At 46.3% G+C, this 53223-nt stretch overlaps 1 long non-coding RNA gene across 1 annotated transcript; it reads right to left on the reverse strand.

Annotated features, from left to right (window-relative positions):
* Nucleotides 1-27596: 27596 nt before the first annotated feature.
* Nucleotides 27597-29443, reverse strand: LOC114678138 (uncharacterized). The gene is made up of 3 exons (XR_003729407.2): nt 29387-29443; nt 28427-28479; nt 27597-27638 (listed from the first exon to the last, which is right to left on the reverse strand). It is a non-coding gene; the product is annotated as an uncharacterized LOC114678138 (long non-coding RNA).
* Nucleotides 29444-53223: the final 23780 nt, after the last annotated feature.

A 53223-nucleotide genomic window follows, 5' to 3' on the forward strand; every position in this document is an offset into this window, starting at 1 on the left:
GTTACTGCTTGGGAGCAAATAGAATCTTTCACTGAAATATAACTGCGCTGACTAACACTCACCAAGAATAAACTGGGAAGAGCATTAGATGCAGAAATAGAACAAGTAATTGCCCTGAGTTAAAAAAAATAAAATAAAAAGTGACGTGCTTTGTAGATGAGTCAAATTCCACATCATTTGCAATGTAAGGGTGAAGCAAAGGTCTACGTAGAATGTTTGCAGATTCTTTAGAAAATGGAGGAGTGAACGAAATTGAGCTTTAAGAGCGCACCCTTGTGACGGGTTAGATGGTGCCTCCCTCCCTGGCTGTGCTGGTGGCTCACAGATATGAGCAAGAGGTTTCAGACAGAATTAATTAAAATGTAAAGAAGACAGAGCCCTCAAAATCTTCTCTCTCATTTCTTCTCTAAAATTGAGTAGCCAAATATATGACTGACCATGCAAGTATATGGATTATTCCAGCAAAACACTAATCTGACACATATTTTATGAAACGCATAATAGACTTTCTATCGATGAATTAAAGCTACAAGTCACTGTACTAAGGCCATTACATACGTCTCCAATATTTACAACAACCCTGCTCTTTTATAGATAAGGGAATTAGGACTTAGAAAGGCGAAGCATTTACCCGGGGCCACAAATAGTTTCCTTGATTCCCAAATGCCATTGATTGTGGTACTCACCATTGATTTCATAACCGCTTCACAGGGACCAACAAAAAATGCACTTCATTAAGTGTACGGCTCTGTTATAAGATGAATTTTGCTTTCAAATACATTAAAATTTGAAGGAGACAAAAGAGCATCTGAAATTCATAGAAATATGACAGACATCAGCCCTGAGAATGGACTGCGCATGTCAAGGTCTTCTGATGCCAGGATCTAGACTCTGTGTTCTGCAGAGCCTGCCTGTTCTCTGCTGCATGCATCAGGTGCCAACGATGGCAGGTCACGCTGAGAATGACAACCAGAACTCTGTGCAACAAAACCACAGTTTTAGTTCTGTTCTCCCCTTGTTAGCTTTTCTGTAACTGCATCAGTAAGGACTGTTTTGAAAATCAAAGTATCGATTCATCAACATCCCCTTCATCCATTTCCTTATTCTGCAAATATTGTGAGTCAGAGCCTATGTCAGGTCCTGGAGGGACAGCAGAGGGCAAAACACAGCGTCCTCATGGAGTTTACACTTGAGTTGGAGGAAGTAGACAGAGGGGAGGCAGGGACATTATCAAATCATCATCCAAACCAATGGGAGGTAGAGCTGAGGCCTGTGTTGCACAGAAGTTCTTAGTGCTCTGAAAGCCTCTCTCAGGGCTTTGACTTACTTGAGGAGCTCATGGACGGCATCCCTGAACCAGTGTCTGAAAGTGAGAAGTTACTGTTGCTTAGAAAGGAAGGAAGAGCATGCTCAGTAGAGGACAGTGTGTGTGCAAAGGCCCTGTGGTGGGTAGGAGCAAGAAGGGTACAAGCAAGTACAAGCAGGCAAGGTCCTCAGTGCAGAAGTAAGGAAGCTGGCAAGGTGGTGGGGGAGCATGGCAGGTTTCAGAGGCCACTGGCCAATTACAGAATGTCAGGTAAGAATGCAGACACTGAAGCCTCTCTCTCTGGGTTCAAGTCCCAGCTCCATCACTTAATAGCTAGGTTACTTAATTTTGCTTATATGAAATATTAGGATATTCATGGGAGGATTACATTAATTAATACTGATGTGTGTAAAATTTTTCTAACGGTGTTTGGCACACAGTGCCATATATAGTTGCTATGATTTTAAGATCAATAGGGAGACAGTGCAGCTTAGTAGCAAGAAGGCCACATCATCAAGCTTGAATTTCGAAAAGATCACTCTAAGCTCTGTGTAGAAAATGGATGGTAGGGAGGCAAGAAGCTGTAGGTTGGCCAGTTAGAACTGCTGCAATAGTGCAAGTGAGATAGGAACAAGGATGGCAGAGTGGAGGTAGACAGAGCTGGACAAAATGAAGAGACAGAAGACAGAATCAACAGGACTTGAAGATGGAGAAGGTCAACTTTGCCAGTCTTACCCCTTGACAGCTAAAGAAACTGTGAAAAGAGTCAAGGCAAAAGCAAGAAGTTCATTGGCAAATAATTGGAAGGAAGCCAGAAAGTAAAAAACATGACAGGTATTTAAAAGGAAAAAAAACAATTCGACAAACCCTGGGTTTGCCAACTTTACCAAAATTTTGGTTTGCCAAAATTACCAGGGTTGCCAACTTTCCCTTAGTCTGTTCATTGGTGAATGACGGCCATTTTCAGACAAGATTATCCTCTCAGCATCTTCAGAAACCAACCTTGCAGGAGTCGAGGATAAAGGTGTTTTGCTAGGTAATCAGCAACTGTCAGGAAATGCTCAAGGATTCATTTATTTGGGGTACTAGAAACAGAGTGATCCCATTTTTTTTATTTTGTTGTTGTGTTATCTCAGGATGCAAAGTGCTTCATATGGGTTCCAACTTTGGGGCATGCTGGGTACACATGGATTCATAGTGGAAGTGTGCAAAGCTTGCTTCCACACTCCCTCTGCCCACCAGCCCCATCTTCCTCCTCCAGTGCTCACGGGCCCTCTACTGTGGTATCCTTCTTCAACCTTTTCTGGGTCTTCCAACCACTGGGGAGGTCCTTGGGGAGCTCCCTGAACTCTTTCCTGGCTCTCGGTATCCTAAATGTAAGGCATTTTATGCAGCAGAAATTCAGGGCTGTGGTAGGAGGGCAGTTGAAAAACGGCTGGCTGTGGTTCAAAGTCTTGAAAAGATAGTGCAGTGGGTTCAGTAGTGCACAAATTCATGCCCCCCTCAACATGACCTTGTTTAGAAATAGGGTATTTGCAGGTGTAATTACTTAAGAATCTTGAGCTGAAATTATTCTGGATTTAAGATGGGTCCTAAAGCCAATGACAGCATCCTTAAAAGAAGAGAAGAGTACACAGAGAGACACAGAGGAGAAGATGATGTGAAGACAGATGCAGAGATTGGAGTAATGGGTCTATAAGCCAGCAAACACCATGAGTCACTACAAGCCAGAAGTGTCAAGGAAGCAATTTCCCCGAGATCTTTGGAGGAAGTGTGGCATTGTTGGCACTTTGATTTTGGACTTCTGGCCTCCAGAACTGTGAGAGAATAAATTTCTGTTGCTTTAAGTCACCATGTTTGAGGTAATGTCACGGCAGCCCTGGTAACTAACACAGATGCAGGGAATGGTGCAGAAGAATGGTAGAGGGATGGGAGATGTCAAGAAAGACAGACAGGAACCTCTCATGCCTTCCATTCCAACAGACTGACTTTCAGGACCAGCCTCAGGCCAGAGTGTGACTTTAGAATCAGAGATAAGACTCTGTGGAAAATTAATACAATTTAGATGGTATGGCAAAACTTTCTGTCTACCAACACCTTTCCTCCCCTGATTCCTTAGTGACAGAACTGCGCCCACCAAATTTTAGCAAAGCACAGGGCTACCCAGCCAGAGAATACATTTCCCAATGTCCTTTACAGAAGGTTGTGCCTATATGACTGGATTCTCACCAGTATTAAGTCAGGAAAAGTGATGTACATTAATTTGGAGTCTTGACTTTAATGAGCCAGTTTTAACCATGCAAAAGAAGAGCAACCCTCTAGGACTGTGCTGCCTAATATGGTCACCACTGGCCACAATTGGAACATGTGGCTCCCAAGCACTTAAAATGTGGTCCGCCCAAATTGAGGTGTGCTGTAAGTGTATAATACACAATGGATTTCAGAAACTCAGTACCAAAAAAAAAAAAAAAAAGTAAAACATTTTTATATTGATTATGTGTCAAAATGATAAAAATGTCATATTAAAGTTAATCTCACATGCTTCATTAGACTTTTTTAATGTGGCTAGTAGAAAATTTTAAATTATATGTGTGGTTTGCATTTTATGTCCATTGAAGAGTGTGACTCTAGAGCAGGGCTCAGCAAACTACAGCTCGCAGATCAGATCCTGTCCACTATCTGCTACTTTTTGATTTTTTTTTTAGGACCCCATGATGCAAAGCATTTTGTTTGTTTGAGGCAAGGTCTTACTCTGTCGCCCAGGCTAGAGTGCAATGGTGCAATCACAGCTCACTGTAGCCTCTACCTCCCGGGCTCAAGCCATCCTCCCACCTCAGCCTCCCAAGTAGCTGGAACTACAGGTGTGCACCACCACACTAGGCTAATTTTCATATATTTTGTAGAGACAGGGTTTCACCACATTGCCCAGGCTGGTCTCGAACTCCTGGGCTCAAGTGGTACACCCACCTTAGCCTCCCGAAGTGCTGGGGTTATAGAAACGAACCACTGCACCCCACTGACCACCACCAACTGCTTTTGTAAATAAAGTTTTATTGGCACGTAGCTGTGTCTATTGGCTTCTGTATAGTCCCTGGCTGCTTTAGGCTACAAAGGTAGAGCTGAATAATCACAATAGAATCCAAGGGGCCCACAGAGCTGAAAATATTTGCTCTCTGGCCCTTTACAGAACATGTTTGCTAGAAGAGGGTCGACATCGGGGTAGAAGTGATCCAGTCCCCAGGTCTCAATAGACCAGACCACCCAACCTGGAGCATCCACCTACATCTGAAGTGTTCCGTGAGAGAGAAATAAATTTAAATCTTGTTTGAGGCTCTGCATTTTCTTGTATCATTACAATCATTTGGTATTTACTCTAAAAAATTACGGGGAGCCCACAGGAGGAAGCTGTAGTGAGTGGACCCAAAGATCGAGTATTTAAGGTGAGACAGTGGAGTACAGTGGGGGAAAGACGTTTCCCAAGCATTGCCTGGAATGTGAATTGTCACCACAGACCACGAGTCTATAATGTAGGGTCAAAACTTCATCTGGGGTTGGCACCTAATTTTGAAAAACACCAAGTGATAATAGGGGGCATGAAGGTTAATTGCCAGCTTTTGCTAAATGGTCACATGCTTGGCATTTTAAACCCCATTGTCACCAGGCTATCATTCATTTAAAGCCTTCAGTAATAATGACAGTGCTGTTTGGAAACAGGCTCCAAAATGTGCAACCAGCTCTCTTTCCCAGGCTTAACAGAGACTGAATAACTGGACTCCCCAGGCGACCGGGACAGTGTCCCCAAATGGAAATGTCCAAACACATAAGCTGGGTGGTCTTTCCCTTCCCTGTCTCCTAGGCCTTGAGCTCCCCTCCACACCCTGCTGCTGCCTGCCAACTTCAGAAGTGTCCCCTTCACACCACATTTGCAATGCAGTTATTTACCTGCATTCCCAATGACAGCAGTGCCATGGGTAATAAATTCTCCTCTCCGACATGCTTGAGAAGGCAGCCTCTTCAGCCGATGGGAGAATTAACCTATAAACCGAGGGCCTTATTACTGGACACAGCTTGCAGCCCTACGAGCCAACCCCCAACCCTCTCCTTTTTACTTGTTATTTAAATAACAATGTCACAGTAAAATATGGAATCTCCATGGGCATTCACATCAGTTTTGGCAAATGGTCACCCATTAAAGAAAGGCAAAAATGTATGCAGGGTGGGTAGGATAGAGTGCCATGTGTGTGCCTGCACAGCCAATTGTTAGTGTCTGCAATTGTCCATCAATTTAGGGGAGGGGCTATTGTAGGTACTCGCAGAAAACCCATACTTTGAGTTTGGCCACTATATTAGCCCATTTTCATGCTGCTGATAAAGATATACCCGAGACTGGGTAATTTATAAAGCAAAAGAGGTTTTTTATAGAGCAAGGCCGGGCGCGGTGGCTCAAGCCTGTAATCCCAGCACTTTGGGAGGCCGAGGCAGGTGGATCACGAGGTCAGGAGATCGAGACCATTCTGGCTAACACGGTGAAACCCTGTCTGTACTAAAAAATATAAAAAACTAGCCGGGCGAGGTGGCGGGTGCCTGTAGTCCCAGCTACTCGGGAGGCTGAGGCAGGAGAATGGCGTGAACCCGGGAGGAGGAGCTTGCAGTGAGCTGAGATCTGGCCACTGCACTCCAGCCTGGGCGGTAGAGGGATACTCTGTCTCAAAAAAAAAAAAAAAAGAGGTTTAATGGACTCACAGTTCCACGTAGCTGGGGAGGACTCACAATCATGATGGAAGGCGAAAGGCATGTCTTGCATGGCAGCAGGCAAAGAGAATGAGAGCTAAGCGAAAGGAGAAACCACTTACAAAATCATCAGATCTCATGAGACTTACTCACTACTTGAGAACAGTATGGGAGAACCACCCCCATGATTCAGTTATCTCCCACTGGGTCCCTCCTACAATATGTAGGAATTATGGGAGCTGTAATTCAAGATGAGATTTAGGTGGAGACACAGCCAAACCATACCCGCCACCAGCTGGCCTCTATCATCTGTAGCAAATTCAATAGCAGCATTTCATGAACTTTCATTTCCCCCACTTCCACTATGGGGTGGGTTGGGGGAGGAAACTGACTGAGAAAAAGTTGGAACCAGGAGATGCTAGAAACCGATGTGAACTATGTGCTAACCTACCTCCAGGTCCTCAGGAGTAGACTGTACTTCCCAGATACCTCCCAGGGAAAATGAGTTTTGTTTTCACTGGATAAGGCTGACGGGAGATGTGAAGGTATTCTTCTGGATTCCTACTGTTTGAGGTAATAACTTCCCTAATCCTATATTTACCACTTTTCTCCTTGGTACCGCTTGCATTCTTGATTGCATGTGGCAACTCTATTGTAATTATTTGTTCCCATTTGTCTCAAAAACTTGCAAATCCAGGAATTATGTCTTTATTCTCATTGTGGCAGTCCTGCCAGTCATACCTCTGTAATTCCTCCCCAACCTGTGCCTTGGGCCAAATCTCAGCAAGTCTTGGCTGGTCTCTCACCAGACCCTCTTACGTGTCCCCCTGCCTCCAGGATGCCTCACGTACCTCCCAAAGCAAAATGAACCTTCCCACAATTCTGCTTGCAAGCTCAAGTTGACTGCCTGATATGGTTTGGCTGTGTCCCCACCCGTAGCTCCCATATGTTGTGTGAGGGACCCAGTGGCAGATAATTTAATGATGGGGGTGGTTTCCCCCATACTGTTCTCATGGCAGTGAATAAGTCTCACGAGATCTGATAGGAAACCTCTTACAAAACCCCTTTCACTTGGTTCTCATTCTGTTTTGTCTGTCACCGTGTAAGACGTGCCTTCTGCCTTCCACCATGATTGTGAGGACTCCCCAGCCACATGGAACTGTGACTCCATTAGACCTCTTTTTCCTTATAAACCACCCAGTTTCAGGTATGTCTTTATCAGCAGCATGAAAATGGACTAATACACTAGCTCTTGTCTAATTCTCAGGATGGCATCAAAATCCTTCTGAAACCCATTGACTTTCCTCTTTTACCTTCCCTCTCTCTCCCAACAGTATGATCTAAGTCAGCTCATGCCACACTAAACTTCTTATTGCTCCTTAAATCTACCTTTCAGCCCTGTTCATATGAACATATGTTCTTCTTTCTGCCTGCCCCTTTGTTTACCCTGCCTGGTAAACTCCTATTCATCTTTCAGGACCCAATTTAAATGTCACCCTCTCTGCTAGGACTTCCCTGCTACCTCCAGGCAGAATGATTCCTTTCTCATCTGGTTGTTCACATTCCTTTGCATTTGTTGCATTATAATTATCACATTATAATATTCTATGACACGAGATATTGAGATTGTCTGTTACACAACAGAGCTGCCTAAGAAGATTGTGTTCAGTCTTCCATTATGAGGAATACTGAGATGGTTGCATCTCTGCTTATTTACTTTGGATAGATCCTTAAAAGTGATATTATAGAGCTGATAAAAGTCATAAACATTTTTAAGGTTATTGATACACATCACAAAATTGTTTTCCAGAAATGTAATAATTGATACTCCCACCAGCAATGATAAGGGCTCTCTTCTCACACCACGCTCCCCAGTGTGGAGTATTATTTAGAAAACAAAATACACTTTGCCAATTTGATTGGCAAAAAGTTTTACTTTTAAAAATTTGCATATCTCTAATTACTAGTTGGTTAAAATTTTTATGTATATATTTTATATGAATTGCATATTGTCATTAGCTTATATTTTCCATTAGACTTATATTTGTTTATAAAAATTCTTTCTATATTAAGTATATAAATCCTTTGTCATATTTTTTGCAAACTTTTAATCCTAGTTTGTTTCCATTCTATTTTAATGTTGCTTATGGAGTTTAATATATAAAACTCTATTTTTTCTCTTTATAATATATTCCATGCTTTAGCATGTCCTTCTCCATCCCCAAATCCAATAAACTTTAATCTACAGTGTTTTCTAGAGTTTATAATTTATTGGGGGAGAGGAATGAACTCTTCAATCAATAATTTTGGCAAAATCTATATTTTCCCCAATAATTCAATAGTTGTCATAATACCATTTATTTGTAATATTTTCTTTACCTTTTATTATTTTTATTAAATAAAAATCTTATCCTAAGCGAATTCTAATTCCTAGGCTAATTCTTCTGCTCCATCTATCCATCTGCTTGGATGGATTTTAGAGACTGGGGTGTAAGTGTTATACTTTCTGGAATTAGGTTTCTCAAGCCTCGTAATTATCCATCCACTCCCTGCGTGATGGGGTTGTTCTCCTTAGCTGGCAATCTTTACTCCACACCTTCCCATTGAGAGTTGCCTCCTTAGAAGCTCCTTAACCTCCAGTCTAATGAGGGTCCCACACCAGAGATTGTCTAACAATGCCCTTTATTACGATCCACTGTGCAGAATACCTTCACTCTTCATTCTCTTGACTATGCCACTAGACGCCTAGTCAACTCCTTGAGGGGATTTCTTTTACTTCTTTATTTTGTATCCCTGTTATCTAGTAGAGTGCGTTTCTCAAAGTAGGTGCTCCGTGAGCATCTATTAATTTGAATTGAGTTAAACTGAGTTGTTGAGTTGAATTAAGCCAAATCATACTGGATAGGATTGCTGATAGTTTTATAGACTGGGCTGCATCCCACATGTCTTTGCTTACCCTTAGCAAATTAGCTTCCCTTTCTGTATCGGTTAAACTCCAACCAGGTAAACAGAAACCACTCTAAGTATTTAAAACAGAAGGAATGTAACAAAGGGCCTTGTTTGCCCAGTTGATGAAAGAGCTAAGAAGCCAAATGGGAGACGGTGAGTCAGCTCTTAGGCTGGAGGGACAGAGGAGGAGGTGGTGTTACCAAGGCCCAGGGCCAGGGTCTCCCCAACAGGGCCAAGGTAGACCCTTAGAAGAAGATGCCACAGAGAACATGCAGCCACTGCTGGGCACGCTGGGGCCTGAAAGGGGTCAGACATATCCTGGCTTCTGCCTTCTTTCTACCCTTCTGGCTCCCACCTTGGCCTCCCACTGGCCAAACCCAGCCGGGTCAACCACACTGGAGCCTGGTAAATACAGCCCACAGGGTCAGCTACCTCCAATCTGGCACACAGCTAGACAGGAAATGAATTCAAGAGCCATAGGATCCTTTTCTTTTTTAACTTGACTATATTATTTATTTCTAAATGGAGGAACTAGGGAAATTAGATGAGGAAATTCAACAAATGAAAAATCAACCCACAATGGAAGGTGGATTAACAGGACTTCAGCAACTCCTCGCAACGGGCTCCCATCTGCAGCGGCCCAGGAATCAATAGGGACACTAAGGGCTTCGGGAGCCAGGCTGGGAAGCAGGGAGGCCACGACAAGTCAAGCATCACTGCAATTTCATTAAAGACCTGGGGGTGACATCCAGCCATCGATTTTGTTTTTCACATTACTTTTCTCTGATTCGGTGCTTTGTGAAGATAGATGGCTGGAATACTGGGCAGAGAGAGGGCAGAAAGGAAGCCCAGGGACTCTGATGCACACACAGGCTAAGTGGTTTTTATCAGGATCCTCAGACGGAGCCCAATTTTCTCATTAAAGAGAAAATAGCAAATACGTAGAAAGATGACCAAGGAATGCTGAGCTCTCACTTCACGGCTCCAAATAACAATGCAGAGGACTTAGGGAAGAGGCTTTGGGAGTTTAGCTTCGGGAATTGGAAAGGCCAAGTACAATGCTGAGCTGTTGCTAACTGGCTGTATGAATTTGGGCGAATTACCCAACCCATTACTCAGTTTCCTCACTGGGAGAACAGGAAAATTACCACCTATTGTGAGGGTTAAATGACCTAATACCATGCCTTACCTTACAGTAAGCACTCAGGAAACACTGGCTACTGGTATTTTTGGTGGTTTTGTTTGTTTGTTTGTTTGTTTTTTGAGACAGAATCTTGCTCTGTCACTCAGGCTGGTGTGCAGTGGTGCGATCTCAGCTCACTGCAACCTCTGCCTCCCGGGTTCCAGCAATCCTCCTGCCTCAGCCTCCTGAGTAGCTGGGACTACAGGCGTGTGCCACCATGGCCAGCTAATTTTTTGTATTTTTAGTAGAGACGGGGTTTCACCGTGTTAGCCAGGATGGTCTCGATCTCGTGATCTGCCCGCCTCGGCCTCCTAAACTGCTGGGATTACAGGGGTGAGCCACTGCATCCGGCAGGTGGTATTTTATTATTAGGTGGGTCTTATATAGGTGATGCATGGCTTTGCAGGTACTGTATTTTCTGCCTGAAATACTTCTCTCCTTTGTTTCTTCCCCTTCTTTAACACCCACTCCTCCTTCAAGACTGGAGTCAAATATCACCTCCTCCAGGAAGCCTTCCCTGCCCCCACAGGTCCTGGTTGGCCATCCCTACTCTGTGTCCCCATGGTGCCCTGTTCTGATACTCATCATAGCACCTGCCACATTGTACTTAACACATTTCTCAGTGGACCAGAGCAACTGCAAGGCTGGAACTGGATCTCACTCATCTACCTATCCAGTCTCCAGTACAGTGACAGGCATGTAATAGGTGCTCAAAACTTGTCTGCTGCATAGAAGAATTAAGATAGTATAATTTCAGGAGTCCTTGGAAATCTCTTGCTTTCAGAAATGCCTCTCCAAGTTCCTAAAATTCTATCATGAAAGCCTTTCCCTCTAGCCTAAGACTCTGATGCTGTTTAAATTTTAGATATGTCTCTCCCACCACCTGCTGTCCCATCGTATGTGGTACGTGCTCAACAAATATTTAAAGGATCAAATCGGGTTAGAAGCAGGGTCTTATAGAAAAGGAATTTCAGACACAGCAAATCCCCTGGGAGCAGTGGCTCACACCTGAAATGCCAGGACTTGGAGACGCTGAGGTGGGAGGATCACCTGAGGTCAGGAGTTCGAGACCAGCCTCGGCAACATGGTGAACCCGTCTCTACTAAAAATACAAAAATTAGCCTGGTGTGGTGGTGGGTGCCTGTAATCCCAGCTACTTGGGAGGCTGAGGCAGGAGAATCGCTTGAACCCAGGCAGCCGAGGTTGCAGTGAGCCGAGATCGCATCACTGCACTTTGACCTGGGCGACAGAGCCAGACTCCGTCTCAAAAAAACAAACAAACAAAAAATGACACTGGCAAATCAGAAGGGAGGAGGTGTGGCGAGAACATAGAAGGGAGCTTCTCAGCGGGGACCTCTCACTAAAACAGAAATTCAGCTCCTCCCACACAGGTGAAGTGCAAGGAAAAGAGAAGGTTTCTTCTGTTTCCCTTGCTTTTCTTTAGGGTGCCATGCTCTCCTCTGGCTCTTCCAGGCCTTCCTTCTACTCCCTCTCCTCAGTGAGGCTCCAGGCACCTTGGGTTGCTTTAGGGCTCCAGAAGGACAGACTGCAGAGCGGCAATGCATAACCCACAGGAACGGTGATTTGAATTAAGTCATCCTATTGCGTGCATTCACTAATGCTTTCAGAAATTCCAAGAGTAGATGGTATCAGCTCCTTTTTTACACATAAGGAGAGTAAAGCTCAGAGAGATTAACACCTTGCCCAGAGTCACAGAGGGACTCAGGTACGAAACAGACACAACATGGCACCAAACATGGAAGAGGCCCTAGGCGAATGCTGACAGGCTTGGTTCCCTTTGGCCGTCCACCAGCTCTTGTATGTTTATCGAACACTATGTACCAGGTACAGTGCACGGTCTTTACTTGCATCTCCCAGATGAGTCTCCCAATAGCTCTTTCACTATCCCCATTGTGGAGATGAGGAAACTGAGGCACAGAGAGGTTAAGTATTCTATCCAAGGTGGCCCAGCTGATAAGGGACAGAATCAGAGTTTGAGCCTGAGCCTGTGCCCTCTCTTAGCACTGCCAGCCAAAATTCATGGTGCCCAGTTACATGTACATTTCAGATAAATAACAAATACCTTTTTTGTACAAACATACCCCAATATTGCATGAGACATACAAAAAAACAATTCACTGCTGATCTGAAATTCAAATGTAACTAGGCATCTGGTATTTTAGTTGCTAAATCTGTCCACCCTACTCTATTTCAATGCTTGAGTAAAAAATATTTACCTCTCTGTTCTGTGAGGTTCATAATGTAGAAAGTTTTCTGACATTTTCTTTTCACTATCATTGCTACTCTACATCCAACTTTACTTTTCTAAGTTCCCGGATGTATGTTCTATCTCTGGGTCATTTTTCTACACTTTCCTCTTCAAAATTTTAAAAAGGTTATCAAGCTCTTGGCTTGTTGTGATGAAATGGATATTGATATAGAATAGAGAAGAAACTTCTGTTGAAACCCTTTTTTAAAAACAGGAGATAGTAGTGGGTGATGTGCTAAGAAGAAATGACATTATGTTTAGACCAAAGACTGGGAGAAGCAGCCTTGCTGGGTGACAGCCAGTCGAGACAGCCTTTCCTAATGGATAGTGCAAGCATTGTTTGGGGACATTTACTGCAGAATACGATGGGGTAAAGGCACCAAAGGTGAACAAAATATCATCCTTCATAGGCAGAAAACACAGGCTGTGACAGGAAATAAAATGCTGGTGAAGCATCTCTTGAAGAAGAATAGGTTTAAACGTCTGCCTGACTTGAGGACTAGAGGCTCCTGGGATTTTTATCAACTGGAGGAATGGAGCTCAGCAAAAGAAGCTTGTTTTATTTTTCTTTTGGGGATAGCAAGGTGTACAGAGGATAGTTTGGTGTGGAGAGAGGGACATATTAAAATGCTTAGCTTTTTGTACAGAAATAAGCAGTTTTTTAAGGCCATATATTTAACCTCAAATAGATAGTTTGAGAGCAATGTGGACAACACAATAGTAGCAGAGTGTAATGCCAAGGCTACCAAATTGGGTATCAGAGAGAACTGGGGTTGAATACTGACTCCAGTGGCTATTAGCTATAACAAGTGATATGGTTTGGCTGTGTCCCCACCCAAATCTCATCTTGAATTGTAACTCCCACAATTCCCATATATGTGGGAAGGACCCAGTGGGAGGTAATTGAATCATGGGGGTGGGTCTTTCCCATGCTATTCTCATGATAGTGAATAAGTCTCAAAACAGCTGATGGTTTTAGAAAGCAGTTTCCCTGAACAAGTTCTCTTCTCTTGTTTGTTACCATGTGAGACGTGCCTTTCACCTTCTGCCATGATTGAGTCTTCCCCAGCCACGTGGAACTGTGAGTCCATTAAACCTGTTTTTCTTTATAAATTACCCAGTCTCAGGTATGTCTTTATCAGCAGTGTGAAAATGAACTAATACAGTAAGTCACTGGGTCTCTCTATATTAGGGTAGGATAGGCTTTGCTGCAGTAATACATATGCACAATATCTCAATTTGATTTCTTGTTCATACCCAAGTTTAATGCAGGTTGGACACCAATTCTTGAGGGCTCTGTCCAAGCAGGGACTCAAGATTCAGACTCTTCTCATCTTTTAACACTGCCACCTTAAATATGTAGTTTCCTGTGGAAGGGTGAAAGAGTGTGGGAGATAGCAGAGGGGGTTATGGCGAGGCCTGGAAATGATATTCATCACTTCTGCCTATTTTCTATTGGCTGGAACCTAGTAGTGTGGCCCCTCCTACCCTGCATAGAGGCTAGAAAAGGTGATCTTCCAGAGTGAGCACATAGAATTGTCTCTGCCACACTGCGTGGTCATCTGTTCAATGCAGGTTGCAATAGCACATACTGAGATAGTTGCTCTGTAATGAACTGCTTAATCAAGGGTAGTTTAGTTATTTGATTTTATTTGAGCTGTTATAGGAATAAACAATCTGTCATAAAATTAGGTCTGGGTTGCAGTCAGATTCAGAGACAGAAAGTAGAATGCTGATTGCCAGGGGCTAGAGGAGGGAGGAATGGGGAGTTATTGTTGAATGGGCACAGAGTCTCAGTTTTGCAAGATGAAAAGGTTCACAAAATGAATAGTGAGTGTGTTAGTTCATTTTCACCCTGCTATAAAGAAATACCCAAGACCAGGTAATTTATAAAGGAAAGAGGTTTAATTGACTCACAGTTCCGCATGGCTGTGGAGGCCTCAGGAAACTTACAATCATGGCGGAAGGCGAACGGCATGCAAGCTTGGGCCTTCTCACATGGTGGCAGGAGACAGAAGAGTGAGCAAGAGCAGGAAAATCTGCCTTAGAAAACCATCAGATCTCGCGAGAACTCACTGTCACGAGAACAGCATGGGGGAAACCGCCTCATGATCCAATCACCACCCACCAGGTCCCTCCCTCGAGGGACCATTTTCTTATCTATGTGGGGATTATGTGGATTACAATTTAAGAAGCGATTTAGGTGGGGACACAGAGTCAAACCGTATCAATTGGGATGGCTGCACAACAATGCGAATAGAGTTAATGCCACCAAGCTGTATAGGTAAAACGATTAAAGTGGTAAATTTTATGTTATGTACATTTTACCAGGATTTTAAAAATTAAAAAATATATATATATGTTAAATCAGTTCTGGATTAACTCCAGGTCGGGGTTAACCTGGCCCAGGGACAGGATGACGGCTTTCTAGTGGTGTTTGTGTCAGACGGCAGTCTGGCTGGTTCTGGGCCTGAGCTACTGATGAAATTAAAGAAGTTTCAGATGGTTTGCTCTCTGTGCTTTATCTAGGGAAACGTGGTATTTAAAGTTCTTCAATTTTATCTTGAATGCAGAGTCACTTATCACTTAAAAGAAGGACGAAGAGAGAAATTATGATTCTTGTCTTCCTTCTCCCAGGCTCCCTAGTGTCGGAGTCTTACTTCTGCCCAGGTCACCTCAGGACTTACTTTCAGCTCCGACCTATCCAGCCGTGGTTCACAGCCCTGACTGCACATCAGATTCACCTGGGGAGCTTTAGAAGCAAACTGATGCCCAGGCCGCAGCCCAGTTCAATTCAGTCAGGCTCTCCGGGAGGCGCCTGGGCCCAGTGCTTGTTTTAAAGGCTCCCCAGCTGATGTGAATGCGCATCCAGGGCTGAGAAGCGCTGACTGCAGTCTGTTCGGGCTTCTTCCCGGCTGCATCTCTGCAGAGCTAGCTGCTAAGAGTCGGGAGCTTCAGACAGATGCAGACTGAAGACCCACCCGAGCCGCCCCGTCACTGAGTGGTCTTGTGCACACTGCAGAACCTCTCTGTCTTCTCATCTGTACGATGAGGGCCATGAGAGCGGATAATTCGTGGGAAATGGTGCAGTTCCTGGCATGCAGATTAAGTACTTAGTACTCAATACTTGTTATTGTGAAGTTTTCTTGTTACTCTGACTTCCTAATGTGAGGACCAATTTGCCATTTTCCCACAGGAATGGTATGATTTGTATTTTGTAGCCTGCTCCACTGAGATCCCTAACTCTGTCCAAAGTAAGGAAGGGGCTACCTCTTTCCCCTCTGTTGAAGTGTTCCCTTACCCCGCATCTGCCCGTCACCTCTCTTCTCTTGACACACTCCTTTCCTTCCCTCAGATCATTCTAAATCCTATCAAGCAAAACCAAAACTGAATATAAATAATCAAATACAGATCTCTGCCTAGCATGCACCTGCCATGAAGTGTGACAGGGTTGTTTTTACAGGAGGAAGTGGCTCTCTCCCCACGGCGGATTGTAGGAATTTGTTCAGGCTGGCTTGAAGCTTAAGACTGTGGGGTAATAACGAGTTGGAGCCAGTCTGAGTTAAGCCAAGTCTGGTTCTTAATCTCCTTAAACAAACCCAATTCAGACAGGCTGAGGCAAGAGGCCACTTGAACTGTTGGGGGCATCAAGGCTGCTGGAGCAGCAGCTGGTGGAGGCTGGGATGGAGCTCCAAGGGCCCGCCCAGGGATGGCATGACCTAGAACTTGGTCAGAGTTGGAGGAAAGGCCCAGAAGCAAAATTGCCAGTATCCTGTGGCCCCAGACATTGTGTGAGTTTTATTCCGGCACAACATTTTGCTTTATTTATTATATGTAAAATTAAATGCGGGTCAAGTCACCACCCACCAGAGTCCTTTGCTTGGGAATAATCTTTTTCAGGGTTGAGTGGAGGGAGGCAGGAGTTTATAGGTAACACAGAGCATGTCCAAAGGGTCCTTTGGTGCCTGGCTCTCACTAGACAGGGCCGATGAGCTCACTGTCCGAGCCTTCTGCCAGGAGGAGCCTGGGGACCTCCTGCACCGCGCCGCATGTGGGAGGCTCCCAGAGTCCATGCTCGGTGCATCCCCTCCTGGGAGCTCCCAGGCCAAAGGAGCCTTAGAACTGAGGTGCAGGCCGTGCCACCTCCTGCCACTCTCCCAAACCCGTAGACTTCCAGCCTTTGGAAACCTCCCTTGCAGTTCTTGAAAATTTGAGGTCACCCACTTAACCACTCAGTGCTTCCATTTTCTTATCTATAAAATGAAAACAATTGTGTCCTCCTTATAGGGTCATGAAAAACAAATGAGTTCATATCAAATCCTTGGCACAAGGCTCAGCACAAAGGAAGTGCTGAGTAAGTGTGATACTCTGTGGATATTGTGAACCCTCAGAGTGTCCCCAACCACTTCCCAGCCTCTCCCAACCCCTCCCAGTCTCCCCCAACCTTCCAGCCCCTCCCAACCCCTCTCAGTGTCCCCCAACCTCCTTCCAGCCCCTCCCAATCCCTCCCAGTCTCCCCCAGCCTCTTTCCAGCCCTTAGGCTCCTAAGTAAGCTTTCAGGAACAGGGACCTCTTCCTTCTGCCCCAAAGGTAACAAAATACATATTCTGAAGACTCCAAGTTTCCAAGTTCTGCTAGCCTCTTGAGGAGGAAAAGACAAAAAAACGCCTTCTGGCAGCTGCAAGGACAAACACAAACTATGGCTCAATACCTTTTCCAGCAGCTGGGAGCATAAGGTTCAGTTCCCTAAGAAGGAAAGCAGAGCCATTCATCATTCATTCACTTGTTCATCTTTTATTAAGCACCAACTGTGTACCAGTAAGGCAGCCCCCTGCCCTCAAGTACACCACAGCCTAGGATGGGGTTCTCAAGCCTGGCTGCCTATTAGGATTACCTGGAAGCTCTAAAAACCATCTGTGCATCCAGGCACATTAAATCAGAATCTCTAAGGGTGGAAGCCAGGTAGCAATTTTGTTTGTTTGTTTGTTTGTTTGTTTTGTTGAGATGGAGCCTCGCTCTGTTGCCTGGGCTGGAGTGCAGTGGTCGGTTGCAGCTCAATGCAACCTCCGCCTCCCGGGTTCAAGTGATTCTCCTGCCTCAGCCTCCCAAAGTGCTAGGATTACAGGCGTGAGCCACCATGCCCAGCCCAGGTGACAATTTTTTTAAAGTTCCCCAGATGAATCCAAAGTGTGGCATGGTGAGAAGCAGTAGGAATGGCATATATAAGATTATTCCAAGCCAGTGCTGCTAGAAATGACAGGTGATGTATGGTATGTATATATCGCAATAAAGCTGAAGAAAAAGAGAGAGAGAAGGAAGGAAGGAAGGAAGGAAGGAAGGAAGGAAGGAAGGAAGGAAGGAAGGAAGGAAGGAAGGAAGGGAGGCAGGAAGGGAGGGAGGGAGGGAGGGAGGAAGGAAGGAAGGAAGGAAGGAAGGAAAACAAGAAAAGAAAAGGAAAGAAATTAGAAAAAAAAGGAAAAAAATGAAGGTGTTGAAAATGCACGGACAAGGGTAGGGGTTACAGAAACCCAGGGAGGGGAACCTGATTCAGGCTGCAGCTGGGGTTGCACTCAGCCAAGGCTCCCCAAAAGGAGGAGAGTATTCTCTCTGCTTAGATATCAACAGTAGTCAGACATGCTGAGATAATGAAAGGGAAAGTGTGCATTTAATTCTCATTGCTAAAGCAACAGCCACCTATGGTATTGACAGTATAGGACACACTGCATAATTAAGTCTGTTAATGAGTATTAATAAAATTGGCACTTTTTTTTCATTGAGATGAACACTTCGCAAGCCTCAGGAATAGTTTTTGATGGTTCTGTGAGAACCGATTAGGAACTCTGGGAGAGGAAGTCTGATGTGTAGCAAAAACAGCAAGTCCCGAAGCAGAACATCTCAGTGGCAGCTTTGACTCACCCCCATGTCTGAGCAGTCTGCAATCCTGATAGGTCCCTACGGTGGAAAGAATCCAGAGATAGCTTCCAATAATTTCTCCCCTCCCTGGGCTTTTGTGCCCTTCCTCAGTTCAAGAAATGGAGTCTGTGTGCCTTCCCCTGGGATCTGACCAGCCTATGGCTTGTTTTTCACCAGTAGAAGGTTGTGGAGGCTACTCTGTAGGACTTCCAAGCCTGGGCCTGAAGAGGACGGGCAGATGCTACTATCTCTCTGGAGCACAGGTGCCGCGCTTTAAGGAAGTCCAGGCTAGATGACTCCGAGGTCAGAGGTTATGTGAAGAGAGGCCTTGGAGGAAGAGCAGTTTCAGATCTAGCCAAGCTCCTACGTGAATTCAGACACATGAGAAACCCAAGGAAGATCAACAGAAAATCACCCTGCTGAGTCCTGTGTATTAGCCCGTTTTCATGCTGCTTATAAAGACATACCCTAGGCTAGGCAATTTAGAAAAGAAAGAGGATTAATTGGACTTACAATTCCACATGACTGGGGAAGCTTCACAATCATGGCGGAAGGCAAGGAGGAGCAAGTCACATCTTATTTGAATGGCAGCAGGCAAAGAGAGAATGAGCACTAAAGAGAAGCGATTCCCCTTATCAAACCATCAGATCTTGTGAGACGTACTACCACGAGAAAGTCATGGGAGAAACCTCCCCCATGATTCAGTGATTTTCCACCTGGTCCCTCCCAAGACATGTGGGAATTCAAGATGAGATTTGGGTGGGGACACAGCCAAATTATATCACCTGGCCAGAGTCCTGACCTACAGAATCACGAGGAAATGTAAACCATTATTCTAAGCCACTAGGTTTTGGAGTTTTATTACAGCAATAATAATTGAAAAGTTTCCTGTTATGGTTCTGTAATTGGACTGTAAGTTCAATTGGTCCAATTATGGCATTGCATTATATTTTCATTGTATTTCCATTGTATTGCAGTGTGGCCTAAACCCATTTGGTCACATCCAATAATTAGCTGGACAGCTATTGGTAGCCTCCAATCAAAGGTTTTTATTCCAAGAATCATGAAATTCAAGAGAGTTGTGAACACAGATGGGGAAAAAGATAACATCTTTATTTTCATTAATGTTTAACTGAAATTTAGCATTGTCTTTCATTACAAATGAGACAAGAAACCACAGCAGTATAAAAATACTTGTGGCTTTGTCACAAGTGATTTCTATTGTCACTAATAGAAATCATAGATTTTTTTCATATCACATTACAATTGACTTCGTTGTTTAAGATACTAACAAGGAAGTACATACATAATTATATAATAAATTTGTTTTTAATAATTTGATAACTATAATAAAATTGGTTTCCTCTGTAGTAATAAGTATTTTATTTTATGCATTTGGAACCATTATTTTGCAAAGGGATCCAGAGGCATTACCAGACTCTTAAAGGGTCAAAGGCCCTAAAAAGGAATAAGAACATCTGAACCAGAGGCAGAGACGGGTCAAAGGTCACTACTCCACAAACCTCTCACTCCATTTTATTGAAAGCAAGTTTTATAGAGACTCCTGCCACCCACACAGACATTTATTAGCAAACTGACACTAAAACAGTTCCAGCCTACAACTTGTTCTGGAAGCAAAATCAAGTTCTGGCACCCTCTCTCTTTTTAGGAGTTCCAACAGCATCTCATATGAAAGGTTCATTCAGGGCAAATATTCCAGTGGCAGGTTTCAGCCAATTAGTTACAGCGGACTAGGAACATGAATTCTCCAAGATAGCAGCTAGACACCATAATCATGCCTTGGGAAATGTTCCAAAGATCAAAGTGAAAGTAGTTTGAATAAGAATAATATAATAATGGCTAACACTTAATTGAGAACTTCCTGCTTGCCAGACACTATTCTAAGCACTCATCATGGAATAATTCATGAAATCCTCATGATCAGCAGATGGGGTTGGCATATTATCATACCCATCTTACAGATGAGGAGACAGGCCCAGAGAGGTTAAAGAACTTACTCAAGGTCACATAGCTCCTCAGAGACAGACTTAAGTGTGAGCTGTTGCAATGCTTCTCAAACTTTGCCATGCATTAGAATGACTGTGAAGCTTTAAAAATCCCAATTCCCGGCCGGGCACGGTGCTCATGCCTGTAATCCTAGCACTTTGGGAGGCTGAGGCAGGTGGATCACGAGGTCAGTAGATCGAGACCATCCTGGCTAACACGGTGAAACCCTGTCTCTACTAAAAATAAAAAATAAAAAAAATTAGCTGGGCATGGTGGCAGGTGCCTGTAGTCCCAGCTACTTGGGAGGCTGAGGCAGGAGAATAGCGTTAACCTGGGAGGCGGAGCTTGCAGTGAGCCGAGATCACACCACTGCACTCCAGCCTGGGCAATACAGCGAGACCTTGTCTCAAAAAAAAAAAAAAAAAAAAAAATCCCAATTCCCAGGGTGCACACCAGCAATACACCATTACATTGGCCCTTGCCAAGTCTGCCAATTAAGTCAGTCTCTAGAAGCAGAGTCCAGACACTATATTGATATTTTTTAAAACTTCCCACCAGGTGATTACAATATGCAGCCAAGATTGGGCTCCTTGGATTCTTAAATTCAGTTCATCAAGAGCAGGGGTCCTGCTACAATATGTTAAGCCAATCTTGAATGCTTCTTATTTCACCAATAACAAAAATAACTTCTAGCACCTATTATGTAAGCTAACAAAGCCTCTGATATTGATCTGAAATTTAAAAATAGTAACTGCAATCTTGTGGTAGCCACCTCAGGTTAGACGTCTGGCTTGAAGTTATTAAATGCTAACCAACCACCCTTGCAGTGTTCTGATTAGAACACTTAAAATGTTAACTGTCTCTAGAGAATAGATTAAAGCAAACCCACACACACTAGATATTACACTATTTCTGTTAAAACATTTTAAGTGAAATTACAGACAGCATAACACATTGCCATCACATTAACTTTCTTCTTATGTTGAAAAGCCTAACAATGCTCCCACCTGCCCTGCAGTCACCAGATGAAGTTGCCTAAATCACCTAATTAGTAATTGATATGGTTTGGATATTTGTCTCCTCCAAGTTGCATGTTAAAATGTGATTCCTAATATTGGAGGTGGAGCCTGGTGGGAGGTGTATGGGCCATGGAGGTGGGCCCCTCATGAATAGATTGGTGCCCTCCTCTTGGTAATGAGTGAATTCTCGCTCAGTTAGTTCACTTGAGATCTGGTTAAGAGTGTGGCACCTCCTCCCTCTCTCTCTTGCTCCCACCACAACTATGTGATGTGCCTGCTCCCCCTTCACCTTCTGCCATGACTGTAAGCTCCCTGAGGCCTCACCAGGAACAGATGCCAGCACCATGCTTCCTGTACAGCTTGCAGAACCTGAGCCAATTAAGCCTCTTTTATTTACAAATTTCTCAGTCCTGGATATTCCTTTATAGTGACACAAAAACAAACTAACATGATAATGTTACAGTTCTTTTTTACCTCCTAGATCTTCGACATGTGACTTTGAGGTCAGGTGGTGTTTCCTTCCCCCTTGAGATCAAAGTTAGATCACCTTAAGACACCTGTTCCCTGTCCATACTCTACCACCATCATTCTGTCAGGGTCTGGGAAGAGTCGGAAACATTCCCTAGTTGCAAGGTAGTAAGTTTGCCTGGCCAAGTCCAGTGACTCACACCTATAATCCCAGCACTTTGGGAGGCTGAGGCAAGTGGATCACTTGAGGTCAGGAGTTTGGGACCAGCCTGGCCAACATGGTGAAACCCTGTTTCTACCAAAAAATACAAAAATTAGCTGGGTGTGGTGGCACACGCCTGTAGTCCCAGCTACTCAGGAGGCTGAGGCAGAAGAATCACTTGAACCTGGGAGGCAGAGATTGCAATGAGCCAAGATCACGCCACTGCACTGCAGCCTGGGTTATAGAGTAAGACTCCATCTAAAAAAAAAAAGAAAAAGTTAGCCTGCTACAGTTTCTTGGATGCTGGCAGAAGATATGAGACTCTTGGGTCAGAGACAAAGGAATTTTTATTAGTCACAGCAGAGCAAGTAGAGAGCATGATGTTAGCTTGGGTCTCCATGTCTCCCTAGTCCTATGGGGGTGAGAGAGGCAGGCCCAGGTAGATGCCACACAATACAGATGATTTCAGTCACACCCAAAGAACATTGATCCTGGGAAAGTGAGCAGTAAACAAACCTGCTCTTTGTCTGGTGGAAAACAAGATTGTCTGTTGCAAACACAACCCTGAGAAACAGCCCAGGTAAAAGCAGGATGGTTTGGCATTCCTGGCATACCCAGCAATCAAGAGCAGTAAGGCTCAGAACTCACAGTGGATTGCTTCTTTCAACACCCGTTGACTTTGTTTTACATTCTTCTCAGCACTTAACTTCCTGATATTTTCTCATTAGTATGTCCTTATCTGTCTCTTTCAATGCAGTGGAAGTTCCAGGAGCTTGGGGTCATCTGTCCTTTCATTGTTATTTCCCCAGCACCAAGGAGAACAACAGGCCTGCAGAAGGCATTCAGTAAATGTTTGTTGAATGAATGAGTGGGACTAACCTCAATTTCCAACATAGGCCACAAACTCTCCACTCCAATCAAACAGGATTCTTAACTGCCCCCAAACCTGCCTAACTTCACGGCTTTGGCCTGCAGAAACCTTGACCATAAGTGGCCTACCTCTACTGCACCACACAGTTCACCCCCTGCAAAGTCCACTGTGGTATCTTCTCTCAGTTTCCTTCTACCCATGAATCTCTGAACTTTTATAGCTGTACTCTTTGGCCTCATGCATTATTAATATTTCCATCATTATATTCTTTTTTTCATAATTATTATGTAGTTGTTAAGGCCTATGAGTCTTGTTAAAATGTAAATGTCCCTGAGGTGGGAAAAGAAAGAAAGATGAGACCACAGCGGTGGTAAAGGGCAATGGTGACAGCCTCTAGACACCTATATTGCTACTTATTAGCTGTGTAACCTTAGGCAAGCAGTTAAACCTCTCTGAGCCTTAGTTTTCTCATCTGCACAATGGGGAAAATGACCATACCTACCTCCTAGGGTTATTCTGAGGATTCAGTGAGATATTTTGTGGAAAGGACTGAGAAAACTGCTTTTGGTTATTTGTGGTGCATCATGCCATGCCATGCTGGATGCATTCCCTGGAGACCCCTCCAGAATGCCTCACCCTGTTGGAGTGCCAGCCCCTTGAAAGACAAGATGCATGGACTTCATTCTGCATCCACTGCAGTTCCTCACTCTGCCCCAGAACACAGGACTAGGAGGAGGGGAAGGGTATGAGGAGCACGTTGAACAGATGTTCCCAGATGAAGTTAAATCTTTCACAGAAGTGGGAGTGTAGCAGAACGAGGAGCAGACAAAACCCCTCAGACACCGAGTTAAAGAAGGAAGGGCTTTATTCAGCCGGGAGCATCGGCAAGACTCACGTCTCAAAAACCGAGCTCCCCGAGTGAGCAATTCCTGTCCCTTTTAAAGGCTTACAACTCTAAGGGGGTCCACATGAGAGGGTCATGATCGATTGAGCAAGAAGAGGGTACGTGACTGGGGGCTGCATGCAGCAGTAATCAGAACAGAACAGAACAAAACAGGGATTTTCACGATGCTTTTCCATACAATGTCTGAAATCTATACATAACACAAGCAGTTAGATCGGGGTTGATTTTTAACTACCAGGCCTAGGGCACGGTGCTGGGCGATCTGCCTGTGCATTCCATTTCTGCCTTTTACTTTTTACTTCTTCTTTCTTTGGAGGCAGAAACTGGGCATAAGACAATATGAGGGGTGGTCTCCTCCCTTAGGAGCAGTGTTCAGTTGATGCAGTCCTACATGAGAAAGGACTTTTCCATGACTTTGACTTTGATTCTGGTCAAAAAGAAGAGACTCGCTGAGTGAAATGGCTGGAGAGCAGTTACTTCACATTTCAGGTCTGGCAATGGAAACAAGAGTTATAGTGGGTAACCTTGGAGCTGAGTTTTCTGGGCTGCAGAAGTCAAGTATTTCTAACTGGTCCTGGGCTGGCCTGAAGCAGTCTTTCTCTTTGAGTACTATTTTATTCAACAATAAGAAGTTATACATTCATAGAACTTTGCAAAGCACTTGAACATGTATCATCCCCTTTGGCCTTCACAATCTTCAGAGGGAGGTAGGTATAGCAGCTTCATCATCCCCCATTTTACAGAGGAGGAAACTGAGGCACAGAGGCTACACATGATAGAGCTGGGATTCAAACTCTGCCTCAACCTTATAGTAAGTAGAGTAAGGCATTCCCAAAGATACCCATGTCCTAATCCCCAAAACTTATGAATATGTTACCTTACATGACAAAAGGAACTCTGCAGATGTGATGAAGTCAAGCATCTTTTTTTTTTTTTTTTTTCAGATGGAGTCTCACTCTGTTGCCCAGGCTGGAGTACAACAGCTCGATCTCAGCTCACTGCAACCTCCACCTCCTGGGTTCAAGCGATTCTCCTGCCTCAGCCTCCCAAGTAGCTGGGATTACAGGCACATGGCACCATGCCTGGCTAATTTTTGTATTTTTCAGTAGAGATGGGGTGTCACCATGTTGGCCAGACGGGTCTCGAACTCCTGACCTTGTGATCTGCCTGCCTCAGCCTCCCAAAGTGCTGGGATTACAGGCACGAGCCATCGCGACCAACCCAAGTCAAGCATCTTGAGAGGGGAAGATGATCCTGAATTATCCACGTGAGCCTAATCACAAGGATCCTTACCAAGAAGAGGTCAGAGTCATAGACTAGAAGATGCTGCCAGCTTTGACAATGAAGAGGCTACAGCCAAGGAAAGCAGTCAGCCACTGGAAGCTGGAAAGGCAAAGGATGCGTCTCCTCTAGTGCCTCCAGAAGGAATACAGCCCCGCCAATACCTTGATGTTAGCCTAATTAGACCCAGTTAGGACTTCTGACCTCCTGTACTGGAAGCTAAATCTGTTTTAAGCTACCAAGTTTGTGGCAATTTGTTACAGCAGCATCAGGAAATTAACACACCCCCCAAAACCTGCCAGGGCATCATGGTCATTTCAGGAAGCATGGTATTTTAAAATAAATTCATACTCGATGAGAACAGCACAGAAGGCATGCAGGATCCATAAAGGCCCTCCAGCTACCCTGTGCTGCCAGCTCCTGGAATTCTTCAGCAGGACGTCCACGGAGGCAGGACAGTGCATGGCTGGAAACACAGCTTCTGGAGCTGGCAGCCTGGGTTTATCACCCCAGCCCGCTAGCTGAGACTATGAACAAGTTATTTAACCTCCCTGTGCCTTGGTTTCCTCATCTATGGAAGGAAGTGAAAATAGCACAGACTTCAAGGACCAGAAGAATTAATAAATGCTTAGGATAGTGCTGGGCACACGGCTGTTAGTTATTATTATTACTAAAGGGCTTAAAGGCCTTTTAGTGTTTTGTTTGTTTGTTTGTTTTTGATACAGGGTCTTGCTCTGTCGCCCAGGCTGGAGGGCAGTGGTGCGATCTGGGCTCACTGCAGCCTCCGCCTCCTGAGCTCAAGCAATCCTCCCACCTCAACCCCCTGAGCAGCAGGGACTACAGGCACGTGCCACCTTGCCTGGCTAGTTTTGGTACTCTTTTATAGAGATGGGGTTTCACTATGTTGCCCCGGCTGGTCTCAAACTCCTGGGCTCAAGTGATCCACCCACCTCAGCCCCACAAAGTGCTGGGATTACAGGCGTGAGCCACTGCACCCAACCTGAACTTTTAGTCTTTTAGAAGCTTGTTAACACTGAAGCACAGTGGAAGGGGTGGCACCTGGGAAAAGGAGAAAGGGACAAGGGAGTAATCACTTACTGAACCTCTATGGGTATCAGGCACCTTCTTGGGAACTGCAGAGGCACTATCTGATCTACTCCTCCCAGTAATCAAGAGGTGAAGCTCAGGAGGCTTAAATGCTCAGCGTTACACTGTTGGGGAGGAGAAGAGACAGAATTCAACCCAAATCTGTCAGATTCCAAAGCCCTGTCCAGAGCCACACCTCAGCAATGGCAGACAGAAATTAAAGGGACTCCGTGGAGTTAATTTTCTGAGCCTGTTTTCCCATCTAGAAAGTGGGGATAAGGTGACTAATAAGCACTTCTCAGGACTACTGGAAGAACTGAAAGAGATAACAGGCATGAGATTTTTTGCAAATGGAAACATGCCATTCAGATGAAAGGGGTGAGCAAAATTACTGGCAAAGAGTCATTCCGGCTGGAATGAAATTGAGGAGAGGCAGGGGTGGGGGGGTGACCCAGATGCAGATGCAGCACCTTGGAGATGGGGAACAGGACCGGAGCCAAAGACCAGCCTGGTGCATCTCCACCAAGCAGTGTGTGTTTTGGAGGCTGGCTCTGGTCAGGGCACTGCGCAAGGCAGTTGAACACTTAGCCCACGGGCCAGCCCTGCTCCCCAGGAGTGGCAGATTCCCACACACTTCCTCCTTCTTAGAGAAAAAAAGAAATGGAGGCCATGAAGGAAGTATGTGAAAATTTCAAAGAGCCACTAATTCATTACCAGCAACCACAGCTGAAATGCTGAGTAGAGTAAGTTCTGGCTCGCAGTGCATCAGCTGATAGATTTCCCAGTAAGAAGTGGCCAGGCACTTGGGGGTGAGTTAGCAACCTGCTCCAAAAGCAGATGTTTTGCAGTGACTGGTAGGTCTCTGTGCTGCATGCTCCAGACAGGGTGGCCAACTATCCCGGTTTTCTGAGGATGCAGGGGTTTCCTGGGACACAGAACTTTCAGTGCTAAAACTGGGAATGTCTTGGCCAAACTAGGACAAGTTGGTCACCTTATTCCCAGGACTCTGTGCCTCCCTTCACCAAAATCCTCCTGGAAATGCTCCCCAGCTCACCCTGAAATAGCATGGCTTTCGTGCCCTTTCTTTTAGATTCCTTATGTAAAGCAGAGATTGGCAATATTTCCAAACCAATTCCAAACACTGTCCATTCACTGAGTGCTTTACAGTTTGCAAAGTGGTTTCCCATACATTAACATGTTTGGTCTTCAGAACAATCTCAAGGCCAAGGATAATACAGATGGCTGTACTAGAAATGCTTCAGAATGTAACAGACAGAAAATATAACTAGAATGACTTAAACAAATAGGTTGTTATTGTTTTCCAAAACAAAAAGTCTAGAAGTAGGCAGTTGCTGGGTTTGTGTCCTTAGCACAATATCAAGGCAAGTTGACTCCAACTCTTCCAGTCTTCCCTCATGGCTGCCACAGCACTAGATACCTGGTTTCATCCTAGGGAGGAAGAAGGCAGCTGGTGGAACACAGCCAGCAGAATTCTGCTTAGGTTTCTTTGGCCAGAGCAGTGTTACAGGGGCATTTCCAGCTGCATGGCCATTAGAGAAATGAAGTGTTTAGCTTTCTAGCTTCTGTAGTAGAGGAAGGTGAGGGATAAAAGGAATAGGAACAGTGTTGAATGAGTCACTTACAGGATGAACAGACGGCTGCTTACTACAGGGCAGACAAGGCTAGCAGGACTTGGGATCTCATGGAGCCCCGTGATTCTCAACACTTCATTGTACATTGTATCAACCGGAGCCCTTTGAAAATAATGATGCCCTGGTCTACCCCAGACAAATGAAATCAGAATCTCTGAGAATAGGTCCTAGCATAATTATCTTTCAAATCTCCCTCGTTGCCTAAAGTGTGCAGGTGGCCTTCTAAAGCTGCACTGTTCAAGTGCTAGCCCTTAGCCACATGTGGTTATTGACACTGAAATTAAGTTAAATAGTTTCTCTGTCATAGTGGCCACATTTCAAACAGTCAGTAGCTGCATGTGTCTAGTGGCTACCCTTTGTACAGAGCAGATGCAAAACATTTCCACCATCATAGAGAGTGCTGTGACTGGACAGTGCTGTTCTAGGGGAACGTGAGAGTGACAGAGCCTGTTTGGAAGTTCAAGCGGGGCTGGGCTGAGTGAGGCAAGTCAGATAGCTCTGACCCGAATGTAGTACAGAAGAATGGTTAAGGGCGTGAACAGGGAGCCAGGTGGCCCCAGTTTCAATTGCAGACCCTCCACTTACCAGCTGGGCAACTTCAAACAAGTCGCTATCTTCTCTGGCCTCTCTTTCTCCACCTGCAGAATGTGGGTGATAACAGCATACCAGCTTTAGGGGTTGCAATGAGGACTCTAAGCTGATCCTTGTAACATGCTCAGGACAGTGCCCTGGCACATGCTACCTGCTGCCTATGTCAGCTGTTGATGTTATCCAGGAGGCCTGATAGAGGGCCTCTTCCTGGGCACATCTGTGGTATTAACTCTCAACCCAAGACTTTCTCCCAGGCTTCCCAACTGGGACCCTGACACCGGCTTTTCCATGTCACCCCTTGCTCTGGGTCTGATTTCCTGGTACTCAGCCAGTCAGCCCACCCCAGGTCCAAGTATGTAGAAGGGAAAGAACGAATGAGTGCACAAACACCGAACACAGCCCTGGAGTCATTCACTGAGTAGAACCAGCCGCTCGACTTGTAACTTGGCCCTGGTTCAGCAGGTGCAGAGGGCATGGAGCAGGGAGTCAGTCTGTGTGGGCCTGGACAAGTCGCTGGGCCTCTCTGAGAATCCCTGATCTATAAACTCAGGGGTTCAGTCCAACACAGAGTACAGCCTCTCTGACAGGCATTAAATCACTGAAACACAGAATTTTCCTTCCTTGGGGAAAAATTACAGCTTCTTAACTAGGGTGCCTGTGCCCTGATCTTCCCAGGTTTCCGATCTCCCCAGGGTGCAATAGGAGTCCTCTGTCATCGCTCAGAGCTGCCACTCAGCCCTCCCTGTCCTGTCCATCTCTCCAGGCTGCGCTGTCTAGAAACGGGGGCCAGGGCGTGCATCAGGAAGAAGACATTCGCTGCAGCAGAAATGAATAAGATGCCCCCTCCTTGCTCTATGAGGATTGTCAGAAAGTGGGGGGCGACGCCCCCTGATACAGGCCTTCTCAAACAGCCCCACCTCCCAGGGAAGGAAGGGCACTTTCAGAAGCAACAACCTTGAGCCTCAGCACATCTGCTCCTGGCGTGCGAATGCCACAGCGCGGCAGACACGCCGCGATGGGTCCCAGTCATTAACTGGCTGTCAGGTTCCTCAGATGATGGAGCTAAAAATAGCGCGCTATAGATAGAAGCTTCTCCCACGCAAGCAGGCGCCGGCTGCAAATGGAAGTGGGGAGCAGGGGTTGTGCGCGGCTCTCTCCCCTAAAGCGAGGTTCGTGCTCATCTCCAGCCCCCCGCCGCTCCCGTGGGCCACGTCCTGCTTCGCTCCGCAGCATCCCCGCTCAGGAACTGCAGATGCGCCCAAATGTTCCAAACCCGCGCGGGGCGGAGGCTCATTTGTATGCCGCACCCTGGATACAAGCGATAAGGCCCCAAACACTCCAAGGAGACCGCGCAGATGAAGCCCGGCGCTGCTCGCTCGGGAGGCGAGATATTTATAGAATCCAAATATCAGCATTTTCTACCCATTTACACAAAGCAATTTCAGCCTTTTCAGATGAGAAAAGAGCAGCCCCGGCCGTCATTCATTCGGGTGCCGGAATCACATTTGGGACCAGGAAGCCCTGATTTTATAGGAAACCTCGAGGCAGGCTCGGATTAAAGATCAATGGCGACATAAAATGTGGGCTGTCATATTTTCGCTCTGAACATGTCCTGGTAATAAAAAATGTTGTTTTAGTAAATAAACTCGGGGAGATGCATTGCCCGCTGTTTATTCTCTTCAGCTTTGGTGCTTGGAGCAAAGGATGACGAGAGAGAGACAGAGACAGAGAGAGAGAGAGAGAATGAGAATGAATATCATCTTCGGAGTCCACAGCTGAGCCTACCAGCTGCAGGGGAAGCCTCTGACCCCCTCCACCTCGTGAGCCAGCGCAGCACACTGTGTATTTCTCTGCCGAGATGCTCATTTTGCTACTTCTTTAAGAAAAGTGTGAAATGTGTTTCCAAAAAAATGATGAGGCTGGCAGCCGAACAGGCTGGCTGTCAGCGCAGACCCTGGAGAGAGATAGGCATGGGGTCAAGTCCTGGCCCTGCCGCATCCTGGCTGAATGGGTCTGGGGAAGTTACCTAATGCCGCTAAAGATCAGTTTTCTCGTCTGTTAAATGGGGATATGGTAGTTCCTCTCTCATTGGGACACAGTGAGGACTAAATGATAAAATGCGGGAAAAGTCCCTGGCAGGCCAGTCAATAGTAGATTTTATTATTGTGCCCAGGAATTGGAAGATGAATTCAGGGTATCAGTGGCTATCTCCCTAGACCATAGGTCTTCAAGATTTGCTGAGCAGCTCCCAATTCGCCTGAAGTTTGACCAGGAAAAACATCACTGGGGTTCCCCCATAATCCAGTTGTGTTAAATATAACAGGCAGCCAGGCGCTGGGGCTCACACCTGTAATCCCAGCACTTTGGGAGACTGAGGTGGGAGGATCACTTGAGCCCAAGAGTTAGAGACCAGACTGGACTGCATAGTGAGACCTCATTTCTACAAAAACTTAAAAAAATTAGCCGGGTGTGGCAGCTTGTGCCTGTAGTCCCAACTATTTGGGAGGCTAAGGCTGGAGGATCGCTTGAGCCCTGGAGTTAGAGGCTGTAGTGAGCTATGATTGCACCATTGCACTCCAGCCTGGATGACAGAGTGAGGACTTGTCTCAAATAATAATAATAATAATAATAACAGGCAAAATATGAGGGCAGAGATCTGGGCCTTTCTGGCTTTGCAGTCTGAGTGATCCTCAGGAGGAACTTAAGAGGTCTTCCCAACATGTCCCAAAGCCCTGTTGACAGTGGGCCAGTGGGTGGCTTTCTGGGTCCAGCATGCAGTCATGCCTCATCTGAGATCTCTTTGGGAAACTGGGCATAGATCCTTGTGTATTCCGACCAATCCCCTCCAAACCTCCTGCGCATTTCTGACACCACCCTCCTCCTTTGGGCACACTAGGCAGGGAGGGACCTGGCATAGGGCTATCTTGTCTCAGGATCTCATCTCATTCCTTGCTTCTCCCCAACTCACCTTTCTCCCTGATGTCTAGCTTAGTCGTTCTCAAATTTTAGTACCATCAATATCACCAGGATGGATCCCAGACTGCTTGAGCTCCACCCGCGGAGTTTAATTCAGTATCACTGGGATTAGGGCCCAGGAATTTACATTCCTAACAAGTTCCCAGATGATGCCAAGTGATGTTGATTTCCAGACCACATCTGGAGAACCGCTGGTCTAAAGAAATTCATACATAGGATGAGGGACTGGGAAGTTCTGCAATTACTCATCATGTCTCATAGGGTCTTGATGCATCAGTTCTTTTGGTTTTGTGGGCCTGGATCCTCTGAAATACAACAATAAATAATTATAAATGTAGATGAGTGTTCTGTAGGGAAACTCAGTGTGCCTTCAGAGAGCATACAGCGGGTCCTGATTGAGGGTCAGGAAGGACTGCTTTAAAGACACGACAATAGAAGCTGAGGATTAGGGTGCATAACATTAGTTAGATGAGGAGCCAGGGAACAGCATTCCAGGGAGCAGGACTGGACTATGTTTGGAGCCACATTGTCATGGGTTTGTTGCTCAAAGAAACAAACTAACAGCTGTGGTTTCATTGAGCCTCAATAATAAGAGGTCAGGGCCAGGTGCCATGGGTGATGCCTATAATCTCAGCATTTTGAGAGGCTGAGGTGGGAGGATCACTTGAGTCCAGGAGTTTGAGGCCAGGCTGGGCAACATACTGAGATCTCATTTCTACAAAAAAAAATTTAAAAATAAGCCAGGTGTGATGGTGCATACCTATGGTCCCAGCTATCAGGAGGCTGAGGTGCGAGGATCACTTGAGCCTGGGAGTTTGAGGCTGCAGTGAGCTGTGATCGAAGCACTGCACTCCAGCCTGGGCAACAGAGAAGACCTGTCTCAAAAGTAATAGTCATAATTATAAAAGGTCAGAAGAGAGACCCAGGCCCTTCCTTCTCACCTATCCCTGCCCCTTCCTCCTCCCCTGTCTCTCCTCCTATCTGCCCTAGCACCATCAAGTCCTGTTGCTGGGTGCCCTGCTTTAGTTGACTCTTGTCTTCATTGTACATTGTTTCAGTTATCTATTATCACTGCATAACAAACTCTAACATTTAGTTCTCCCAGTTCGTGGGGTTGGCTGGGTGGTTTGGCTGCTGGACTCACCTGGGCTCACTCATGCAGCTGCAGTCAGCTAGCAGCTGGTGAGGCAGCTGGGCTCTGGCTGTCTGGGCTGAGCATCTCTCTCCATATGGTCTTTCACTGCTCATTCTTCATGGCATGGCCATGTCAGGGCAATATTCCAAGATGGGCAGGACGGAAGCACAAGGCCTTCCAAGGTCCAGGCTCCGGAACCTACCTACTTGTCACTTCTGCCACATTCTATTGGTTGACAGTGTTGGCCTTAAAGGAAGAGGTTGAAGCATGAAATATAATTTTAAAAGTTTGCTTAAGCCAAAGTGAGGACAGCTGCCCAGAAGACTCAGACCCAAGTAACCTAGGCTATGCGCTTCATTCTGCCTTTCTTTTTTTTTTTTTTTTTTTTTTTTTTTTTTTTTTTTTGAGACGGAGTCTCGCTCTGTCGCCAGGGCTGGAGCGCAGTGGCCGGATCTCAGCTCACTGCAAGCTCCGCCTCCCGGGTTCCCGCCATTCTCCTGCCTCAGCCTCCTGTGTAGCTGGGACTACAGGCGCCCGCCACCTCGCCCGGCTAGTTTTTTGTATTTTTTTAGTAGAGACGGGGTTTCACCGTGTTCGCCAGGATGGTCTCGATCTCCTGACCTCGTGATCCGCCCGTCTCGGCCTCCCAAAGTGCTGGGATTACAGGCTTGAGCCACCGCGCCCGGCCAATTCTGCCTTTCTTAAAAGCAGGTTTTGAAAGGCAAAGAAGGGGGACAGGGAGGGAGAGGGCTGCTACAACACTGTCAGGAATCCTCACTGGTTTACAGAAATAACATTGATTAGGGATTGGCTATACATTGTGAAGCTATAGGGTATGGGTTATAGTGTCTGGTGTGGCATTACTAGGTTAATTTACAGTTCCTTGTGGTAATAGCAAGCAGTTTCAAGAGATGAATGCATAGCTCAAAGTGAAGTGTAAGATGTGAGTGCTGTCTCATTGTCTTGTCTCTCTGGGCTTGATCATTTAAAAGGACTTGCATTCCTCAGATAGAAGTTCTTTTCTTTTTCTCAGGGGAAACCACAAGGCAGAGGAGCAGAGAAAAGGAGCTTGTTTCCTCCTGTTTTCTTCCTGTTTCCATCTGCACAGCCTCAGCCGCAGTCTTCAGCCTTGCAGCAGTGGTTGGTTCCAGCTTTCTCCTACCCTTCCAGAGCCAGCCTGGATACCAGCTTTACAGGGCACCTCCTCCATGCCTCTAAGTCCTCATAACCCCGACCTCTTCTGATTCTCCAGTCTTAAGGATGGAAGCTGCTTCCTTTAGTTACTACCCCTTTGAGATCTCAGTGGTCCCACTTTGCCTTTTCAATACTCGGTTCAACTACTTCCTTGTATTAAACTATCTCTGTTAAAATAATAGATGTGGCCAGGCACAGTAGCTCATGCACGTAATCCCAGCACTTTGGGAGGCTGAGGTGCGTGGATCATTTGAGGTCAGGAGTTGGAGACCAGCCTGGCCAATATGGAGAAACCCCATCACTACTAAAAATACAAAATTTAGCCAGGCATGGTGGCATAAGTCTCTAATCCCAGCTACTCAGGAGGCTGAGGCAGAAGAATCACTTGAACCTTGGAGGTGCAGGCTGCAGTGAGCCAAGATCACACTACAGCATTCCAGCCTGGGCAACAGAGCAAAACTCTGTCTCAAAAAAAGAAAAAATATATGTAGTTTCTGTTTTCCTGACTGAACCCTAATATTTAGTATATCAACAAAAATACACTCTGCTGCAAGTATCAGATACCCAACTATTGGTGAATTAAACCGTAAGGTAATTTACAATTTACTCAAGAAAAGGCCTGGAGGTTAACAGTCTGAAGTTCGGTTTAGTTTCTCAACAAAAGATCCAAGTTCTATCTTCCTACTCTGCCATCTATGGGTGGTTGTCTTTTCATCCTCATGCTTGTTACCTCATGGTAGCAAGATGACTACTATTGTTCCAGATATCATGACTACATTCAAAAGCAGAAAGCCAGAATCTCTTCTTCCTTGGCTCTCAGAACTTCTTCCTTGGCTTGCTCTTCCTCTCTTTCTCAAAATTTCCCCAACAGACTTTCCTTTACATCTCATTGGCCCAGCTAAAACAATGGTCACACCTAGCTGCAAGAGAGGCTGGTAAATTTAATACTTAGCAAAGGAGGATGGGATTACCATGATGGGCTGAGGTCAATCATCGTTCTACCCCTGGGGCTCTACCTACTACTACCTGAAAGAAAAATCAGGGCTCTCTCCTCAGTGGAGAGTGGGAAAGGGGTATCAGGAGTGGGATTGCAGCTGAGAAAACATTTCTGCATCCACCTGCTGGCCTTGACTGCCTTCCTTGACCCTGGAAGATAGATGCACTGGCACTTAGCTTGCTTCCAAGTTTCCTTATCCATGGTTTGCTGGAACCTCTGGGTCCAACCCACACAGCTCAGGAAAGCAGACTGAGAAACAAACCCTGACACTCCTGTACTTCCACATGCAGGCCACTGGACAGGCCTAAGCTCCAGAGCTTCTGGGCCTCTGCAGCTGGGCTTGGCTTCCACACTGCTGGTTGAAGGCTCACTTTCTCTTCCTCCAAGCTTTGTCTCTCCAAATGTACCCTGGGTTGTGAGGCAGAAGAAAAACATAGGTCTTTAGAAAATTCACAGTCTAACCAGCAGCCTGTGTCCCTTTCTTCCTGTGACTGCCCATTTTCCGGCCTATGTTAAATAGTGAAATGAAGGAATTTAGAAAAAAGAGCAATTTCTCTCCCTTCAGGGCTTGGTTTTTTCAAAACAAAAGAGGGCAAGAAGCTGGAAAGCACCACCTCAGGCTTGTGTGGTGGCCGGCTCCCCCTCCCTCCTCTGCTTCATCATCGCTCCAGAGCCGAGTTGTGAACAGGCTGTGGGTTGGGTTCCCTTGGGGGCCTGTAGCCTCTCCTGAGCCCTGACTACCCAGTGGAAAAGGTGCAAGCTCTGCGTGCTCTATCACACTCATGCCTGTCTGGATATTCCTAGAGCTACCCACTCCAGCCATGGCTTCTGGGAATGGAAAAACAAAGACCCCAGTACATGACCTTTTCAATCTCTCTCTATTGCCATTTCTCTCCCACAACCACTGTCTCCCACCCCCCAGGGACAGACGGAAGGTGATACAGTGTTGACGTGTGTCCCTGCCCAAATCTCATGCTGAAATGGAATCCCCATTGTTGAAGGTGGGGCCTGGTGGGAGGTGATTGGATAACAGAGGTGGATTTCTTATGAATGGTTTAGCACCATTTTCTTGATGCTGTCCTCATGATCGTGAGCTCTCTCGAGATCTGGTCATTTAAAAGTGTGTGGCACCTCCACCTGCTTACTCTTGCTTTCACCATGTGAGATGCCCACTCCGTCTTCTCCTTCCACCATGATTTTAAGTTTCCTGAGGCCTCCCAGAAGCCAAGCAGATGCTAGCATCATGCTTCCTGTACAGCCTGCAGAACTGTGACCCAATTAAATCCCTTTCTTTAGAAATTTCTTTAGAAAGTACCCAGTCTCAGGTATTTCTTTATAAAAATGTGAAAATGACCCAATACAGACAAGGGATTCCCATCCCCTTTATGTTATATTTTCTTTTTCTTAACCCTAGCTAAGCCACGGTGGTTTGTATTGGTCACTGCTCCATTCCCAGGGCCTGGCAGGGTCCTGGGCAAACAGTGGGCACTCACCAGCTGCTCTCTAGATAAGCGAAGGCCTCTGCCCCCTCCTCTCGCTCTGCCCCCATACCCTAGGATGCTCATTCTTCTTGGCAAACCTTACTTGTCCTTCTGGGTCCAGCACACACTCCTGTTTTCCAGTAAGCCCTCTCTTCCTTTCTGGCAGTCAGGACTTGGGGAGCTCCTTCTTTCTTTGTGGGCCTCTCCCTGAGCCTCATCCCCTGACGGCTCTGCTTAGAAAGTATTTTATTTGACTTTATGTTAGAGCAAGTTGCACACATGGCCCACTCCCTTTCTGGGTGTTTGTCACACATTGACAGGAATGGGAGAACCATGCTTGGCACATAGTAGGTGGTTAGTATTTGTTAATCTAATCATAATTATTAATATTATGTATTATAAATTGTATATGTAGTATACCTGTATATAATACCTATTATATATTGCAAACATACAGATATACTAAATACATATACACAGATATACTATATATACCATGTACATATTTTATGTATATGTATATTTTAATGTGTATATGTAACGTGTATATAACATATGGATTATATATTACAATATATAATTGCACACATGCAAATATACTAAATTGCATATATATAGATAAATTATATATACAATGTACATATTTTATGTATATGTATATTATATATTATAATATGTGTATATGTAATATGTGTAATAACATATGGATTATATATTATGTATAATAATTCTGATAATGAGCCTTCCTTTGTTCCAGGCACAGGTCTACATTCCTTTTTCTTTTTTTTGAGACAGAGTCTCGCTGCGTCACCCAAGCTGGAGTGCAATGGCGCGATCTCGGTTCACCGCAACCTCTGCCTCCCGGGTTCAAGCAATTCTCCTGCCTCAGCCTCCTGAGTAGCTGGGATTACAGGCCTGCGCCATCATGCCTGGCTAATTTTTGTATTTTTAGTAGAGAGGGGGTTTCACCATGTTGGCCAGACTGGTCTGGAACTCCTGACATCTTGATCCGCCCGCCTCGGCCTCCCAAAGTGCTAGGATTACAGGCGTGAGCCACAGTGCCCAGCCAGGTCTACATTCTTTGCATATTACCTGGCTTCATCTCCCCAGCAGCCCGGAGAGTTGCCTAAGGCCACGCAGTCAGTGGGTGAAACAACAGAGATTCTGGTATTGGAAGCTTCCTGGTTTGAAAAGTGCATCCTAAGGAAAGGGCGGGTGGCCTTTTGCCCTTGGTAAATCCGGGAAGGCTTCTTAAAGGTGGGGGTGGGTTCGCTGGTTAAGGGAGAGGAAGAGTGTTTTCTTGGTGGGAGGTGGCAGAGAATAACCCGGAGGAGTGAGTGGTCCTGGGCACAGCCGCTTGCTCTTCGCCTGTCCTCCACTCATCTGGCCTTAAGTCAGCAACATCAAGAGCAACTGCTTTATCTGGTTCCAGGGAATGATGGTTCCGACGCACATTACACCCATACGCTGACTGCACCAGCCCTGAGCCGCTGGAAATGCGCCGGTCTCAGCCTATCAGAGCTCTAGTGAGCGGTTCCGGCGGGTTATCAGGACGCATTACTTCCCGCCTAAGCATTCAGTGAATGGCATAAATGCCATCCACTGTGGCTAAAGGGCTCCTGCTCCATCTGCATCATTTCCGAGGCTGTCAGTCGGCGTGACATGTGTGCGCCGGGCCTCTCGCCACCATCTGGCAGCCTCTTGGAAATCACAGCTCCCTCTGCACCCCCCCACCCCGTGCTCCATCAGGAGCGGGGGCCTGAGCCAAGACCGTGGGTAAAGCAAGATCGGGACTTAGGCGCGCCTGTATGGTGATAGCCAGGATTTAGCCGCCTCGATTGCTTTCTGACATGTCCATAGCTCTTCCGGGCTTTAACTCTGCAGCCGTTGAAGCCGCAGGAGGCAAGAAGCAGAAACTGCATTTTCCACAGTGCACGTTTTGGGGAGGCCCATTCTTCAGGTCTAGAGGCAACGACCTGGGAAGGTTCCAACAGCTGCCACTGCTTCCAGTGCCCTGCCCTGGCGAACTCCCCCGGGCAGGGGGGGAGTTGCCCGACCCAGGCAAGGGGACGGTCACTCGGATAGAGAGCAGCAAGAGCGTGCTCTCCTCTGCGGCCACCGAGTAGGCAAATGGAAGTCCTCCCCTGAGAATACTGAAAAATCCCAAGAGAATTTCGCATTTCATGGACAACTTAGCCACAAAGATTCCCATGGCGGCTGGCGGACGGACACGTCAGCTGCCACGCTTAGCCAGTTCTCTAAATCCCGCAGACCAAAGAATGTTCTCCCACAGCGAGGTCACACAAGAACCAGGGAGAGTGATTTCGCCTCCTGACACCAGAACAAAGGGGCTGATGTGAGGGTGTAAAGGGCAGGGAGGGTGCTAGATGAACGGGTTATTTGTTTTGAGGCAAACCCTAAATCCCCCTTCTCTATTTCACTCCAACATCTACTAGGTGGGTGTTGTCCCGAGCCATGGCTCCCAAGTTTCGCCACGTCAAGGAATTTCCTGTTGGAGGTGTCAGGACCTGCCCAATCTCAGGAGCTCCGATATTGCTTTGTGGTGAAGACAGGAAAATGCACTTTTAATAAATATTCGTTCAGGGTTCTCTTGCAGGTAGTTCTCAGCTGTAGGTTAAGAAACCGCAGCCACTGCCCAGAGTCCCTTCCTCCTTCATGGACTCTCTCCCTGAGGGGTGAGGCTAGGATGCCAACCGCCAATGCAGTGAGTGAGTGCCTGCCTCGTTGAGGGAGGTCTCACTGCCCTGCGCTTCCTACTTTCCACCTTAGACATTGTGTCGGCTCCCAGGACACGCCCTCTGTAACCTATCCCGTGGGGGACCTTCATTTTCCTGTGTTCTCCCTCCCACAGCATTGCTTGTTTCTTTCCAAAGGTGGATGCCAACCATGTAAGATAACACATCAGGTCTCCATGTGGCCAGCAGCAGAATCAATGACATGTTTCTCTGCATGTTCTTGGGTGTCTAGGACGGTGACGAGTTTTACAGTCATTCTGAAGCAACTGCATTACATATTTATTAAGTACCGCCCTTGCTTCAGGCTCTGTGCTAGCTGCTGGTAAAGAAAAGAAAGAAGGGAGACGAATAATTTTAACTCAGATTGATAAATGGAGCTTTAAGTATAAAGCATCAAACCTATTTGATTGGCAAAGATTGAAAAAAAGAAGACCCAGGCGCGGTGCAGCAAGGAGGAAACTCCCACAACGTATGGAGGACCATAAGTGGGCAGGACTGTTCTGGAAGGCAAGTGGGCAATGTGTGACCAAAATTAAAATGTCTGCTCCCTTTGTTTCCACAATTCTAATTCTAGATGCTTTTCCTAAGGAGATAACAGAACAAGGACATGAAGCTGTTTGCTCGAGTTATTCCTCAAACATCTACGGAGAACCTACCAGACACAAGGCAGGTGCTAGGTACTAGGCACAGAGTAGAAATGAAACAAGCAAGAGGATGTCCGAGAGTGGATGGGTGCAGAGAGGATCACTTTGGTGGGGTCTCTGAGAGCAAAAAAGTGGCAACAACCTAAGAGTCCATGCATGGGTGTCTGAGTCCATTCATTTTGATACAGCCATGTAACAGAATATTAAGCCATCATTTAAAATGTTGATGTGAGCCAGGCTTGGAAGTTCACGCCTATAATCCCAACACTTTGGGAGGCTGAGGTGAGAGGATCTCTTGAGGCCAGGAGTTCAAGACCAGCCTGGGCAACATAGTAAGACCCTGTCTCTATAAAAGTAATAAATAGGCCAGGCGTGGTGGCTCACGCCTGTAATCCCAGCACTTTGGGAGGCCGAGGTGGGTGGAGCACGAGGTCAGGAGCTCGAGACCAGCCTGGCCAAGATGGTGAAACCCTGTCTCTACTAAAAATACAAAAATTAGCTGGGCACGGTGGCAGGCTCCTGTAATCCCAGCTACTCGGGAGGCTGAGGCAGGAGAATCACTTGAACCCGAGATCGTGCCACTGCACTCTAGCCTGGGCAACAGAGTAAGACTCCATCTCAAAAAATATATAATAATAATAATAATAATAATTTTTTCCATCTTGAGGTGGGCCGGGCATGGTGGCTCATGCCTGTAATCCTAGCACTTTGGGAGGCTGAGGCAGGTGGATCACTTGAGGTCAGGAGTTCAAGACCAACCTGGCCAACATGGTGAAACCCCATCTCTACTAAAAATACAAAATTTAGCTGAGTGTGTTGGCACATGCCTGTAATCCCAGCTAGTCGGGAGGCTGAGGCAAGAGAATTGCTTGATCCCGAGAGGCAGAGGCTGCAGTGAGCCAAGATCATACCACTGCACTCCAGCCTGGGAGACAGAGCAAGATGCTGTCTCAAAATAATAATAAATAATAATAATAATAATAAAATGTTGATGTGTATATCTACAGTTATTGTTGGAGGAGGCTCTCTATGACATCGTTGAGTAAAAAAAGCAAATTAGGAAACCAAAAATTCTCGTTATGTAAAATTACATATAAATGTCTACATGAGTATATACATAGGAGAAAGGTGTGGAAGATATCATCTGTCAGATGTCAGATGTTCAAATAATTTGTTTCCAGCACATTCCTCTTTCTACCTTTCTGTTTTTGAATTTTCTACAACAGAATGGAGCCAGAATGCAAATATTATCTTTGCAAGCGGAATGAATTAATGAACAAAAGAAAGAAAAAGAAAAAGAAAGAAAGAAAGAAAGAAAGAAAGAAAGAAAGAAAGAAAGAAAGAAAGAAAGAAAAAGAAAGAAAGAAAAAGAAAGAAAGAAAGAAGAGAAAGTGAGAGGAAAGAAGGAAGGAAGGAGGGAGGGAGGGAGGGAGGGAAGGAAGGAAGGAAGGAAGGAAGGAAGGAAGGAAGGAAGGAAGGGAGGGAGGGAGGGAGGGAAGGAAAACAGCACCAAAACCCAACCAAGGTGCTAACAGCCTCAGAGGGTGAAGCAGCCTCTTGGTAAGCCTGGTACTCCTCACACTGCCTCGCGTGCTATTTGCCCTGCAGGATTTCAGTTCATGGAGGGTAGGAGTGGGGCTGGCACATGGTGGGGATCTGATAACCGTTTGTCCCTTTGTTGTGGCTGCTGTCCTCCTGCTGTGTTCTGAGATGAAACACTTGTACCCCAGAAAGACTCATGGGTCTCCTATAACCTGACAAGTGCTCCATGACCTTCCTGGGCTTCTGTCTTCCAACTTGAGAATCTCAGAGGCCAGGACTGCCATCTGACAACATGTACAATCAACCCGGGCCCAACGCCAGGCTGGGATTTGGCCGGCTGGCCCCGGGCCTGGGTTGTTCTTTCTTATCTACTGAGGCTTCGTTGAACTGGCCAACTGACGAGGCACAGCTGAGGCAGTGAAATCTTCCTGAGCGATACATGTGGCTGTCAGGATTATTCACAGCAGTTTGGGTCCCCTGTCCAAGATCCTTCTCCCCACAGACACCCTTCCAAACCCAGTTCATGACTAATAAACCCATACCCAAATTGATCTCACAGCTGTTCTTCAAACGTGGTGCCAGCCAACTCCTCGGAGCCAAGCTGTTTGGACTTGCAGTAAATTGGGGCAATTTCTCATCTGGGGCTTGTCACTGGTTTCAGAAACTGTTCTCATTCAGCACAGGCTTTTCAGTGGCAACAGTAACATGTCTTGGCAAAAACACTGAGTTTGAAGAACTGGTTTCCTCCTACCACCAGACGCACTAGCAAAAAGCCCCCCTCTAGCTGCCAATTCATTCAGTTCTTCAATGGATGCATGATTTGCCCATGAAAAAGAAAACAGTGAAGGCCCCTTCCTCATGGCTTTCTTCCAACAAACTGAGGCACGACTTCAAAGGGTGTGGCCCAGATAGGGGAGGGAGACACGAAATTACACACCAGTTGACCAAGTCAGTATTAGGCAGCTGGAGAAAGAGGATGAGGTGGAGGTTACTTGGAATAAGGTGTCAGGTGATGTGGGCAAGAGCTGCCAACCACTTGAAGGCCAGCAGTGGCCAAAGTTCTAGAACCAGTAGTGGTGGGAGAAGTAACAATTGGAACCACAAACATCTGTGTGAAGCTCTACCCTTTATAAAGCCTGTTTCCATACATAATCCCATCAACTGTAATTTAAAAAAAACAGGCTTTCCCTTAGATCCAGAGCACCCAAGGGCCATGCAGGATCCGTTTATTCATTTATTCATTCATTCATTCACTTATGCACAAAGACTTACTTTTTGCCAGGCACTCCGCTAGGTAACTATATTCACCAACATTCTACAGAGAAACAGAACCAATAAGATGTGCGTATATAAATGGGGAGGTTTATTTGAAGAATTCACTCACAAAATTACGGAGGCTGGCAAGGCCACATTTTGGAGGGTGGGCCAGGAGGCTGGAGATCCAGGAAGAGCCAGTTTGCAGTTAATTCAAAGGTCATTTGCTGTCAGAGTCCCTTCTTGCTCATAGGAGGTCAGTCTCTGTTTTATTCAGACCTTCAACTAATTGAATGAGGCACACCCACATTATGGAGGGCAGTTTGCTTTATTCAAAGTTCACTGATTTAAATGTTCATCTCATCTAAAAACACCCTCGCAGAAACATCCAGAAAAATATTTGGCCAAATAGTGGGGCATCATGGCCCAGCTAAGCTAATGGATAATCCTTTTTATTTGCTTATTATCCTTTTTATTTGTACAAATTGATGGGGTACATGTGCCATTTTGTTACATACATACATTGCATAGTGGTCGAGTCAGGGATGTTAGGGTATCCGTCACCCAAATAATGTATATTGTAATCATTGATCAATTTCTCTTCATTCTCCCCACTTCCACCTCCTCACCCTTCCGAGCCTTCCAACCTTCATCCGATGGATAAAATTAACCATCACAGTAATGAAGGCACTGAGCCGAATAAACCTAGCCCTCTAGAAGGTCCTAGGCTAGTAGTGGAAGCAATGGTATGTGCTAGAATAATTGTACAAGATTGAAAGTGATGCATGCTATAAAATAGACATAGATGAAAGTGCTAGAAACCTGAATGCATTTCCTTTAGTCATGGGAGGAAGTGAAGGAGCAAGGGGCTTTCTGGAAAAGGAGGATTTGAGTGGGATCTTGAAGAGTAGGTAGGATTTGGATGGGTGCACATGCACATAGAGGGAGGAACATGACACCAGTTAGATGGACGAGCATGAACAAAGAGAGATTAGAATCTGTACAGGGAGCATCCAGGAGGTCATTGTACTTACAGGCAGAGGAAATACTGAAAGAATTAACAAGCAATATAGCAGCCAACAGAGTAGACACAGGCCATTGCACCCTGTTGGTGCATACCGGCTAGATATCAGCCTCAGCGGTAGCACAGGGTTTTGATCTTCTTTCCTGTCCCATTCCTGTAATAAGTGGTCTTGTTTCTTTGCACAGTTATAGCTAACAATGGGTGAGCCAGGTTGTAAGAGGCAAGCATTACAGTGTTTGCTCCAGCATCCACTAAACCCAACCATGGTTTCCCTCTCCAATCTCCAGCTCATACTCTTCAGTTTGTACTTCATCACTGGCTCTAGATGGGCCATGTGATGCAGTCCTAAGCCAATCACAGCCTCACACCCTCACTGCCAGGGAGATTGGTCAAGAACAATGACATCACTGGAACCAATTATACACTGCAAGGCTATTGCTGTATTTTCACTCTTCTGCTCTCATCCTGAATACTAGAGGTGGTAGGAGTGGAGCCAATGTCCCATGTTCAGTTTGAGACTGAAGCCAAATACATTCATGGGCAGAGCAGAGAAACAGAGAGAAGATGGGTCCTGGTTACTTCAAATCCAGCCCACAGCACATGGAGGAGGCTGTGACACAGAAAGCATGAGTCCAAATCCACAAGCACCTGTCAGTGATTCAAAACCATGATAATCATCTTAACATCCAATGTTTATTAAGCACTTACCATGTATCAAGCACTAATATTGTATTTAATCCTTTCAACCTTCAAAGGTAGTTACTATGATCTCTCATTTTACAGCTGAGAAAACCGCCTCAAAAAAAAAAAAAAATTTAAGAAACAAGAATCAAGGGCCCCCTCACAAGTCAGCAGTGAAATCAAGTTTCAAACCCAGGCCTCTCAGATGTTGAACTCTGAGCTCTTGCTGCCTAAGTGGTTCAGAAATACCTGGAAAGAGGCCGGGTGTGGTGACTTATGCCTGTAAATCGCAGCATTTTGGGAGGCCGAGGCGGGTGGATCACCTGAGGTCAGGAGTTCAAGACCAGCCTGGGCAACATAGTGAAATCCCATCTCTACTAAAAACACAAAAATTAGCCAGGTGTGGTGGCGCACATCTATAGCCCCAGCTACTGGGGAGGCTGAGGAGGCAGAATCGCTTGAATCTGGGAGGTGGAAGTTGCAGTGAGCTGAGATTGCGCCACTCCACGCCAACCTGGGTGACAGAGAGACAGACTCTGCCTCAAAAAAAAAAAAAAAAAAAAAAAAAAAAAGAAAGAAAAAGAAAAGGAAAAAGAAAGAAAGAAATACTGGATTTTTTTAATTACAGAGATCCAGGCCAACCCCTAGAGATCTGGGTTCCCTAGGTCTGGGGTAGGGGCCCAGACACCAGAATTTTTTCAGTGCTCCCAAAGTACTGCAAACAGGCAGCCAGGATCAACAGCCACTCGTCAGGGCATGTGGGATGAAGCTCGTATTTCTGTAAAGCAGTTTCAGGCATTTGCACAAAAACCATGTGACACCAACCTCCCAAACTCCCAGCAGCTCGGGGCAACCCCACGTTTCAGTAGATACCTCCCTTTAGATTACCTACACAATCTCGGCCGGCTCCTGATGGATGGAACTGAGATCTGATTTAAAGGAAGTGAGTGAGGGGTGAGGAATGGACTAGGTGAGAAGAAGAGAAGCTCTCTTTTTTATTCGGCCTGCCATTTTTAGAAAACACACTTTATAGTACTATGAAAGAACAGAAAGCAGCTGCTTTGGGAAACACTGGGGAACATCGGCTCCTGGCTTGTCACGGCTATGATCCATGTTCTGTTCCACTCCACTTACAAGAACAAATTTCCCCGTGAAACGCCGGGTACAGTGTACACAGCTGGGCCCACCACACAGCGCAGCAAGGGCCAGGAAAGGGCCTGGCTGAGATAGGGCATGAGCCAGCCTTCCACATCCTGGGGCCAGCTGGTTTTGTAGTTGTTGGAGGAGGGGATGGGAGTTATTTGGTTTTTTTTCCCAGAGGTTGGCTGAATATAATCATTCAGGAGTTCCTCTCTGAACATTCTTCCTTGCTTTTAAAAAAAAAAAAAAAGCCTGGACTGCAATTTTGTCTTTATGGCCTTTCCCAGGAGATCGGCTTTTATTTCAAAAGTAAAACCCCAGCACAAAGGGTAAGGAAGCTTGCAAACCTTTTGAGGATGGCTGTATAGCAAGAGCTTTCATTAAAATGCTTCTGCAAGTCCTATATTATCAGGAAAACGGCTTTTGCACTTGTTCTCAAAAATATCCAGGTTCCTTCTGATTTTATGATTCTGAGTCTTTTGGTTCTAACACAGTGCTGGGCACATAGTTGATATTAAGCAGGAAAATGGTGGGGGGGTGGGGTGTGTGCCTGTGTGTGTGTGTGTGTGTGTGTGTGTGTGTGTGTGTGTGTGAGAAAACATGAGCAGAAAAGAACGCCTATTGACCAACTAGCTTCCTTCTTCATCACCAAGACTCAGGACTTCAGTATCCCCTGAAATGTGAAATGATTACCAAATGGTTTGAATTTTGATGATACATTTCACCATTGGAGTGAAATTTAAGGAAAAAAATGCAAAGACAAAATTATCCTATGTTTGTTGTTAGTATTTTAATGTGTTTCTACAAACAAACAAGAAAATGTCAAAACTATATTCAGAGGGGTGGGGAGGGAGAGGAGATTCGATCCAGTGCTGGGAAGGATGTTATCTATTTCTAAAAGGCAACAGGGAGACCTTTGAACCCAGGACTCAACTCTCAAGATCTTCCTTTCAAACTGTTACTCAACATCCTTTGCCTACAACCAAGAACAAATCGACCTACCTGTGCCAGATCACGCTTCTCCTTCCTGTCCAAAAGGATATTGTGAGGATCTCTGATAACATCTCACAAGATCAGGGTCCACCAGGTCTGGAGCATTTCGCAAATCCATATTAACCACATCCCAAAAGAGACAGTGAGCCCATGAAAGTCCTGGGTGATTTTTACTCTTTTCTTCTACCAGTGTGCCAAACTGCCTAATAATTTTATAAGGGATTAACACCCTCCTGTCTGGAGTTTCTGGAATTTACCCTTTTTTCCTTGAAAAGGAACTAAAAAAGCTCTTTCCATCCCCGGCTCTCTCATGCCACTCCCATACCTCATGATTCCCCAGGGAATACTCACAGCAGTTCTGTGGCCATATCAGTAAGTTTTTCAGTGTCCTGGGGTGCAATTTAGCTGAGCTCTGGACGTGGATGGCACTAATTTAAAGGAGCTAGACATTTTTTCACTATCCTCCCGGTCCAAAGGATCAGTTTGCTTGTTCCCTAAATAGTTGCTTTAAAGGTAAGCTTCTCTGAAACATCTAAAAGCAGACTTAGTGTGGTTCTAGTCTGTTCTGGGCTTCAACACTTACACTCTAAATGCTAACAGAGCAGAGTGCGTCAGGCGCTGTGCTGAGAGCTCTGCTCATAGGACTCACAAGGAATCCTTGCAACAACTCTATGCAGTAGATACAGCTGTTTACCCTTTTGTGCAGATGAGAAAACTGAGGCACAAAGAGGGTAACTTTGCCAAGGTCACACAGCTCCTAAGTGGCAGAGCTGGCATGCAACCCCATCCTGAACCACCATGCTACACTGATCTGTTCCTTGTCACTTTTTTTGAGCTTAGCTTGGAAAGTCCTTCATGATTGGCAGGCAGAATTATGGGAAATGATTTTCTCTTTTCTGTTCAAGTGTTTTGCATCAAATGGTTGTTTTTAAAGCCCTTTGAGATAGCTCTAGCACCCCAACTGGCCCCAGCCTTCATGGAGCCCGAGCCTTCCTCTACCAGCCCCTGGCCTCCCTGCCTCTTTCAGGCTCTCCCTGGTTGAGAGCATCAGTCACGGGACTACTGCCTTCTTCACTCTGCAGTGGCAAAGCCCATCCGGCTCCTTGTCTGCCTCCTGACTCATCCCCCATCAGTCCTTTCGGGAGCCACAGGCCCAATGGAGCTGGATGGTAAGGACCAAAGACTCTCCCCTGGAAACATGGTGACTCCAAGAAAAGACTTGATATTATGAGTTGAATTCTGTCCCCTCAAATTCATATGTTGAAGCCCTAACTCCCAGCTCCTTAGAATGTGACCTTACTTAGAAATAGGGTCATTGCAGATGTAATTAATTAAGATGAGGTCATAGTGGAGTTGAGTGGGCCCAGTCCAATGAGACTGGTGTCCTTAGAGAAAGGGGAAATTTGAACACAGATCTACACACAGAGAACGCCATGGGAAGATGAAGGCAGAGATGGGGTGATGCTTCTACAAGCCAAGGAACACCAAAGACTGCCAGTAAACCACCAGGAGCTAGGGAGGGGCATGGAACAGACGCTGCCTCACAGCCTCAGAAGGAACCAGCTCAGCTGACACGTTGACCTGGGCTTCCAGCCTCCAGAATTAGGAGGTAATACACTTCTGTTGATTATACCACCCAGTTTGTGGTACTTAGTTACACAACCCTAGGGCAGGAATACACTGAATATCACATGATAAAGAGGAAAAAAGAAAATGCCAGTTAACAAAATCCTCCAGCTCTCCTCTTAGATTCCCTTCTTTTGGGAAACCTTTCCAGAGCCATTGACCGTGGCCCTACAGAAGAGGGGACTGGCGGAACTTGCTGGCAGAAGAGAAGACCAGGATGTGGCGTTGATATGGTGTTGCAGGGATAACATGCTAGTATGTTTATTTGTGGTGCCTTTGGTGGAAAGCTTGTGAGGCTAGGAGGAAATAAAGGCACCTCCGAGGCCCCCATTAGACTCCATCCTGCCCCAGGTCCGGGTAAGCTACTCCTTCCACATGTTTCCTGCCTTAGCTCCTTAGGCTTCCTCCGTCCTCCCTCCCATCGCGTGGCCTGAAGATCATCTCTTTCTTGGCTCCCCCACTAGACTCACCCTCAGGACCAGACTGAAGTCAGGACATGCCCACTGGCCCCCCATTGTATCTGCATGGCCAAGTGACATGCCGGGGCCACCGTACACATCTGTTAGGTGGATGGATGGATCATGTGTGTATAGGAAGAAAACAAGAGCCAAAGAGCTATGAAGATGAAGCCAGGTGTGGTGGCTCATGCCTGTAATTCCAACATTTTGGGAGGCCAAGGTGGAGGGCTATCTTGAGACCAGGTGTTCAAGACCAGCCTGTGCAACAAAGCAAGACCCCGTCTGTGCAAAAAGTAAAAAAATAAGCCAGTTGTAGTGGCATGCATCTACAGTCTCAGCTACTTGGGAGGCTGAGAAGGGAGGATTGCTTGAGCCCAGGAGTTCAAGGTTACAGTGAGCTATGATTGCATCACTGCACCCCAGCCTGAGTGACACAGCAAGACTCTGTCTCAAAAAACAAACAACAGCAACCACAAAAACTACGAAGATGAAAAGCAGAGAGGGAAGGTAAAGAAGCAGAATGTTTTAAAAAATAAGAGGAGGAGTGAAAAGGGAGAGAAAAGAGAGAAAAAGGACAAAGAATGAGAGAAGGACAAGAAGAATATGCATTTTTCTGATGTGGATTCACAATTCCTGGTCTGATCTTCTTGGGATCAGGTGTTTTCCATATTCAGAATCTGGGGATTTTTAAGGAGGGTACTGTGGGGCACAGTACCCACCTGGGGGCAGCCTCCTGTACACGAACACACATTGGCATTTCTGCAGCAAAAATATATGTACATTCACACAATTGTGAGATAAACAAAGACTAGAAAGAGCCTCGCATAGTTGGAGTAGGGTCAGATTTTCTTAAGCTTTAGGTTTGCAGAGGATTTTGGACTTAGGAGGATGTTCATGGAGCGTGGCTCTGTTATGGCGCCTCTGCAGTCCAAGCCAGGCTAACATGGAGTCTGCTCACACTTCTCGTTTCTAAGAAGGCAAAATGCCCGGGTCGGAGAGCCTTTCCCCTGCTGTTGTGTTCTCAGGTCTCATCCAAGGTGAGTTTTGGGCCATGGGTTCCCAAGAAAGCATTGAGGACAAACCATTTGTTCAACCTAGAAAAAGACAGGGCTTTGTTCACAATCAGAGCAAGATGAAGAATGAGAGGGAGAGAAGCCTTCGTATGGAAAATCCAGTCCTTCTTTTATTTCCATACTCCTCCCTTTTCCCCACTAATAAGCCCCATTTTCCATTGTTCTTCTCTGGGAAATGGTTCCACAGTCATTTTCCCAGCGGCTGGGCCCCCCAGCTGTCCCAGCTGCAGATGGTCTGGGCAGCGTCTGGTGGAACCCCCATGGGGCCTCCAAGCATTGAGAGTGCTCCCCTCCTACAGGATTTGTCCTGGAACCAGCTGAGCTTACTCCTGAATGGCCTGAGGCAGCCGCAGACATATTTCTGCTGTCACTCAAGGATCCCGGAGCGTGTCCAAGCCCAACTCCCAGTGCTGTATCTAGAGGTGAGAGTTAGGATAGGGCAGAGAAAAGAAAGTAAGATTCACGGCCAGGCAGGTTTGGCTTTCAGGCTTGTCCCTGCCACTTGTCATGTGATCTTAGGCACATGACTTCATCTTTCTGAATTTCAGTCTCCTCCTCTGTAGAAGGTGAATAGTGATATTCTCTTGCAGAGCTGTTGTGAAGGTGAAAGGAGATAACGTAGGATACTACAGGAAAAGCCTAGGCCCTTACTGAACAGCAAGTGTTCCTATGTTTGCTGTTCCATGAGCCATCTGTTGACCCTTCTTGGGGGAGTGGTTTCCTGTTTCCTAGGTGGTGGTTGGGGTGATGGCTGTGGGACAGATCGGAAGACTTTTGGAGCAAGTCCCTGAGTTTCTCCTGCCCTGGTCCATATTCCCCAGACCTCAGGCAATTCCACAACTTTTGGGACCCTCCAGAAAGCTGTTCCGCAATTGGGCCGGTTCCTATAAAGGGAAGTTGACTTCAAAACCTCCCTCTCTAAGATGTCAATGGTTAGGAAGCAATCCACTGAGGATCCCACCAGCTCACTCGACCTGGCCTACCTAGGGGCCAGTGCAGCTCCAGGGCCGGCCCTGCCCCACGCAGACACCTCCACCTGCCTGGGCGTATCTGCCCTGGACCAGCCCCTTGGTGCTTCCCAAGTCAGCTGCTGCAGTGGTCGGCAGCCCACAGAGCCCTCATAGACAGGGAGGAGACCCAGCCAGCACTGACCACTGCTATTGATGCCCAGAGAAACACAAGGCCTCCTCAGCTCCCAGCCCCTAGGACTCACCCACATCAGGTTGAGATTCCACTCACCGTGCATGGTCACTACTGTCTGTGCAGTGCTGTTGGCTCCTGGTGTCTGTCCGTGGAGTCCTCGTGGTCCAAGATGGTTGCTTGAGCTCCAGCTACCATGTCTGTGTTCCAGTTGCTTCCTAGGGGCCTCCCTACCCAGTGACCATCACTGAGAACATGTCTGATTCATGTGATGGTTCTAAACAAACCTATACATTCTTTGAGAAAGGCGGGAGTCTGTGTCCCCTCCTCCTGAGACTGGGTCAGCCTTTGTGACTTACTTGTTACCAATAAAAAGCAATGGAAGAAAGGCCGCGTGTCTCATCCCAGAAAGGTCATGCAGTTTCCAGCTGGTACTCTTGCCAGGCGTGCTCTTGGGGACAGCTACCGCTAAGTCTCATGTCCCAGGATCATCATGGTCGAAAGGTCACACCTGAAGGGAATAGTGTACTGGATAGGGTCAGGCACAGTGGCTCACGCTTGTAATCCCAGCACTTTGGGAGGCCAAGGCGGGCAGATCACTTGAGGTCAGGAGTTTGAGACCAGCCTGGCCAACGTGGTGAACCCCCTGTCTCTACTAAAAATACAAAAATTAGCCAGGCGTGGTGTCATGCATCTGTAGTCCCAGCTACTAGGGAGGCTGAGGCAGGAGAATCACGTGAACCTGGGAGGCGGAGGTTACAGTGAGCTGAGATTGTGCCACTTCTCTCCAGCCTGGGCAACAGAGCCAGACTCTGTCTCAAAAAAAAAAAAATGACTACTGGGTCAGAGTCAATGGGCCCAGCGCTGGTCAGGCCATAGTTCCTGAGAAGTGGTTCCTTGCTCTACCTTGCTATGGAAGCAGTTGGGGGAGCTGCTAGGAGCGTGAGCTCTGAAGGTTGAGTGCTGGGAGTCACATGCTGCTTCCTCTGCTCATTGGCGTGTGTCCTTCTGCAAACAATGTTACCCCCCCACCGGGCTTCCTTTTTCCTCTGTAAAATGGGTATGATATCACCTCACAGAATTGATACGAAAATTAGATTAGTTAATACATGAGACAGTCTCAGAACTGTGTCTCACTCAGTATCACCTATTTTCTTTATTCCATGCCACCGATTATTTCATAGAATTACTGTTTCCTCATATATAGCTTTCTCTCCACTAGAATGTGGCTGTACAGGGCAGGCACCATGGCCACTGTGCTGGGGACCATCCTATCCTCACTGCTGGGTCACCACAACCTCAAAGAGTGTCTGTCACACAGCACGGACTTGAATCAGTTTGAATCAGGTTTTTTTGCTTTTTCTTTTATTTTCGGGTTTGGATCAGGTCTGACTATGTGTAACGGATCAACTCGAAACAACAGTGGCTTTAAAAGGGAGCAGTTTATCTGCCTCTCAGGAACCAGAGGTGTCTGGAGGTGTACACCCCAGGAAAAGTTTTGTGAAACTGTCGTCGTCAGAGGTCCGGGCTCCTTCCACCTTGCTCCTGCAGCAGGTTTAGTGTGTCTACTTCATGGCCCATGATGGCTGCTTAAGCTCCAGCCATCACATTTGAATTCTGTGTCAGGAACAAAAAGGCGCAAAAGGCATACCACGTTTCTTTTAGGGAAAATTTCCAGCAGTTCTATACAATAATTCAGTTTACATCTCATTGGCCTAACCTTAATGCACGGTTACATCAGCTAGGAAGCTTACCCTACTGGGAAGGCCAGTGTTATTCCCCCTGGGAAGGGCAGCGTTATTCCCAGTTAAAGTTAGGGTTCTAAGGGACAGAAGGAAATATTAAGAAGAAATGAGCAGTCTCTGGCCAGTGCTCAGTAAATCTCAGACAGACAGATAAATGGTCCAGCCAGCCTCCACCCTTTCCACCCATGCCCTGGGGGTTCCCACTGCCCTGCAGGCCAGCTGACCTGTGATTTGTGTCAGCTTCGTCTCCAGAAGGCTGTGACTACTGCCTGAGAGGGAGTCAAAAGGCAGGAAGGAGGCTGGCTCAGGAGAGGGGGATAGTGCAAGGCAGAAGGAGCCACTCTTCCATCCTTGACCTACCCGTCCTTGACAATGACAGTCATCAGTCATCCCTTCCATGCCCAGGGCCTGCTGGGGCGGGGACTTTGGAGGCTTGCTCCAAGGGAGTGAGGATGGCTAAGGACAAGACCAATCTTCTTTATTTCCTAGGACTTCGTCACCCCAGGACTTCATCTGCTTGGTTACCAGATGGTTATCACCATCTACCCCCACAGGACACAAGCTGTCACCTTGTGGCCACCGTCAGTGGGAGTCAGCAGTCCTCTGGGCACGTGTGAAGGTTCCAGCTGATGAATGGGAAACTTCAGGCTGGAGAGGGAGGGCAGGAGCCCTACTCAGCCTCTTGGGTCCCAAGAGCCCTGCATCCTCTTTGGCTCAAGGTGCAAAATCTTCTGAGAAGGTTGGGCCATAGTGGGTTCCAGAAACAGGTGCCAAGTCACAAGCTTCTGCTTCTGAAAGGAGAGAGCAGGGAGCCGGATTTGGGCAAATCTAGGCCAGGTTCACACATGCTGAGTGGACAGACTCTGGCTCCTACCTGGATCCTGCTCCTCTGCAGCTTGCTGTGCTCGCAGTCATTGTCCACCTCGCTCTAT

This window comes from Macaca mulatta, chromosome 5, assembly GCF_049350105.2.
Source record: "Macaca mulatta isolate MMU2019108-1 chromosome 5, T2T-MMU8v2.0, whole genome shotgun sequence".
Classification (NCBI taxonomy): domain Eukaryota; kingdom Metazoa; phylum Chordata; class Mammalia; order Primates; family Cercopithecidae; genus Macaca; species Macaca mulatta.